This window comes from Lepeophtheirus salmonis, chromosome 2 (assembly GCF_016086655.4).
Source record: "Lepeophtheirus salmonis chromosome 2, UVic_Lsal_1.4, whole genome shotgun sequence".
Lineage (NCBI taxonomy): Eukaryota > Metazoa > Arthropoda > Copepoda > Siphonostomatoida > Caligidae > Lepeophtheirus > Lepeophtheirus salmonis.
This window is the reverse complement of record NC_052132.2, coordinates 19,899,500-19,971,588: the sequence shown is the minus strand read 5'-3', so window position 1 is coordinate 19,971,588 and position 72,089 is coordinate 19,899,500. Positions and strand designations below refer to the sequence as shown.

At 30.9% G+C, this 72,089-nt stretch overlaps 1 protein-coding gene across 19 annotated transcripts; it reads right to left on the bottom strand.

The window, feature by feature from the left end:
- Positions 1 to 23,116: 23,116 nt before the first annotated feature.
- Positions 23,117 to 71,869, bottom strand: LOC121132385 (Y+L amino acid transporter 2). Of its 19 annotated transcripts, none has more exons than XM_071886673.1 (12): positions 51,113 to 51,434; positions 43,952 to 44,638; positions 43,711 to 43,836; positions 32,303 to 32,441; positions 30,917 to 31,040; positions 30,748 to 30,851; positions 29,896 to 29,992; positions 29,677 to 29,751; positions 26,615 to 26,774; positions 26,462 to 26,554; positions 25,618 to 25,693; positions 23,117 to 24,074 (listed from the first exon to the last, which is right to left on the bottom strand). In XM_071886673.1, exons 2-11 carry the CDS (start codon positions 44,460 to 44,462, stop codon positions 25,629 to 25,631), a joined length of 1,494 nt encoding a protein of 497 aa, XP_071742774.1. In that variant the 5' UTR covers positions 44,463 to 44,638; positions 51,113 to 51,434; the 3' UTR covers positions 23,117 to 24,074; positions 25,618 to 25,628. The 19 variants fall into 19 exon arrangements, with proteins under 19 accessions (XP_071742774.1, XP_071742778.1, XP_071742775.1 ...); XM_071886677.1 differs by lacking the exon at positions 29,677 to 29,751 and adding an exon at positions 29,372 to 29,446 and having other exon boundaries at positions 51,113 to 51,397; XM_071886674.1 differs by having other exon boundaries at positions 43,952 to 44,635; positions 51,113 to 51,397.
- Between the last annotated feature and the right edge of the window lie 220 nt (positions 71,870 to 72,089).

The window sequence follows — 72,089 nt, the reverse complement described above, 5'->3', positions numbered from 1 at the left end:
TGGATATGGCAATGGGGGACATACCACGGGAGAGAAGCTTCAATATTCCAACCCTATGTTTCTCTATTTTTCTCCTTTTCAATTGTTTGGTTTTTAAATTAATCGAAACTTTACATAAGGAATTTTGGATCACAAAACGTATTTTTCACTGAGTTTGAAGACAATCAACGAATTGATTTCCGAGTTATTAACCGTACCATTAGATTAGATCAACACTTTTCTTTTCTTTTGATCAATAAATGTGTTTTAATATTAATTAATCAAAAAATAAACACCTTTAGGCCGAAAAACAACATGGAGCTATTTTGATGTACTATACCACAATAGCTCCATGCAAACGTCTTATAGTTTTGCAATAAACAAAATAACAATAAAATAAGCAGTTTCTTTTGCAGGGAGGGATGAGATAACCCTGTAATATGAAATACATTTGATAAACCTCTACATACACACACAAAAAAAAAAAAAACTCCCATTTTTGTCGAACATAAACAAAATAAAAGGTTACGATGGCTTATGAGGTCATTACTGTTATCCTAACTTACTATTAATGTTTTTTTCTGCTTATACTTCAATTTATTTAAATATACGTTTTATTGCCGATCATAATATAATGGTCCCCTAACCTATAAAAACCCAACGATAACAAAAATAAATGTTTATGTTATATAAAATATGGAAAGTGGAAGAAAATATAACCTTATATTATATATATCTGCATTGAAAGTCTAATAAACAAGACAAGATACCAAATAAATCCTTATATATATAATAGTCTTTATTTGATTTAATAATTACCTAAAGGTGACTATTACTCGTACTTAAAAACCTAGATAAAAACATTAGAGTTTTGTACATATAATATACGATTTTAAATAATAAACTATCACTAGTGTCAAATCCCCCCTCCTCCTCCTCCTCAACCACAACCAGGGGTGCTGTAGGGAAACGAATAAATCTGTCATCCGATTCGGCGTCAAGATAACAAAATAAAACACTTCATATTAGAAATAAAATAACATTAAAAAGAAAACGAAAAAAGGGAGGCGAGAAAGAAGAAAAACCTAAAAAATAGAATCTGACAAATTAGTAAATAAATATCTAATTAAAAAATAATCATAATACGAATGATAAAGAGCCAAATTCATAAAGAACAGCGTTGGCTATATTTTTGTGAAGTTTAATGATTTATTAATTGGACCTTGCAATCATGTTTTACAATGGATTTGGATCCAATTCTGAGCGAAAGAGCCACGTCGTTAACCCTTTAACGCCCAATTTTTTTCTTTTAGATAATTTATTTATTTTATTACATTTTTCCGTTGTTGAAGGCCATATGAAACTATGTCCCTTCAATATAATACACCCCAAAGGCGACCTGATAGATATCAAATAAATCAAATTGCGTTCATTCTCTGTTACTTTCCTGGGGTGATTATACACCTACTATTCTTAATTTATCTCTGTATCTAATTTTGTTGCAATGATACTTCATTAGTTTCTGAGTTATTCACAAATTCTGAAATAAATTACTATTGAGATATAAGAGCATATATTTCATGCATTATCTGTCTATCTCACCGATGATTACCAAAAAAGGAAATGGAAAAGGAGTGGGACAATTTTATTCTGTATAAAACATGTCTTGTTTGGTAATTGTTTATTTATTTTTTTCATTTTAAGCATCGATTTATTTATAGGAAAAAGCTTGACTCATGTACAATGAAGAATTGTATATTTTTGTCAAAAATGATTAACAAGGTATTATATGTTAAAAGAATCTATTTAAATATAATTACATTATGTTCATAGATAAAAACACGCACGCACATACATTGGTAGACAGTATATCAATAATCAATAAGAAGTGCATTCCTTATATTTAAAAAATACTAATCTACTAAAAAAAGAAAAATTTGGTTAAATTTTTTATTTAAAAAAAAAAGGAATTTTAAAAATAAATTTTCATATAAGCATAAAATGTTATTCTGACCAATAATGAAGATTTTCTGTGTATTTTTGGCTCTATAAAAATACTCTTGTATAAAATTGTTTATGAGAAAGAAAAGGTCTATGATTTTACTCAGGAATTTTTTCACAACGACTTATTAACTCAAAAATGAATTATACAAAGTAAAATGATTAGTTAAAATGTGATTTACTTGAGATATCGAACAAGTACATCGACATGAAGGTCATTATTATTATTATAGTATTATTAGCATATACTAAATATTTCATGACAAAGTATTAAATCCATTGCTTGTGCTAGATGAAAGCGTGCATATCTACGATCAATTACATTTTTAAACTAAATATGTATCTAGCTGAATCTAACAATTTGTATTTGACATTGCCCATAGCGGGATCTCAAAAATTATCACCCATCTCTCTGCCTAGCATTATAATGTAAAATAATTGTAAAATGTGTTATTTAAATTTATTATAATCGTATTTATACTATACAATATGTTAAGTAATCATATTTTTTAGTAAATGATTCTATAGTTTATTATAATTTGAACACATATAATCTATAAATATCGGTAGTTGCATAATATGCAGACTATTTGTGGCAAATAATTAAATGTGTAATAAAATTCGTATGACGTATTTTTTTTGAGAATTGTATAATAGAGAATTTATTCTGCTATAAAGTTTAATATAATTACTGAATATAACGCCATCAGCTGCTATGACACCCTCCAAGCGCCCGCGGAAGGCCTTGCACACATTGATGATGTAATGGTCTTCCATGGCTGCCCATTTCTCATTGACGCTGGCCTTCAATGAGTCCAAATTCGGGTAGCGGGTAGCACAGGAATTCTTCTCAATTTGCTACTATACACTGTAGTCAAGGGGATTAAAATCAGGTGATTGAGGTGGCCAAATGTTTTTGTTCATGTTGGGAGCTAGCCAATCCTGAGTCATTCCAGAGGTATGGGCAGGTCTTTCAGATCTTTTCCCTCCTTGACCTTCTGGACCTTGAACACAGTAGTCCTGGATAGTCCAGTGTCCTTGATTATCTCCTTGACAGACCTACCGGCGCGGAGGAGAGTGGCATCCATATGACGTTTGGCCTCGTCATTAATCGTAAACGACTTTGTTTGATGCGAGTAAGAAAAACAAAAACAAAGCCAAAAGATTTACCGACTTAATTGAGCTAGAATTGTTTATTTCCGGTCACGGAACCTCGAGATATAAGCGTTTAAAAATTAGTCTGCGTATTTATGCAACTACCGGTATATGTAATTTATGTGGACACAGTAAATATGTTGACTGTTTAAGAAAAGGGATTAAGAAATAAGCGGAGTTTGAAATAATTTGTTGGGATAGTCTAATTTAATAGGATAAAATAAACCATGAGATCCAGACTGGCTAACACCTTCGCCCTCAAACTGTAATATCCTGATCCACAAAATCCGACATTGAAAAGCCTCTTCAGCTCTATAAAACTCTTGAAGATGCTTGAAATTAAGTCAATGTTGATTATGGAACCCCCAGGACTGCGCAATATGCAACGAACAATTTATAGCATTTATGGACACTCTTGAAACGGCAGTCATGACCGTAGTCTGCGATGAGAAAATGCTGAAAAGAATCAACTTAACCAACAAAACATTGCAATAGGTACCCATTGATATATATACTATTCCAATCCTGTATAGTTCACTCAATGGGTCCATAAAACATGCCATAAATATTTTTGAGCTCTATGAGGCAGAGGCTAAAATTATCACCACCATATAAAAAAAGTTTACCTCGATATCTTTAGGGGAACTTCAGAGCAGACTTTTGTTACGTCATCTCAATAGTCAAAGATGAAAAATTAGTCATGGAAATAATCAGAAATTTTCAAATATATGTAGAATATTTATCATATTAGCTTTGAGATTCAAATTAATAAATATCTTCGATGGAGGGGTCACAAAAAATTCAGGTTACTTTGTGTACTTCATCTATTTCATGATGCTCTGATTAAAAGAAAATCCTTTAAACATCAATTTATTAGTTGACTTCTTAGTAAAAATTGGAGAGACCATTATTGGAAATGTGTTCTATTAAAACTTATTCACATAAATTCCCATTAGGGAGTATAGTTATATATTGAAGGATAATGGATATCTACAGATCAAATGTTCATTGACCCTCAGTTCTAAATTATTATTCTTGAACTAAACAAAAAAAAACTGCTTAGAGAGATACATAAAACATATACTTGAAAAGAGATGAAATGGAAGTACTCAAAAGTTATAATTGAAATCGAGGGACCCACTATCTTAGAGTTCTATTTGATAATAGAATCAATATTTTTCTACATAAAACATTAAGAATAAAATATATTCTTAATAGATACATAAAACAAAGAAACCATGTAATAAATTAACACAAGACCGACGATGGTATCCTTTTTCATACCATTTTGACTTTACCACAAAATATTATCTTAATTTCAAACCCTAGTCTTTTATCAAAATTGTATTTTATTAAGCATATGAACTTAAGTCAAGGCGAAATTTTGGAGCCATAGACTGTTTAATGATCTCTACCTCATTTTATGTTCTCTCAGCACGAACGATGGATTCATTATTGTACCCATCGATTTTTACTGGTTCAAACATGTACTCATTTTTTTTATGTTTAGAAGTAAGTGATTAGTTTTACTGTCACTATATTAGTCAGAACAAACTCAAACATATTCTTTACCACGGTGCATCGTTCTAGTGTCGATTTAATATTATTTGTTTAATTAAAAATGTAGAATGTATAATAATCTTTCTTTTTTTTAATTTCGAAATGATTTTGTAAACAAATTGACAAATTTTCAATCCTCATTTTTAATATTAGCAGTCTGCAAAGGAAGGCGCTTTATCACCGACGTTCTGGTGATGAATCAAGAAAAATGGAAATGGAATCGACGTAGCCCATAGACTTTGAGCTCGGGAGAAATTATTCTCTTGAACTCAGTGTGTGTAGGTTTGCGCCCAGACCATTCCTAGAAAAAGAAATAAACTTTCTATATATGGACTTCACATAAGATTCCTAAGTTAGATGGAGTAATTGTAATAATTTAATATTTACTTATACTTAATCAGTGCAACTTCATGTCACCAATTAAAGGAATATATTTTTTTAAATCGATTTTAAAAATATATTGGAAGTTTTTTTGTACTGTTGTATTTTCTGTAAGTTGATTTTCTCATGGGGGTTCTCATATTTTTTACTCAATTATTCAATTTGTCACTTTCAAAATGTAAAATTGTCTTTCTTTTTTATAAATTTTGAATTTTTCATGATTAAACACTTTCACTGTTTGTCACTGGAAAACTTTAATTGAAATTTTTTAAGACACATTGGTATATGGGGTATACATATGGCCATATAAACATTGAAGCCAATGATTTTATAACTGAATTTTTATATGATTCCTTTTTTAAAGCAACACAAATTAAAAGTAATATAGTTTCATAAATGGAAGCAGGTTTTGTTAATGATGGGGTTGCGTAATAATGACGTACTTTGAGGTTTGTTTTATTGAAAACTATTTTTTTATTGACAACAAGGCAAAATGCAAAAAATAAAAATTGTGGTAGCAATGTCGTCCTGAACGAAATTTTCCATTGATATCAGGAGTTATTTTTTCATTAACAGAACGTCAATTAATCGAATTATAATCCCTATAAAATTCGTTGAAATGTTGCTAGAAGGTCTGGCCAAGGAAGAAAGAATAACATTCGTATAAAAGCTGCTGTGAAGGCTATTAAAGATCAGATTGTACGATCAGATGGACGGAGTTTTTAGCCATAAGGTCAAAAGTTTATATATTGAAAACCAAATATATGGTGATATCTATGAGAGATTCCTGCGTGAGAATATTTCAACCACAAGTTTTCATACTACATCCATTTCGGGCATATTTTCGATAGAAAAATATTTTAAAACCACAATAAAACACAAAGTATGTCATTATCACGCAACCTTGTGATGAAAATCTTCGTTTTACGTTTATCTTTCCTTATAAATCAACTTTATTTTGATGTTTTTTTGCTACTGTATTTAGGATAAAGGAGTTTCATTGGAAAAGTAAGAAACAAATTAAAAAAACCTAGTGGAAAATATATCAATAAAATATATTTTACCCAATCAAAAAGGTATACTATTTTTAACGTAAAGTTCAATATATATTGTAGAAATAATATATATTTCATATAATTCTCTTACAATTTACAAAATGAATTAAATTTATGGGAGAAAAATATATAAAAGTTTTATTGTATTTTTCAAATGTTTTGAGGTTATAGCATATTACGAGTATTGTACCAAAAGCAAATCAGATTTCAGGTTATACGAGAGTATACATATATACAAAATCAAAAGAAATTTATCGTTCAAATAGTGGATTTACCTGAATGTTTTGTATTTATATATATATATGATGCATTTAGTGATTTTATTCTATATAAGCCTAAACATGAAAAGTTTTTAGATATGAGAGTGGCGTTACTGTAAGTTTCTAAGAGGATTTGCCTAAATTTTTCTATCTTTATTTTTATAAAATTTGTGAAAAACGGATTGATGGGTTATGGAAGATAAGTAAACGAATGGGTTTCATGACTATACCGAATGGTCTATTCATATCCGAACACTTAGTAATTGAATAATTAATTAACGATGAAGATTGAAATTAATTAATATTTCGATATATTAATGCATAAATAATTAGTCACAAATACAGCAAACCTGAGCTCTCTAGCTTACTTGAGAAAATAACAATTGAAAGTGATCGACTAATTTTCATTCGCGCACTCCAAGCAATTGAGCGTCTCCAGGACCACCCTCTACCCCGTCAGCAAATCCGAAACGTTGGAGAGGAAGTAGGGTTCTGTCAAAAAACGAAATATGAATTATACGGGTTAAAGAGAACAGCCCAGGCCAATCCCCTCAAGTCCATGAGGGTCTACGCAAGAGATATCAGGGGTTCACACCATAATGTTTAGAGAGCTATCAAAAAAGTGGGTGGAGAGGCCAATTTTGAAACCAACAATGAAAGAAGCCCATCTCTTCCATTGCAAGACTCTTCTAAATAAGACTTTTGAGTTTTTCCCACTTCATGATTTTCCAAGTGGTGCTCCTGGCGGAGATTAAATTGCATATGGAGGCTCTTCTTGCCTCCATTGCGACATATACATAATTTTGGTTTACAACTTGTACATCAATCAAAGGCTTAGAATCTAAGCAGTTCAAAAATAATCGGAACTTTAAGATTTAATCAACAACACCTATTCAAAACTGTATTTTTAGAAGGTATCATTACTTTTTCTACACCTGGTACATGTCCATTCTTCTTTTTTCGTTTTTGGATTTTTAATTTTTTTGATGCCTTTTCGGATCTATAACTTTGAGACACGGAGAATCGATCTTGTTTTATGAAAAAAAAATCAACTTATTTGCAAAAAAATAACTTGCCCTCCAGAGCCCAGGGAATCTGGTCTGATCAGTATAAAGACCTTAGGTACGTAACTCAGAATTCTGAACAGCTTATATTTCATGTCTAAAGTTTGTATTTGTCTCCATTTTTCAAATAAATACCCTATTATTTTTATCAGTGGACGGACGAAGGAACAGATATGTACTATAATATTATATTATAGTTTATAAATAATTCTAATAGTAACTACTAATGAATAGCACGTAGTTTTTATCAAATAGACACGCTCTTTTTTAGTATTCAAGTCCTGCAGTAAAAGAAGTATTTACCATTGTCAATGTAATTTCCAGCTCTCTCCTTGGCCTGAGTAACCCCAGATAAGCGTTTGCTACTACTCTAGAACTAACTTTGAAATACATCCTTTAACTTAATTAACAGGGTGAACTCTGTCAAGGGGGAAAAAATTGCATACGTCATAAGGGATATGACAGAAAATGCAATAAGAGACGTCATTGGACTTGACATATGATAAATAGCGACATCTTGCGGGAGAAAAATAATATTAATGAGACAAGAAATCTACTCAAGTAAATAAGTGCCCACGCTACTTTCTTTTATAGCTTTGCACGGATGTACAATAACTGGGGTTATCATGAGTAGTACATAATGGAAAGACAAAATGGGGGCCCCATTTTTTACATTAAAATACAAGGCCTAGTACGAGCGTCCCAACACCCCTACTACACCACAGAGATGACATTAACTACATATGAGCAAAAAGTACAGATTTGATATCAGAAAAGGTGAACTGGTTGATGATAACGTGTTTCTCTTTATTTTTTGTTCATTCTTTAAAATATCTTTGTGGTGTTAACATCTCGTTTTAAAAGATGAATTATCGCTATCTTTGTTGTAAATTGTTTTAAATGGTGTCCGCTTTTTAAATCGAAGATTTTTACTGTGAGGCTTGATCTAGCGAAGTTTTTTATATTGAAATTTATTTGGGCGGGCTTTTTTACAGCTAAGATTGTTTCAGGGAGGATTTAATAATTTATATTAGAACAGAACAATACTCATGATGACTAATGAGTAATGACGTCATTTTATAATATAAACTTTTCTATGATATTTTGCATAAACATTTACATATTTTTAATTTTATCGTCGATTTTATCCATACTCCTACTCGGCATCTAATCCTTGTTTCGGGATTTAATCAATTAAAGTATATTTTTCTCCTGAATCAATTGTCATCCAATAACTCCAAAAAGACCCTCTCCTATGATTCTGACTCTACGTTCCAATTAAATTCCTTGAGGTTCTTCGAGGTTGTAGTTAGTGAAGTATATGACTCAAAGTCAAAGAAGAGGATCACTTGCAGTTCCTCATAGTGGTGAATAATGAGGGAAACTTATGTTTCATATGAGTCAAAGTCAAACAAGATGATCACTTGCGGTTCCTCAGAGTGATAGTGGTGAGGAATGAGAGACTCTTATGTTTCATATGAGTTTCCTGAATCAAATCAAATAGTCAAATCAAAAATGGAATCCTTATTTTTTGGTTTTTATTTAGATCCTTAACGATTTAATTTTGAAGTACAAAGTGTAATTAAATTAATTAATTTCTGAAATTTTTTTCGATACATCGAAATAACGAATGTTAGTTCATTTTTATGAACTTAATGTAGATTTTAAAAAAAGCTTGGATTACTCTTGATAATTTAAAATACACAAATTAAATGTCAATTATAGCACTGTTGCCACCAATAGCTATTCACATCTTAGGTTTCATCCCTTATTAAGAAGAAGCCTATTATCATTTATCTATTCTACTTTGTTAGATGTGGTGATAGGATCAAGTGTATTTTAAATATTCAATAATAAAATATTAAAGTAAATAATAATTGTTATTTAAATTAACATTTACAACTTCTTCTTTAATATGATTTTAATTTTTGGGAAAAATTAATATAATAACATAATATTTTTGTACAACATTAATATTTTTCAACAATTTATCTTACAAAAATAAAGCAAATGGATGATGATATAATTCGTAAACGTTATCTTCCCACTGAATACAATATAATTCCCAATTAGAACAAAAAATAAATGATACATGTAGCAAGTGTGTTAAATTGGGCTTAAAATATTGATAAAGGTTGTGTGGGATTCGTAGCTATTTTATGGGTAAATTATTTATCAAATTTCTGGTTGAATTTGTTTCAATATTGTAGCAACAAATCAAATCATGTATATACAAAGCATAAACTAAGTGATCTAGTCTAAAAAGATACTTCAATGAAATATTCTTGTTTGTTAAAGCATATAACTTTTTGGGGTAGCATGGACACTAATCCAATCATCTTAAGTCGTTTGAGAGGACTTGGATGATTATTCGTTATAATGACTTAATACTGACTTATGAGAATATTTGTTATAATAATCCAGTAAATTCAAAAGAAAAAAAAATGAAGGATACATAATCAGGCTTGTTAATCGGTGATCAATTGCGATGTGGCAATATCAAATAACAATGAAAAGGGGGAATTAGGGAGAAGAAAAGGGAGTTTTTCTTGGTATGTATTAATAAAATCTATAATAAGGCTCCATCTTAGTCTACTATAAATTATAATATAATATTGTACTACGTGTCTGTCACCTGAATAAACAAGTTTGTATAAGTTTCAAATATATAAAACGGGTACATCCATGTATAATAAATACGTGTACATCCTAATGCAGATATATTATTATTCGCTGTTTTTTTCAAAATATATTTTATGATTAGCTGACTGACAATATTATAGTTTTTTTCTACATAAATTTTATTTTAGTAAACTATTGTAAATAAATACATTTGAAAAGGTCTATAAATCGTATATTTAAATTTAAAAGGTATATACATTTATAGGTTTAAAGAAATTGTATATTTGAATATGATCGCAATTAAATTGATCAGATTGATGATTGCAAATGGCCCTGATCCCTATATCGTAGTGAATTTTTGATCAAAATTTTTGATCTGATTGCAATTTTTTCCCTGGTCCCTCATAAGCATGTATATATTTATCATTATTTTTAAGAATATAACATCAAAAAATTATTTACTGAAGACATCTAAAATATCTACTTGTGTTCTGGCTTTCTTTTTCTGTTTCTTTTATATTAATATTAACTGATTGGTGTAGCATTGTCATTCATACACAAGCTTGTTGCTTCAACTAAATCACATCTTCAGAGATCTGGAAGATTAAGAGAGAGTCCATGATGAAATTGAATAATGTCATCTGAGATTCAATCATCTCAGCTATCCTCCTAAGATTGTAAGACTTTAGGAAAGATTATGAAGTACCGAAAAAATAGTTAAAACGCCGTAACAGTCTCATACTCAAGGATTTTCTTTTTTCTCATTATTACAGGATTTTTGTAGTGGTTAAATAGAGCCTGGGTAGTATTAGACAATTGCATATCAAAGTCATTCGTTATTAACCATTTTCCATTGAAATAAGTATCTTTTCGTAAGAATGACCATAACCATAGAGAATGATCGACTAATTTCTTTCAATTTCCTACCTCTGATGTAACTACTAATTAGTTATAGAACGGTAAAGATCAAACAATCATATTCAAAGAAACGTTGATATTTCGTGTTTTGCTATAAAAAACACACAAAAATCATCACTGAAAAAAAGGGTGCCCAAATAAATTTAAATAAGAAAAAAATTCGCAGTAATATATTAGCTGCATAAAATTTTTCTATTTTTCTTTAATTTATTAATAAACAAAATGAACAAAAAAAAAATTTTAAAATACAACTAAACTATAAAGCGCTTAAACATGTTGGACAATCCATCTTAGTTTTTGGCTTTACATATGTATTTTGTACATGAAGAACTTGTTTTAAAGTCCTTTATAGGGGTGCAAAATTGATATCATATAGTATGTCTAGAAGTTTTTTCACAGCGTTATACCCCTAAAAGTTGCCCCACTATTCTTTGTGTCACATAAGCTAGAAGTAGCCTCTCCATTGGGACCTACCAATGTCAATAACCCTATGTAAGGGTGAAGATTAATTTTTTCAAGGGTTTTCAATTCACGCATATATTGTAAAATTTACAATATGGTTCGATCAATATTTTTTTAGTGATGAATGGACAAAATGTTGAAAGGATGTACTTCGTCATTTAACATATCTAGTGGGTTGTTATGATGTTATGATTATAATTACTACCCTTGTTTCTATTTTTTGTAAATGAGGAATATTCAATTTCACTATTTTTTGACAAGAAAATGACATTCAAGAAATAAATTCTTTTTCTCATGAGGATGTGTCAAGTATTCATCGACATAATCTTCTTCTGATACATTCTGTTCAAACTCTGGATCTTGAAAGTCTTCCTAATCAAGCATCTTTTTACAAGTGACTTTTGGGTAGCGTTCATACAAATGCATATTTCGTTTGATATATCTTTGGTCCTCTAAATCTATTGATTCTACAATTAGAGTACTAGATCTCTGCCCACAAATGAGTATATTTGGTCAAGAATGTAGGTATATTAATATTCCTCTTGGGTTTCCATCATACGTATATGATTTTATAAAGTTACGTATAGTATAAAATATCATTAATAATAACCGGGTCAAAATGATCTGTAGGACAATCTTTGTACATAAGTAATTCGCAGCAGAAATAAAGCAATAAAAATGATTTTTTTTACTTTTCCCAAGAAATTTAAGAAAGAAAAAAAATGTCAATAACAGGTATTTTTCATATGTTAAAGTTGAAAACGGGTCATTTTGACCCATAAGACAAAACAAGGGTTAAATAGTACTGTAAGTCTCGCTCCCACCTCATCTCGTGCTCTAAGAATTGCCCATATATACCGATAACTTTTACTACATAAGACAAAGAAAAATTGAACTAATCAAGTAAAGTTTCCTCTAGATTTGATTTTATGTGAGTCCATTATCAAATATTATTATTCTTTAGAGCTGAATGGTTATAATAAGCATTTGCCTTAAAATATTTTTCGTTTTATCACTCATTCCCTTTCTTTTTCTTACTCATATTGTTATTTTTTTCTTTTAAAATTTAAAGATTACCCTCATGTGTCAAAAAGATAAATTGAACTTTTAAAACATTTGCACATATAAGACAAATAAACATCTTTAACTTCTTTGTCTTTCATCACATGAAAGTGAATATTAAATGTGACATAAACTACTGAAAACATACAAATTCTGTTATAGTATACATATGTACAATGAAATTTATACTGTTATGTTATACAATATACAAATGTATGTTAAAGATTCTTTTTTTTAAAGAATAAGAAGGATAATAGCAAAACATAAACTGATATTATCTACATGAAAGAATCAGTTAAATAATTTTTTTTTTTCTGTTTAAAGTCCTTGAATTTCCATAAACTTCTTCAAAAAAAAATGAAATGATTCTTTATAGCTAAAGCTTTTTAAAAAAGTAGCAAAACTCGCATGGTAGCTTGAGGAGATACAAGTCTTTTTTCCCAGGCCAGAAGTCGTTATTATAATATAACGGGTGGTCCATAAAAATCTGGTGCTTTTGAATTTTAAACTTCAGCAAGATATAATTTATTAATAAACAATAGAATTTCAACATAATCAAGACTATAAATAGATGTCTGTCTTAGGTCTCTTAATAATTAATGTAGCCAAGCGGTGACAGAAGGCCTGGCACCCGCTGCAGATGTAGTCCTCTGTCATGGAGCCCCAGTGCTGGCTGACAGTAGCTTTGAGGCCCTCGTTGTTTGGATGACGGGCACTGCAGGCCTTCCCCTCGACATATACCCAAAAGGTGTATTCGTAGGCGGTTGACATCCAGGCTGTGGGAAGGGGGGCAAAACTTTTGGGCCATGAGGGATTGTTGTTAGCCACCCGCTCCTATGCCTTTTTGAGGAGTGTGCAGGCGCACTATCCTGTTGGAAAACAATATTTCCATCATGATATTTTGCCTGCACCCACAGCAAAAGGTTATTGTCCAAGCAGTAACATAGTTGGATCCCGTGAGTCTGTATTCAACCGGAACCCACGCCAGAGGGGGCTACCTTTACGTCAGACGCCAAAAAGCCCAAGGACATTGCAGGGTGAGGGTGCTTTTTGGTACTAATTCAATATGATTCATCAATGTCTCCAAAGCCTAAATACTTGTCATTTTGCTTGTTCCTGATGGGGTCTACGGTTCAGGTCTTCTCGTTGCTGGAGATAATGACCCAATTAACTTTGACCTTCTTGGGGTCATTCTAAAGAGTCTTGCAATGGAGGTGATGGGTTTCTTTAATTGATGGCGTCAAGGTTCTTTCCACCCACTTTTTTGATAGCTCTTTGGACAGTAATGTGAAACTCCGAAATCTCTAGCAAGGGCCCTCATGGACTTTAGAGGATTGGCCTGGGTTGTTTTCTTTCGCCCTTCAGGATCAAATTTGGCTTTTCTGAAGGAGCCTTTCTTCCTCTTCAACGTTTCGGACTTAATGATGGGGTAGATGGTGGTCCTGAATACACCCAACTGCTAGAAGACGTCCGTCAGGGGTTTTCCAGCGTCAAGAGTGTGCGAATGGAAATTAATATATAGGAATAGGAATTAATTTCAATCACTCAACCATAATTAATTATTAAATTAATAAGTGTTCCGATTTCAATGGACCACCCGATACACCAGACAAAGTCCCTTTCTCATTTTTTTGTGATTTTGCCTTATGCCCTATGCAACTTTTTCTTTACTTTGCAGAATTTATCCTGTTAATTCTGTTAAGAAGGTGAATTTATGGAGATTGCCGCTTGGTTTATTGCTTTGTTTGCAACTATACTGTATATACATTAGCGCACTCCATAATTGTATATCGTGTTGTGGTAGTCCTTATTTTGGAATGATTACTGTCCAGTTCAGTCTCGGTCCGGTCCAATTCAGATCTGCATATCAGTCCTAAAATTCATAACATTCAGTTCTTAATAACGACACTTACTTCCTTTTTTGTTTATCAATTCTATTAATGAAAGACCATAGGACAAACCATCTTAAGGACCGACCCCTGGAACTGATGGGACCGATACTTAGACTGGCTGGAACGAATATATAAAAAATGACACAACGCTACTTGTACATGCATGGTTTTTAAAAGTTATAAAGGTTTTACGATTTAATTAATTTCGCCCAAAGCAACCTTGACAAAAGATATAATAAGACTGAACAAAAAAAATCCCATATTCAGTTATCATGCATTCATTAAGGAAGGGGAATGAAGCTCTTTACAGTGCAAAAAGACGCCTTACAAATTCACAAGATCCTAAGTTACTCGATAAGCTTTAGTACCAATTAATATACAATCTGGAAGCTTCGTAAGACTTATATCTGGGATGACAAGTCCAGAAGTAGCAGTCGAAGGAGAGCAAGGACCTTGAGGAACATTGAAAATATCTTATTAAAATTTATCGGTACCGTAAACGATATATGTAAAAAAATGTGTCAAAATCGGAATTTCCCCTCCCTCAATGTTTAAGTTAGTCCGGAATTGCTTGAATAAAACCTTTTAAGCTACCTTACGGTCAGAAACTAACATGTACTATTTGAGCCAAAAGAATGGATAGGTCCGACAAACAAAGCCCTTTGACGAAAAAATGATCGCATATAAAGTCAAAAGCCGATGTTTGAAAGTCTCAGCAGGAGTTTTAAGCTCTTGTAACAAGCTTCCAGTGGTTTTTTCTACCGGAAGGTATCTTTAACAAAACTAAACAAATGAAGGTATAGAAATTGATGAATGAGTGTATGAAAGGGAGATTTTTAAGAAATAGACAGAAAAGTATGAACAGGTCCAAGCCTGGTTTTTACTTGTAACCAATGCAAATTCTATGCAACTCATTTGATCCTAGATATACAGGGTAGGGCAGCAAAATGTGGACTGTTAATTAATGTTTATTTTCTTATTACTATAAAGATGTTTAATGATTATTATTTGATATTCTGTTTCTACCGTCCTTTTTACATAAACACACTATAATATTTATTTAGTCATTTCATTATCATGAGAGAGCAACAAGCAAAAAAGCAGCTCATCTCAGATCCTCTAGATGCTGGAGTTGATGTGATGAAGATTACGTACACTGTTAAGTGTTTCTAGGAGCCTGGCTTTAAGTTGGTCAAGATGAGAAAAAAAATGTAGAAAACCTTTCCAGAATGTCAGAAAGTTGAGGGGATAATTTAAAGAGAGATACAAAGTTATTTTTAAGTTTGGAGAAGAATATAATGTAGGATCCCACTTATTTGTGGCTCCTAGGACCATCAGGAGGGCTGTAAAGCACATCTTGGGATTTATTTCTTTCACAAGGACCCCACATCACCTTCTGACAAGCAAAATGGGTGAATTGTAAAAAATTTCTCGGACAATAATCTTTTCACAGTTGATCAATTCCACAACCGCCGGAACGACCGCTGGCTTGCAGAAACAAAAGAAGAGGTCCAAGGGGTTTACCACACCAAATATCTGGCCCAAACAATGGTTATCGGTGTTATGGCCTCTAATGGAAAGAAGATACCTCTATTCTTTTTCAAGGACGCCTACTATAAGGTGCTCAGGTAAACCATTTTGCCATGGCTGAAGACCAACTACCCGGAGGGTAACTACTAGTGTTTGGTTTCGGTCTGGAAATCCTAGACCGGTCTGCAACTGTTATATTTTTTGTTCAACCGAATTAGTTCTGTCCAACAAAAAGCTCGGTCTGGACCGGTCTCATATAAAAATTCGGTCTAGATCGGTCCAAAGGAAAAGTTTGGTATAGTTCAGCCCCAAAAAAACGGTCTAGACCGATTTTACAGATAAATTGTTTATATCATTACATCATATGTTTTTTGAAGTACAATGACGTTATACAAAGTTTAAAGAGAGACAGCTCGGATTAATTTTGATCCCGCCTTCTTTTATATGTATAAAGTATTTGTTCTTTAACTTATCGTGTAATGACAATTGATCTAGAAACAAATGGTCTCTCATAATATATGAGACCGGTCCATAAATAGAGACCAAAAAAAATCGGTCTTTAGAGTGAGACCGAATCAAAATCAGTCTATAAAGTGAGACCGAAAAAAATTGGTCCACGGTCTAAGACCGCAATCTTGACCGAAAAATCGGTCCAAATCGGTTTAGAAAAAATCAATTAAGATCGAACTGAAAAAAATAATCGGTTCTGCGCCGAGTCTCAACAGTAGGATCTACGTGTCGACTCGGGACGGCACCCCCTCTCACACGTTGTACAAGTGTTAAAATTTCTGCGTAGATAACATGGCTCGATTTTTGTCCAAAGAGATATGGTCTCCTTCCTCACCAGATTTGAACCCAATAGACTTTTCTATATAGGGCACTTTGAGAGGGAAACCAAAAAGACCTCAGACCAAAAAGTGGACTCACTGAAGTCCTCCATAGTAGTTGCATGGGAAAACTTGTCAGAGGAGTTTGTCAAAAACTCCTGCATGGCCTTCAGGATATGTAAAGCCTATGATTGATAATGGAAGATGCCCATATTGAGTGATTATTATTATTTTTTTTTTTTTTGCAAAAAGCGTGTCTACAAGTTCTGTTTACATTTTTTTTTTTTTTTGTCTATAATTGAAAATATAAAATTATTGATGTATTTCTAAATCCATCTCTCGAGTCAACGTTTAGCTGCTCTACCCTGTATATCTTGGGTATATATGTAGTATAACCGAAACTAGGTTCCGGTTCTAAATAATTGAGAATAACAGTATAAAGACCGAAACGGCGGCTAAGAATCTCAGTTTTGCCCTGTAGTATCCAATATAAAATAAATACGAATCGAGTCGTGTGAAGTTTCCAATGAGAGGTGCGAGTTATAGAAGACAGCCTTAAGTATATTCTTAGTCAATTTGTTGATCTTTGACACGAATCAATTTGAAAGATAGAATCGAGAATAATAATGAAAATATTATTTTTCTCAGTTTAGCACCGAGAACTCACAAATCCACTATGTTCAGATATTGTAGTTCGAATATAAAATAACGACCCGAAATACATCATTAATTTGACTTTGAAAAAGTTAAACATTTTAAAGGCCTCTTAAATGTTTAAATAATGTAACTCGTCATGAAGAAAATCCCATACATGGAAATTGAATTAAATTTCCCAGATTTCCACTTTTATTTTTAAAGTTATCCATGTTTTTTTCCTCACATTAGTCCAACATTGTTTGAAGGTAACAGAAAGTTTTAAAAAAATGAAATTTAAATAAAAATGTTTTAAAACCTAACCTGATACGAAAAAAGGAAGTACATATTATTTATAAAAAACATGTCAAAATAATGCTACGTTCAAGTCCCCTTTTTTTATCTCTAAGTCAAAAAGATATTCACAAACCACGTGGCCACTAAGGGGATGTGGGTAAGGCCTAAAAATACGTCTATCCTCGTTGAAGAGGTGTCAACTTACAACCCACGTAGATCTCAAAAATATGAGAGGAGGAAATATATAAAGTCATAGGAAACAAAGGACAAAAGTAGGAAAAGGACCGAGCTTTTTATTTTTTGAAAAAATAGTGACCTTTTATTTAAGAAAAGATCATTTTAGAAAGAAAAAATATTTGTGTTCTACTAAAAACGTCATTAAATGGAATTATTTCAAAAAGGCTGAAGAAGCTCGGTCCTTTTCCTACTTTTGTCCTTTGTTTAAGTAAAAAAATATTTTTTCTTCAAAAATAGGGCACCATATTTATTTCCAATTTTTTCTCTTCTTCTTTTTTTTTTTTTGGATATGTAGCAAAAATACTCATAGTTCTAGAAAAGAACAAGGTAAGGCCACATGATATGAGGGGAGGAGGATGTTAAAAATTAGGCGAAAAAAGTTACTATGAGGTTTATGAATGACTCCAAAGTACGAGTCATCTTACTTCGAGTAAATAAAGGGGGAGTCTATATTGTAATAAAGATGGGTTCAATGAAGTTCTAATGTAATCATTAAGTGCGTATAACTTTTCCCTTTTAATTATAATTATTAAACTTAACTTCATAATTTTTTTTTAAGATGAAAAAGTTAGCACTTCAGTGAACCCAACTTAAGTCTTATACAATTCGAATCCGTATGGTTTTGAGTCCAAGTATTTGGTCATAAAAAATTACTCGAGTACCCCTAATTCTAAGATAAAAAATATTAAGTATAATTTACGATCATATAGTTATTACAATGAAACAAGTTAGACACAAAACAAAGATTGAGAATAATTTACAAATTATCAAATATAAGGATATTCCTATGAATACATATGTGCTCAATTTTTGGGGAAGGTTTTTTCCTTGATATATTGAACACTTCATTTAGAACAGGGGAAAAACGTGTTAGTGGGTCACATTACATAATATATAAAGAGTAAGATTCCATGTGAAAATTTCAGCTTTTCTATGACAACTCTAATCCCAAATAACTGCAAATCTGCGCCCATATAATTACAAATCCAAGTCCTGTCCAATTTCATAAAAATAACTGGAGCCAAGTCAAGATTTGAATACTACACCTCTGAAGTTACTATAAGTTTAAGGTATTTATCTTAAACTTTTTAACAGTCATTTTTACTATGTACGTAAAGTGTTAACAATAATTGAAAGCCAAACTTTGAATTTTATCATTCAAAGCAGGCTTTATTGTTATCAAATTAATAGATAAATCTTTAGTTTTAATGCTGTTAAATAAGAGAAATCATTTTCAATTTTGATTCCATAATTGTTTTTGTTAAACGATTTCCTTATGAAATTTTAAAGGGAGAGGTAAACTATTGGATAGAAAATATTAAGACAAGTGCTAACATATATGTATTCTTAATCATGTATGTATAATATTTTCTCTTTATTTCAATAAAATGATAATTTATTTATGTCATATGGCAATGGTTCCCAAAGTGGGGATCGCAGGACACAATGGAGGGGTTCGGATATAATTAGTTGAAGAGTATAATTGAAACTATGGTATCAAAACATTAGTCTCTTCTGGATAATTTAAAAAAGTATTTCACAGAAGATAATGCTCCAAAAAAGCATAAGCCCCTTTTGTTAACTATCGGTCGTCTGACATGGAAGATTAACTTATCGAACTTTCAAGTGACCAAACACAAAAAACAGATTTTGATTCCAAAACACTAAACGATTTCTGTGATGAATGAGTACCCACTGCTAGCTAAAGCAGCTTTAGATTTACTTACACTATTTGGCTCAACTTATGTATGTGAGAAACCCTTTCCGTATTGATTCATATTTAAGTCTCTGAGTTGTTGTGTACAAAGTTAATCCTAGAATAGACCTGCTTGACTCAATTCAGAGTGCGCATCTGTCAGATTAAGACCTTGATTCGTTTATAAGCCTAGTTGTACATCACCAGCCTCCAATGGTATTTTTTTCTGTGTCTCAATTTTTTTATTAACCAAAAAACAAAAACCAAAAATTTATAGTCTAGAAAAGATTCCAAGCATTAGATTTGTTGGGGATTTAATATTTACAAAATATTCGAATATTTCTTTGTTTTTTTCAATAAATGTATAATTATAATCATTATTTGTGATCAATATAGTAAAATTACTTATATTATTTTCCTCTGGGTTGAACTTTATAAAGGTTATATGAATTTTAAGTTATCTATTTGCATAAAAAGAGCTCTAAATTTTATAATCTTCTCTCGATTATAAGTTTAGGGGTCATACATTATCTAGCCACATTTTTAAGGGTTGTACTCAAAAAAGTTTGATAACCACTGTTATATAGGATACTTTAAAATTAAAATTCTTCATGGAAGATCATGATTTTTTCAATTTTCGGAACTTTGATATATATTAAACAACAAAACCTCTTTTGTGAGTTAAAAATATATTTTACATAATTCTTTTGAACATATTAAATTTACAAGTTTCCGTATCGCATGGAAAATTTAACCTTATATATAATTTTTACTTATGAAATGGTCTTTTTTTTTTGGTAAAATCTGCAGTTTGAGTATTTTTTATTGCATTTCTCTACTTTTTGAGTAAAGAGAAGTCATTTTTTTAAGAACGGAAAATATTATGTACACTCAATGATATGCTTGAAAATACTCATTTTTTGCCATATTTAATGTTGTTGTCAAATACATTTTAGATGCATGCACTTATGCTTATAATCTTATTTTTATATATGATTATGAAAAAAAAATATTTAAGGTTAAAAATCATATTTGTTTTATCTTTGTTGATTTTTTGGCTAACAAACAAAAGAAAAACTATTTGAAGCGTAAATATCATAATTGATCATTCATTTTTGGGTCTCTTATTCTAGACTGTGTCGATATTGACGTTTTTATGGAATGTAATATTTTTATTTATATCTAAAAAGTCATTTTTTTTTTTTTTTAGAAAAAAAAAAAGTATATATACCCCTATAACAACGGGCCTGGCTATACCCCAAGATAATTCAGTTCAGAAGTGACACTTTATTAAATAATTATATATGACCCCGGTTCATTAATAAGTTCAATTATTATGAGTATTTTGACCTTTTTCTATATGTTATTTTTAATAACGATACGACAGTTCTTATAATATACATGAACCTCAGTTTCCCTCAACACATTCTTCTCCTCTGTCTACTTAACACCTTCTTTGTACACGATGTACATCTGTACCGCTATATATTGGGTTGTAAATCCTAAGCATTTTTAGCATTCAAGTTGTTTTGTTGTTGGCTACCTATAAAGTTGTTTTATTTTTATCCCAGTCACAGTGTGGGCTGACAGTGGCTTTGGGGCCTCGGTGGATGGATAACGGAAACTACAAGCCAACCCTCTCAACACCCAAAAAGTCGAGGGGGTTGACATCAGGGCCAAAAGTGTCAAAAACTAGTGTCACAATGGAGGAGATTGGTTTTTTTTATTTATTGCAGGTGTCAAAAGTGGCTTCTCCACCCTCACAAGGCTCTTTCCACCCACTTTTTTGTTAGCTCTCTGGGCAGTCTGGTATGAATCCTCAAGATCTCTGGTATGGACCTCATGGACTTGAGGGGATCGGCCTGGCCTGTAATCTTTACTCAGTGTGTCCTTTTTGACAGAGCCCTTCTTCCTATCCAACATTTTGGACTTTTTGACAGCGTAGAAAGTGGTCTTGAAGACGCCCAATTGCTTGGAGTGCTTGAATGAAAATACGTCGATCATGTTCAAGTGTTATTGTCTTGGGTTGTATGTAAGCTAGAGAGCTCAAGTTTTTTTGAATAACTAATTGTTTATGCTTAAATATATCGAAATATCAATTAATTTCAATTACTCAACCTACATTAATTATTAGTAAGTGTTCAGATTTCAATGGACCACCCGATGTGTAAGTGAACCTCCATACAATTACATGAAGTATGAATAAAGAGACTGACTATGATTAATTAATCATTAAATCCAATACTTTTCTAATCTATATATTTATGAGGCCAAAATCGCAAAGGTTAATAATAGTGTAAGTTTTTTTTTCTTATATCTATATATAAATAACATATGCAGGTAGTGAATCCAAATAATTATTATAATTATAATTAACAAAACTAAAAAGATACTCCTAAGGTTTTAACAATTTATGTACATATGTAGTTAAATAATGATTTTGTCATAAATAACAATAACTGATGTATAAAGTTTACAACATACTGAGTACACAGAGAGTAAATTGAATTGAAAAGTAATTCATAGTAGCTAACCATATGGTGGTAATCATAGTAAAATAATTTTGCTTCATTAATAATAATTCAATAATTCATCACTATGACTACAAATAGGAAGAGGAGGGAGGGAACAGACATCAGGTGACAAGCAAATAAGAAAGTGTAAGAGGCCGAGAATCAATTTGTTGAAATGCTGATGAGGAATTATTAATTTAAAAAGGGATATCATCCTTCAATTAAGGCATCTACCCAAAATCCATTACGTTCACAGGGCCAAGGGGGGTAAATATCTCACACAGGGGTAAAATTTTGAATATACATATGCCAAAAAGATTTATTAATTTTTTTACAAAAAGGCCCTCAATAATAAAAATATAACAGTACCACCTCTTAAAAGAAGAAATATAATTTTAATAAAAAAAATTCTTTAAAAAAACATCATTCATTGAGAAAATTTTTTAAAAAAGGATTGACTTTTTTCTTTTCTTTAATCCAATTTAAATAATGATTAGGACCTTGTCTGTTGATTAGTATCAGTATTACACCAAATACTAGATTTTTGTGTGTGAGAGTCCGTTCGTTTTATAATAAAATAAATTAGATAATTATAACAACAGTTAATACAAAATAAAACAATGGGAAAAGGCAGGAGTCATGTTCAAATGTATAATAATAATGATTTGCTAATTTAAAATCCAAAATAAATCAGAATAGACAAAATATTACATGGCTCTAAATACAATGCAATGCAGAAGCAATTATTTCCATACAAAAATAATAACTGATGCTTAAACGACACCTACTAACATTCAGAATTGTTTGGGTTGTTTTATTTGAAAAATAGTTTACGCAAAGGCAAAAATACATACTAAAACGAGAGTAAACTCTTTATAAAACATAACAACTGGTGATTTTGGGAATTGCATAGAGTATATCTATATACCGGAAAACTTGATATGTTTTCAAGAAGGAAAAAATTAATATTCGCACAGTTTGTTTCGTTTATTATTAAGAATCGTATAAAATATTGAAAGCATTTCAATTGAACATTTACAAAAAACAAAAAAGAATACACCAAATTAATAATATGTCACATTATTGAAAAAAGTAAGGGGATTTTACTTAATTTTTTTTTAATATTATTTTTACAAAATAATCAATGAAAGCCAAAATAAAAAACAATCAAATCTATGTTTAACAACAAACTTATATAAATCAAAATGCAAAACGTGTACACATGAAATAACCAGGTGGAGTGGTATATTTATCATTTCATTGGACTGAATCATATCTTTTTTGTTGTTGATGAATAGCAGGAGTGAGGAACCACTAAGACGTGACAAGGATTGATTTTTTTTTTTTTCGAAAGGATTTTTGAGAAATCTTTGTGAGAAAATAAAAAAAAATTGGACCAAATAACCTTGTTTTTTTTTAAAGATTGATAGTTTCGACAAAAAAAAGCGATAAAAAACAGTTGATTTTCAACAACACAATTTTAGTCAATAGGGGATGCTAACCCCTGTAGTTACAAGCCTGTGATTCCTTCCTCATAGATGATCAAATGTGAATAATAATTACTTTTAAATTACAAAAAAAGAGATGTTGTTGCTCTTACAAAAATACTTCGAATTATTAGAAAATAATGTAATGTAATGAAAGCCAAGAAATACGTGAGTATGATTGTGCGAATATCATATTACTGGCTAAGAAATGTGTCCAAGAAAGAAGAGTTGATGAGTTGTTTTATACGTAACCATATGAAGTTAGTGTCATCAGTATCGGATATGAGCAGTCAAGTCAATGAAAATTAAGGGATGGATGTTATTAAATGAATATTTGATTTTTACAAAGTGTCTTCATTTTCTTCTTCTTTAATCGATGTTTTTCCTAGAGGTTTCCTTTGGCAGTACCATTAATAATTTTTGAATGAATCTTGTCATATAACCTATGTACAAAGAAATAAAAAGGAGTTACAAATTTAGACTATTTTAATGAGAACAGTTATCTCTAAAGTTGTAAATTCTAATCCATTCCTACTGTGCGATTTTTTTTAATACATAGTTGGACATTTATTATTCTTGAGAAGAGGATATCTATTTATAAAGTGTGTAAACTCTTTAAACCCTAAGGGGCATTCGCAGGATTTCAAATATTAAATTTTTGGGTAAACAATTTCAAAAATCCAAAGCTTCAAAATTTGAAATTTTGGAAAAAAATCTACTGCTATTAACATAAAAATGCAAATGTTATTTTTTTCTCTGCTCCATAATTTGCCCGAATGACAAAAAAAAATTCAAGAGAAAAATAATTTATGGGGGGAGAGGACTAGAGCCCTCACCCTGCAGACGAGTATACCAACGAGTATAATTGGTTATCGACATCGAAGTAAGGGTTTGCCTACGTATATGATTTTTTTGATTCCCGCTTTCCTCCCAAACATTCTTCAAATTATCAGGATTACCTTCTCAATTTTGTCATATTTTTCTTTAACATACAAAAAGTACTTAGAATTTACAACTCTAGTTATGTCATTCAAAAATAACACAAATGCGACATATTTAGATATAGTGTTGGATTCGAGTCAAAATATTCGAATTTTTGCGTAAAATTAATGTATTCGTGTTAGGACAATATACCATTTTGGAATTTGAAGGAGTTTGATTTTATTCGAATTTCCACAAGTATGAACATCCCTAATGTGCTTGTTTCTCCTTTTTAATGCATTATCATCTCATCTTTTATTTAGAACAAGGAGTTTTTTTCTATCATTTTGAGTGGATACTAAAAATTTGACCTTCTATCATTTTGAGTGGATACTAAAAATTTGACCTATCATTGTAATATTTCAAGTGTATTCAATTAATTATTCGTGTTCAAGTAAGGAGTCATTCATAAACCACGTGGTTCTATTTTCAGATAATTGTTATTTTCTTCACTCCCTCCCCAGAACTACGTGTTTTTTTTTTTTTGTTCCCTCTCCTGATTGAATTTAAATTTAACATTTAACCTTTTTTAATATTTTCTTTGCCATATTAATCAAATGACGTTTGCTAGAAAAAAATTACGTTTCAGGTAAATTTGTGGTTTTAAACTGATCCCCCTCCCTAACGAGGATCGACTTGGTTTTACAATGGATCCCTGTCGTGGTTTATAAATGACGCCAAAGTCGAATTTTACAAAAATATTTAGGAGAAATTCCAATAATGTTTGGCTTTTCTAAAGTTGAGTTTTTTTATTCTTCAAGTTTGAGTCTTACTCGAAACCAACACTAATTATAAGTACAAATATACAAAGTATGTCCCTGCAGCAACCCAAATGCAATTCATAATTATACTTAATGTATCTATAAATGTAATGTATCTATTTAATTAGAGAACCGTCTGCAAAAAAGATACATTTTTAACACTAAAATATTAGTATAAAAATAAACTGGTGAAATTATAAAAAATAAAAAAATTATATGCAGTTATTCTCTTGATTCATATTACCTTTGTAGCGTTTATTTCTTTTTGGATTGCGGAGGTACAACGATAAGTAACTTCTGAATGAGCTTTGTTAGTTGAACTATAAATCGAGGTAGATAAAAACACAAAAGGGAAAAAAATAATCAGCAAACATAAAAAAAATCAAATAGTGCACTCAAATACAAGGTTTGGTGAAGAGGTTTATTAAGTAAGTATTGTCAAGTGTTAGCTTCTAAATAAAATATTGAAAAATATAAAACTAAAATCAATGAAAAACCTTTTTTTTCAAGCTTATATAGTATCAGGGCGTTCAAAGGATATTTTTTTTGTTCGGTAGATAGAGAAATTGGTTTTTCGAATTTTTATGAAAAAATTTGAAAAATAAAAGTTTCAGGAATTTTTTTTTGAATATCCACAGTTGTTCATAAAAAGTTGAATTTTTTGAAGAAAAAAAAATTCAAAAATGAAATTGCACTATTAAATCTTTTGAATAAAATTTCAAATTTTATTTTTATTCGATTTTTTGTAAAATTTAAAACTATATACAAAAATTAAATTTTTTGGGAAAAAAATTCAAAAATCCATAGTTGTTAACAGAAACTTATATTTTTGGGGAAAAAATTTTATAAGTTACTTTTTACCCTTTTATTTTTGATTAATTAAATTTTTAGGAATTTACTTTTGAAGATTTAAATTTTTTGGAATTTTAATATTCGAAGGGGAACTACTGCCCTTCAATCCACAGCCTGTTGACGCCCTGAGTAGTGATTTTATAGTGAAAAAGAAACTGATAAATTAAAATATTTTAAAGTTAATTAAACTTAAAAAGAAAGGGAGAATAGGGAAGATAACTTAATGTAATTATTACCTGAAGCTGATTGAATGACTTTGGGCTTGTTTTTCCATGCAACAAAAATGAAGTAAACGGGAACGCCAGTCAATATAATACCAATACCAATACCTAGAGAGAAAAAGAGTATATTTTAATCTAAATGATTAAACAAAATAAAGGGGATCATACCCGTTTCAACTGGACTGGCAATCATAGGAACAACCGTAATAAAGATGGTCGCAATGATGTAAATAATGGGGAAAAAGAGATTCACCTTAATGGGCCGCTCCCAATCAGGATGCTTGTACCTTAGGTAGGGTAAGCAGAATACAGCAAGACCGATGCTCACCTATTTTATAAAGAACATATTAAAGTTGGTAGAAATAAGAATAAGGCTAAACAATGGATGCATTCTCTTAGTTTCCGAGGCCTTATTAAATCATGTATTTACGTCTATTAAGTCTCACAACGTTTACTCTAAAAAGAAATGTGCGATAAGTAGTACAAAATCAGTAGGCCAATCACTCTTCCCAACAATATGTACCCAGTGGTCAATTAAAATCCCAACACTTTGAATTTTAAAATTCGACAAGATATAATTTATTAATTAACAATAGAATTTCAACAAAATGAATACTCTAAATAGATGTGTGTCTGAGCTCTCTTAATCATTGATGTAGCCGCCCTTAGCGGCAATAATGACGTCCAGACGCAGGGGGAGGCCTGGCATCCAATACGGGTGTAGTCCACTGTCATGATGTCCCAGTGCTGGCAACAGTGGCTTTGAGGACCTCAATGTTTGAATGACGGACACTGCACTGCACCCAAAGGCTGTATTCAAATGGTTTGGTATCAGAGGGGTCAGAAGTTTCAAAAAAAGAGTTCAAAAAGTTTGACCTTTTTGACAGAGTCCTTCATTCTCTCCAATGTTTTGGACTTGCTGACGGAGTAAACTGGGGTCCCGAAGACGCCCAGCGTCAAGGAATGCGCGAATGGAAATTCGTAGATCACGTCTTCATTTTCTCGACTTGTACGTAAGCTATAGAGCTCAAGTTTGTCGTGTTTTGTAACTAATTCTGTATGCTTTAATATATTCAAATATTAATTAATATCCCTCACTACAACTTCATTAATTATTGAATTAGTAAGTGTTTAGATTTTAATGGACTACCCGGTAGAGTTAGTATATAAAACCACAGTTGGGAATTGTTTAGAGCTCAATAACAAGCACTAATTTAAATTCAACCAATTAGTGTTTGGAATGCTTATAAGAGGAGAAGAAGTAGTAAAATCAATAGCTAACAACAAAATACAACTTATATAACGCTATGAGGTATGTAAAGTTGCAAATCCAAAGCATTTTTAGCGTGCTGTTATCATTAGTGTCTCATTAATTAGGAGATAACATCCAAGTATAAAGCTTAACCATGAGAGTTTGTTCTCATAAATTATGTAGAGTAACACTGATGATTTGTTGGGGAGTTACATCAAAGTCCCTATTGGACTCAGAAAAGTATTGAGGATAAAAAAAGGAGTAAATTGTTAGGTTTACCATGTTGATTTTCAATACTTAAAATGCTTGAGATTGACAACGCTGGACATATATATATATAAACATTGAACAAAGCTCCAATACTGCAATTTAAAAAACATAAAATAGAAAGGCTTTAAGAGCTGTAAGAGAGTGCATCCTGTCAAAGAGATGTAATGATAAACTAATAAAGAGGATTCGTACAAAATGAGTGTTAGTAAGTAGATAGGTTAATTGAGATGAGACTATAGCTGTTGTTACTCTTACCTTATGTATTATAATAAGAGGCACGTCCTCGAATTAAATGCAATATCTATTGAAATTATAAAAAACATGCAAAATACGACAAATAAAATAATAATACTATTTGAAAAAATTTTAACTTGGTAAAGGCCCTTTGATTATTTTTAACTCGATGAAACTAAAAATGAACTTTATCATCCGAAATTTTTGCTTGTGTAGCCTACATGACTTCCTGTATTTGTTCGCCACGAAGAATATAAATAAAATATAAAATCATAACTTAAAGTTTGTGTTCAAAGTGTAAGATGACTCTTCAAATTTCGCGGGCAACGTATATTTGGTATGTTGGATTATTTTATGGTACAAGCCAACCGATATGTCAATATCCTCAGTAACTTCTCTGATAGTAATTTTCTTGACAGCTTCAACGTTTTAAATCTGTTATTGACGTGCTTGGCCACCCAGAGTGAGGCTCGTTATTGGCATCTTCCCTGCCATCTTGGAAGAGTTTGTACCACATGTAAACATTTTTTTTTACTCAAAACAGTTTCACCGTATGCCACTGTCAAAATTTCAAGTGTTTAGGCATACAATAAAATATATATTTGTGACAAGTGTACCAACATAAAAAGTCAAGCATACTTAATGTACGTTGCCCACGACATACCTTCCAGATTCAAAATTTTTTTAAATGTTTCTATATCTTTTTTGAATCGGAGATAATGTCTTGTCGGCTATAAATCAATTACTAAAATACACATTTTTCTTTAGAAGTCTAATAAATAAGGAAATATTGATTCAAAATCATAGTTTGTTGTAAAGTGAGGGCATGCAGAAGATCCACAACATAAAACAAAGGATATTGAAAAAAAAATTTTTTTTTTAAATTGATATAAGATTTGTTATATAACAAAAAAAATATTTACATGCAAATATTAAATTGTGGAGTATTGCTGATAGAAAATGAAATGGCTACAAAAGCAAATAAAATTGGAGTTTAATGGTCGTTTTCTCGTTTTTCTAGATAAAAGTACTCAAGGGCATAATACCCTCTTAATTCCAGAACAAATATTTGTTGACTATTGTAATTGTAAAATAAGGAAGGCTGAAATGTAATGCAAGCAACTTTTAAGAAGCGATTCTACGTAAATATATTTTATACTGTTAATTACCCAAGTTGCAAAACCAACGTAGTTAATAAGAGCATTAATGTTCGATGATCCCAGATAGCCCAATGAGAGTATTGCCTGTCGTATTTGAAAGAAATTAAAAAAGCAAAGATAAAATAAATTAATAAAACAAAGAAAAGTTAATAAAACTGTTTGTTAAAAATGGATTGCCATCAAAACCAGGTTAGTTAAATGAAGAAAAAAAATGTTAAAAGATATTTTTAGTAATATAGTTCAAATTAATCATTGAAAAGGTATCCTCTTTATATCATAGTTCTCTGTTTATTCGTTAATTTTTTTTCACTAACCCAGGTGGCAAAACCAGTATAGTTGATCAATAAACTAATATTTGAGGATGTTAAATACACCAAGGACATAAAAGCCTGAAAATTAAAACTTATAACTTTAGTAGATGCTTTTCATTCATGGATTCTTGACCATGGAAAAAGGGATTTAGATAAATATTTGTTTTATATTTTTGAATAAAATAGTATATAAGAAGAAGAAGAAAAAATTGTATCTCTTACCACGATGAGAACTGCAGGTGCTGGAGTCATCTTACTAACTTGAATCATTGATAGAATCTCCGGCATTTGATTTTCGACAGCTCCAGCATAAAACAATCTAGATTTAGTCAATGCATTATCTCACGAGTATAAATGAAAAATACGCAATGAATCTTAATTTAGGTCGTGATCTGAAGCCCATATTTATATTTGTTACTTCAAACCGGAAAAGTTCCGAAATTATTTATGATTAAGTGATATGGGTATCACTAAATAATAAATAAATATTAATCAAATACATTGTGCGTATATTCAAACCACTAATTACTTATTTACAGCTAGTCATATTTAATTTCGGAACTTTTATAACGTAATCTTGCATTACTTATTTATTAAATATTACATAAGAGAAAAAAAATCTATCAAAATCAACAATTTTTATAAGGAAATATTTTAAAGTTATAAAATAAGCTTTATTATTTAAATTTAGCTGTTATGTAAAGAAGTTGAAATAGATATTAGCTTCAAAATAAGATGCCTCATTTTACTCATTTTTTTGAATAACTTTTTTTATTAATTGTCATCAAAATATAGTAAAAAATAATTTATGTTGCAATGTTTTTATCGATTGTTATTAACTTTGATTTGCATCTATATGGTTCTATTTTGCAGAAATATGTGTCTGAATCATTATTATACTCTACAAACTTGAGTTAAAAAAGGCTTTGAAGGCCAAATTGATGTATGTTGAAAGTTTGAAGAGTCATTTGTTGTGTTTTTTGTCTCAAATAGCAATAATAAATGTGGGGCTTAGACCACAGACAAAAATGTTGTTACATAGCATTATTCAACCCTAAGGATTAATGTACATACCTGCTTGATGTGAGTAAAATTCCGTTAACACCTCCAAATGTGGACATGGCAACAAAAATGGGGATCATGAAGGCCATACTTCCGTAGAGCCTACCTGCAAATGTCTGAAAATACAAAAGATGAATTTAAGTAATGGAGAGCGCAAGTACAAGATGTATATGAGCCTTACGACTGCCACAGCTTCAGAGCCAAGAACTTCGGGAACTGAGAGCGTTGTGTAGAATGCAATGTTGGTTAAAACATAAACAACAGTCACCAATGTACAGGAAATGGCAATGGCTCTGGGAAGGTTCCTATAAGAAAATAAAAAAGAATGTTATTATACCTTCTTTTAAAGGTTTCTACATATTAGATCCATAGTTGACTCCTTCAATCAATTTTAAATTGAGGAGTGTAATGAATATAGAGCGTTTTCATGTGACGATAGGATTGTAGATTTTAGCTATTTTTGGGCCTAAACACACAAGTTTTTTTAATATTGCATTTTTTGAAAAAAAAAATTCAAATATTAAATTTTTTGAAAAAAATTTCCAAACTCCATTTAACAGAAAGTTAAAGTTTTGAAAAACAAATTTAAAAATTAAATTTTTCGGAACAGAAATTCTGTAAAATCCTTAGCTATTTACAGAATGTTAAATTTTTTGAGAATAAATATAAAAAAATTAAATTATTTGGAAAAATATTTAAACAATTCAATTAAAAATTTGAAGAATCCATATAGCTTTACAGAAAATTATATTTTTGGGGAAAAAAAATTAAAAAATAAATTTTTTTGGAAAAAATTTAATAAAATATTTTTTTTCTTTGCTGGATTATTTGTCACTTTTTGTGGGGGGAAAAGAAAAAAATCCTTAATTTAGGGGGAGGGTACAGCCCTTCCAGCTCCCCCTCTGTAGACGCTCCCGCTCCATAGTGTTTTCATATGACGTCCATATCATTGACGTCGACCTTTTTTTTAGCCTAAATAACCAAGTCTTATAAAAATAAGATCCTTTTCTCATTAATGTCAAGGAAACTTGAACTATTGGATGTCAAAATGGGTTAAACAAATACAAGAAATTGAACTTTATTCCTCCATAAGCTAGTCTTATTACATATCTAACCTATAATATGTACTAAAAATATGTTATAACAAGGTTAAACAATCTTATTTCTATAGTCTAGGCAATTAAACACAATAATGGAAAGAGAAAAATAAACTTTTCACTCATTTTTCATACTTTTATCGTCCCTAATCTATCAACAAAAATAAAAGTTGTACAAATTCATACATTTCATAGGGATTTTCCGTACATGTTACTTTGATTTGATTCAAATATTAATTTTTACCATAAATGTATCCATTTCATGAAGTAAAAACTACAAGATGGCGTCTTCTTCACTTGTAGCGTAACGCTCCTCTTTAAGGATTTATTATTACTTTTTCCTTCTTTCCTTCCTTCTTTTCCCTTTAAACCCCTTGCTTATTAAAACACCAGGATATTGTATACATAAACGCAATTTATTACGTCAGTGAAAGCACTCTAACTGTTTACAGATATGAGATATTGCTTACCTAACGGGATCTTGAAGTTCTTCAATAACAAAGTTAAGATAATTCCATCCATTATAAGCAAAGAGTCCTGAATAAAAAGAAAGTGCAATTTTCGTCACATCACTCTCCGTATTGTCCCATGTAAAGTATTCAACATTTCCTATGGGAGAAAATACAACATATTTCATTACAAGGGCTAGAGATTAACACTGTCATTAAATAGTCTAGGAATTAGAATGAGGACTAATTTACCAGTGGTTTACAAAGCGGGTATACACTATATACGACGCCGCGGTAGAGAAGAGAATCAAAGCGACTGAGAAAAATGGTTTGAGTCAGCATTTTCTGCATTTAGCAGCTATGTGTTCATGTGTGAATGATATGATTAATAGATATATGTATGAAATTCCTAGCTTTTGTAAAAATTTGTAATATGTCTGTAAACTCCTCTTAAAGTGACGTATAATTAAAGTTGACACTTTTGTAAGGAAAAAAAGAGCGCGGGGAGAAAGCGGGAGCTACTTCTGAATTAAGAACCTTGTTAATGTCAGCTACCTCTTATATACTGTTGACGTAGTTTTGTCGTTACAAGCATGGCCTATGTATAATGTAGGTCTGTCACAATAACAACATTTTTTCAAAATTAGTACCAGTATGATAATATTTTATTTTTTTTGACAAAAGTATATAACAAAAATATTATTTAGGGAAATTCACTTACACTTTAAGAAGTTTTGTTTTGGACGGAATGAGTTGTTAGCACAGACATATTCGACCCCAGGCCTCAACGAAAGGTTATATTAAATTTGATTTTTTTTTAAATATATAAAGCAAGGTTTTAATAAACCATGGATTACTTAACATCTGGTTAGACTATTCACTTTTAAAATAACGCATCCTCTCACTTCAAAGTATTATTGTTATGATTCAATATTTAATATATATGTATTCTTTTATCGTCAATTAGATATAAATAAATATTATTTTACTTAGAAAGTGACTATTCTTTCTAGACGTGAAATATGCATACAAACTGTGTTGTTCCTTGTTGCCACACTCTTAAAACATCTGGTTGAAAGCTCAATGATGATAATATAAGAACTTCTTTGCATAAATTTCCAACATCAAACATGGAAATTCTTTATAAATGGAAATCAGCTATACCAATAAATTAGATACCTGGTACAAAATACTCTATATTTATTTTAGTGATATCTGATAAGTGTTTATATATCATTAATGTTGTTTATATAGACGGTGAATCCCTTGAAATCTCTAAAAAAGTTGTTTGCTATCTTCATTTTAAACATGAAGATTTTTAAACAGAAACTAGATGGACAAATGGAGAACTAAAAAGATGTATTTTAAGAAAAAGTGCTATAACATCTGTTGAATTTAAAACAGAAGTCACAATTAAACAAGGACTAGTATAATGGCAATGGTTGAGGTGAGGCGTAAGCGGAAAAGTGATTAAATAGAATTAAGGGTGCAAAAATTTTGAGAGAAGATATTTCAAATTTGTCGGAGCCCGAGCAAAAATTTGATATCAATTTTTTTCGAAAAAATATATATATAATAAGAGTAGATTGGATAGAAATGAAGTTCAATTAATGTACTTTATACGTACAACCATTTAATAACTATATTTATATTTAATTAATGATAGATAACTAGTGTTAATTAATTTTATGTCATTTAGTCATTGGATTTCGAGTAATAATTCTAAGAGACTTGAAGTTTCAAATGTGAAATACTACCAATAAGATTTAAATCAACGAAATAATTTATTTGGTGGTTACAGAGCCAATATATACATGTAGCGAAGTTTTAAATTTACTTGCTTTTTTGAAGACTAAGTATGAAGACGTTACCAAACAAGATACAATTATTAGAATAATCAGCTTCAGTCAAAACATTTCCGATCTAGGTCAATTAATTTCAAATGAAAAAATATCATTTATTTCCAAGCAGTTAAATCTGGCAACTCAACCTTCTAACCAATAAACGTTGGTGACATATTTTATCTAGCACCAAATTTCACCTCCTCTTTGTAAATAAATTTTAAAAATGTTATGTCTGCCAATTATGACATAAAAAACAACTGTATCCGGTTATGAAGGAATCAAAATAGATATCGTAAGGAACATTCAATTATTTAAATGTAGTATATGAAAAATTAATTGAAAAGGATAATGTAGTTCCAAGTATATTAGATGAAGTCTAGTCTGTTCAAAGAATAGAGTATATGAATGGCAAAATTTATAGTCACAACGACAATGGACCAACAAGGACTATTTTATGGATTTTCAAATAAAAATAATAATTATAGAAATGAACAAGAGATTATAAGTTTATTCAACATGTTACTTAAATATGAATTACTCTACATCGAGTTATCAATATAATGTAATAAATAAATATCAGAAAGTAAAATTTAGCATGTTGAATAATCCACACTTAGGTTCTTAATCCATAATATAAGTTTTAAATTCCTGAGGTGAAGGGAACATATTCAAGCAGATATCTTATTATTATATAAATTATTAATACTATTTTCAACACTTATAATCAATTAGAAAATTGATCAAATCAAAATACAAGAGAAGAGGCAGGAATTAGTTAGTGTGAACTCATCCTTTGATGAAAGCATGTTCATCAAGAGACATTCTTCTCCAATATAAGAGAAATATGATAAACTACGAAGGAACTGACAATCTCTTAACTATGTTATAGATATTCCCACAAAAAATGTCTTTCTTCAATGTGGTTTAATAAGAGGTCCTTTCTCCATACTCACTAATTAAGACGATCTGCAATTAAAAGTTAGATCCCAAAGTAATAAAATTAAATCTTGAATAAAAAATTAGCTCTTCCATGTACAGAATTTAATCATACTTGATAATTGCTTTTGTTCGACTCTATCAAGTTTTACCTACAAAAAAAAGAGATTTTCCACAAAAATCTTGGACCAGAGGATCCACAATTCCATGATTGATTCCTTAGATCACAAATGAGGGTGTTCAATGGACGATCGGATAGGTTCTCATATCCGCATTCATGATACATCACATTTTAGAAGAATTAATTATTATCTTATACAGTTGTTATTTAATAGAAGAATTAATTATAATTTATTTTAATCGTTCTAATGACGAGGTTGCGTGTTTTATATCTATCCAGATGTTAAGTAATCTATAATTAAACCTACATAAGGACACCAATTTGAGCTGTGTACCTTAAATTGTTCTAAAGTTATGATCTATAATGTATTTTTAACATTTTGTGCTACCTTGACTTTTGACGTTGATCTCTAAAAATTTCATGGCCTCTTATTGTAAACATGCATAATCTTAATACCAAGTTAGATCAAAATCGATTAGTAACTTTTGCCGTAATCCTCGTGACTAACAGACAAGCAGTGACAAAACCATAATAAAATAAATATACAATAAGGCAATGATGCAGTGATGAGGTTTCATGATTATTTTTCTTTATGACAATTTTTGTGTTGTGGGAGCGTGGATGAGATGACTTAGCTTAGAGGTTTGGGAACCAATTTTTTATGACATTATGAAGCTGCAAGCAACTCTTACAATATTGATTTACTAAAGTATCGTTTGAAATGCCGACAGTATCCCTGAACGACTATATGTACTACACGTATACAGAACAACAATTACATAGTAAAACGCGACAAAGTTCAAAATAGAGAAGAAAACAAAAGCTTAAAAATAAAATTCAATCATAAAGAGATAATCGAGTTATTGATTGATTCAATTTTTTTTTTTTTTTTTATGAAACATGAGACTATTGACATATTTTCATGTTTCTTGTCTCAAATTTCTTATTGCATCATTTTCCTTAAAATATTTAATAGTCAAGCCTTATGCATGTATTCGTAGAAATTAGACACATGTTTGAGAAAAACTAGTCCTGTTCTATGATAATGAAACAAAAAACTTTTGAACAATCATCAAGACAACTACTGAGAGATGAGATTAACATCAATTTGATTTGGGGAAATAATAAATAATCCTTGCCTTCGAGTGGATAATTGATGAGATGATAAATGAAATAAGATCAAACAAGTTCACTTATCTAAGAGTCTAATGCAAAATAATCATAATTGCATATTCACATTAATCTCAATCATTCTTGCAATCAAAATAGTGTTATTATAATATCTAGTAATAGTATGGGTTTCGGTCTGGGAGCGTTTTAATTTTTGTAGAACTGAAATAAATTTGTTTTGAATCTATCACAATGAAAACTTCAGTTTACATCAGTCCCAACCAAAAAAATCGGTGTGATTGGTATGAATAAAAAATCGGCTTAGACCGATTTTATAGATGAATTGTTCATGGCGTCATGTGTTGCCAAATAGTGAGCATCGCTAACATGACGTTATATGATTTTATAATATTTCATATATGTACATTGTACAACTCGTTTATAACTGGATCAAACAATCCATTCTCAAACTCTCTTTAAAAAGAAAAGGTCACTTTTGACAAAAACTTATATTAGGATAATTCCAAGCCAAATCAATCACTAAAAATGATTTTTTTTTTTTAATTTGGCACATATTTTAATATTAGTTAAAAACTTCAAAAATCAAAGATTCAACCTTTCATTGTCCTCCGGCTCAGGATTTAGAGACTCCTAAAGTTTTGGCCTCAACGCCATCTAACCTATTTTTAAGTGGCTGTATTTTGAATGTTTTTGAAGATATCAATCTACTTTAAAAACCATTTAATAGATAATTGTTTTATACTTTTGTTATTTTTTATTGCATAAGACAACAAAATGATTTTTTCCACATCAGGTCACAGACTCAATATTTTGACACCAAAAAAAAATCAAACATGTCAGTTGTGAAGTTCACTACAACTTTTATATTATAGTTTTTAATATATCATAAATATATACAATAAATTTTTAGAGATACATTCGATTCCACTTAAATACTACAGATAAAAATGTGTGCTTAGGTAGAGCAAATTTCTGAATATATATACTAAATAGTATACTTCAGTTTTTGCAATATATATATGATTGGCTTTTAGCATGTAGTAATTAAGTGGAATGGAATGCATCTTTATTTTATATTTATACTTATTTTATATGTTTAAAATATATATCAAATTAACATATAAAAATTTGAATGAAATTGAAAATGGACATCCAAATAATATAAAAAAACGTGCCAAATTTGAAAAAAAAATGGAGATAGGGCTGCGAAAAATGTCCTTTTTTTTATTTATCTCACTTGGAATGACCCATTAGCTATGTGTTCTTTTTCCATGAGAAGGTATCTGATTTCAAGGAAAGAGGCCCTTTTGAATTTATAAATAAGTAGAGTCAGTTGTTATAAATCAGAAAGATTCAATTGACAGAAAAAGCTGGGAAAAAATACATTTGTCCCTAATATCTTTGTTTATCCCAAAAAGCAAGTCGCGGGTAGAGGAGAAAATCGATCCACAGTGTAAAACCGGGGAAAATCGGTCAACAATATAAAACAATTCAATTTTGATCTACTATCTCGATCTCAATTTCAGTTTAAATCAGTCTATTAAACAAATCACTTAAAAGGGAGGGGAGAATGGGTCGGTCTCGGACAGAGTATTAACACTAATATATAGTTAATTGAGGAATTGCACTCTTTGAATCAATTAAATTCATTATTATATACATATTATGTGCATTTACTACCCTTGTCTATAACTCAATTTAATAGCACGATGAAAATGAAAGCCAATGTAATAGCTGTATTAATAGTCTTCTCCATTTTTCCGGAGTAAAAGGCTATAAGCCCATCTTTCTTCATATTATAGAAAACAAAATGTTCCTTGAATATTTTGCCGATGGCGTTATATATTGGAGAGAGAAAAAAAATAATCGCTTGTCTCGTCCTTGGTCCGACAAAAGCCATAATTGCGTTTATCCCCTTAAAATTTTTTTCCCCCAACTTGTTAAGTACTGGAAAGTATTTCAGCTATTTTTCTGATGAAGAAAGTAAGGAACTTTTTATAACACTTAAGCTCTTTCTTACGGCATTTTATTAATTAAAGTATATTAAATTAAGTTTTAATAGTCCTTTTTGTATTCTAGGGTATTTAATAACAATTATAAATGTGGGTTTCAGCCTGTGTGCAAAAATGCTGTTGCATGGTGTTATTATTGACTTGGGTTTGTGTTTTCCAAGTTAAGGAGTGAATATTCCTGGTTTGGAATTCGTAAAACCCAGATTGTTTACATCGCTAATTATATACTTATGTAGAAAACACAAAACAATGATAGTATGGTACTGTTAAGACATCATAAAAAAAATCGATAAAGTTAGTTCTCCACATCCTTCTTTTTACTCCCAAATGTGATTCAAATTATGCGTTATGCAATATCTTTAATATATGTATACATAAGTTCTTTTAACGGCGCTGCAATGTCATTAAAAACTACATACACACTCAAGTTTCCCTCTCGGGATCCCGTTTCCCCAGTATATTTCGAGTTGTTATATCCATGGTAAATTCCCAAGAAATTCAGCATTTAATTATGTCATTATATAAGCTTCATTTAATCATCTATTTTAATCAATCCAAGTTTGTTTGTCTGTATGAATGTACTTCTGTATGTATGAAGAATAGTCAAAGCATACACTGTATATACATAGTGCTCCCTGATCTAAGAAATAACAATTTTTTATTAATTTTTTTATCAAAAATAATTGCTGAGATTATAATTTGTAGTTAATAAAATGTAAGGAAGAGCAATCTTTCTTGAAATTTGTAGTTTTGCATTTAAAAAAGGTTAAATACAATATATTTGGTCCCCATTTTACTCGGATATACTTTTGTATATTATTATTTAAAGACAAAATGACTCATTTGGGAAAAGCAAAAATTTCGTCCTTTTTCCAGGTATCTAGAGTTCCATAAATGAGCAACCCAAGTCTAGACGTGTGCAGACACAAAATTCCCTTTCGCAAAATAAATGTTTAAACAAGTACTATAAATGCAAAATCTAACAATTTATCGATAATAGGTGGAAAATATATTGGTTTTCTTTTCACCCAAAAAAATTAGAAAATATGTTTTTTTAGATCAAACCCAAAAACATGAAAAATATGTTGAGAAATACCTATATTTTTCTACACACAAGTAATATCAATGAAAATGAAGAAAATAAGAGTTGAGAATTTATGGGTATATAAGACTATTTTAAAATATATTAAAAATGTAGTTCCGGGTACCCGGCTCAAAGACCATTGATCGTAAAATATTATATGTAAGTACATATCCCATCGGAGCTTATGTAGGTATAAAAGATTTTAATGGGACTCCACGGATAACATAACTGTTTATTACAAGAGTATCCAATGATTTTGAAGAGTCTCTAAGGAAATATTTACAAACTATATGTGCAACATTGTACATAGATGTGCACTAAACTTTTTTTGAATAGCGTTTTTAAAGTGAAAAATGCATATGTTTATTCGATATATTCCTTATAATATTTAACTAGGATAGCGCATTGCTCTTGAACGGATAAACTGTATTTTTTGTAATGGAATATTGGCCAATGAAATAAGGGATAGTATATACAAAGTAAAAACCCCATAATCACTACATATCTTTCATGAATTTATATCTTCAATTACTATAATATGTGCAACTCGTATGATGACAAAAATTATATGTTTTTTGAAAAATATACTTTTTATTAAAGGGTAGATCTTTTAAAAAATCGTTTATACATCTCAAAAAGTTATTCACTATACAGTGTGGTTAACATAAACTGTCACAAAAGGAATAATGGTAGACTATATAAATAATGTATTTCAAAAGGAAATACGTTGAAATTTAATATGAAAATTTACAAAGGGTTTTTACATCTTATTTTTCAAAATTGCCACCATTGGCCTCCACACACACAGCTCTAAACTCCCCTGGACGAAGTCCTTGTACATGGTCGTCCACTCCAGGTCTAAAGCAGTTTTCATGGCATCTACTGATGGGAAGGTGAACCGTCCAACCTTCCTTTTAAGTGCCTTTTAATACCATAGTCAAGAGGGTTAGGATCAGGGCAGGATGAAGCCACATTTTATTCTCCCACAAGTACCCTAGGTTTTCAAAAACTCACTTTTGTGAGTTTTTTGCTGTGTTGCTTGGTACTCCACCCTGTTGTCAGACATAGGGTCCGGAAGATTAGTTCTTGTTCGTTGGAGGACCCCTAGGAAGTCGTCCAACCCTTCATTTCGCCTCATACCGGGCCACAGTTCGGAATACAGTCCTTAGGTGGACTACGACAATCTTAAGATCAATGATCCTCTATTGATTAGCCTCTTCTATCTTTCCATTCACAAAAGAGCAAAAGTCAACTTGTAAAAGTTTTACCCCTACCATTAACTAACTTATTCTTAAATATCGACTGATAAAATCATATGGTTTTCATTCTACAACTGTCTAAAATAAAATGACAGTTATGGATAATCACACAATAGAAGGTGAGGACTCAAAAATTATAAAATTTTAAAAGCCGTTTTAAGTTATACATTTTTTTATTTTGTGCCATTTTTATGAGAATATTTTGAAGCACCAGTTGGTAATTTAACAATGTTTTATTTAATATGTCCTCCTCCATTCTGAATAATGGCTTCAATACGGGGACGAACAGAAAAGCAGGCAAGATAAAATTCGAGGAAAAGTTGTTCCACTCCAACGTGGTCACGGTCTTCAGGGCATCCATATTCGGGTGAAAAAACATTTTTGTCTTGACCTCTAAGACACACCAAACAACAAAGTGCAGGGGTTCAGTCGGGTGAGGGCGAATGCCATAAGTCTTACAGCCAGAAGGCCGCCATGTTCTACCTGCATAAATGTTTCTTGGACGTATGTGCCTTATTGGGTAAACACATTGTTGTCCCTGGAGAACGTGATCTTCAACCATGACAAGACATGGTACCTGATGAGCTTATAATAGATGTCCGTGAGACTTTCTTGTTGGCATGAAGAAGTAGGGAAGCATCTTGCTCCCATCAGAACAGCAACCACTTTTCGACTTGTGCGAGGAGGAGATTGCACACCCTCTGGCGTTTTGCTTGTTGCTCGGATATTTTTGATTGCACAAAAACAAAACAAACATTAAATTGTAGCTTTTTGTAAGTTCTTTTGAATGGCATCAAGTACAAAATTGTCAGCCTTTTAGAACTGAGGCTAGATGGCCTCAAAGATGATTCGATTTTTTGAATATTCAACCTGTATACTACTCTATTTTTACTTTTATTGACTATTTTAAAGTAAAAAAATAAGACATTTTTAAACTTCAAAGCGTGTGCACAACCTCTAAACATTCATCAATATGGCTCAAACTTTAAATTTCTTAATTTTTTTTTTACGTAAATACATTTTTGGACTATGCAAAAACATTTTTTTTTTCAATCTTACACATAAGAGTTGTAGGTATGTAGGACCAATATTAGAGGTAGATCATTAATAGAAAACTACTTGCAATATAAATTTATGAACATATATGTATAAAATAAACTTTACTCTCTCTTTTTCTTTTTCATTCAAGTTTTGTTGTCTAATGGGTCATGGAAGTCAAGGGTAATAGTATTATATGTTAAATTAATAGACGTGTAACAAGTGAAACAAGAATTTCTTGATATTCATTTCGACCCAATTGATGTGTGTAGATGACACAAAGAAGAAGAAATCACAACAAAAGATGATTCATCACATATATACATTATAAATATATATATATATATAGTGCGTCAAGATTATAACATTTATTTCCTTTCAGATACTTTATTGGCCATAATATGCCCTTTTTCAAATAATATATATCAATTTATGATTATTTTATTGGAAAAATTAATTTTGGCTACTTTAAGAGTGCAATTTGCAGCGTATCCAAAGAGTTAATTATTAGGATAATTTGTTAATAGAAATTGAGGATCATTTGTTGGAGAAGAATACAAATGTAATTCAGACTCAAAAGACACGTTCAAAATAGTCATGCCATGTACAAGATGGGTTTCCTTCATACTGGTGTAAAAAGTGACCCGGAGTACGCAAATGGAAATATTTCGATCATGTTCAAGTATCATTTTTTCCACTTGTACATAACCTACAGAGTTCAAAATTGTTTTGTTTTGTAATTAATTGTTTATGCTTTAATATATCGAAATATGGACTAATTTCAATCACTCAACCTTTATTATTTATTGAATTAGCAAGTGTTCAGATTTCAATGGACCACCCGGTACATCAAAGTGAAATGATTTCATCAAAGTATATTTGGAAATTCAATATAATAACTAATGTTCTGAGGCTGACATTGTATGTGGCGAAGAAATTGCTGCTTGTACAATATTTTTGTACTAGTTATAACTTGTACAATATCGTAACTTGTACAAAACATACATATATGAGATATTTGTATACAGAGATCAAACACTTAGAGAAAATATATATAAAGTATCTGTTAGTGTGTACATGTATTTCCTTATTACTACACATATTTATATCTTACTTGATTCCAACTGCACAAATAAAGTAAATTAAGTTAAGATTATTTGTTGAAGGAAGTGTCAAATGATAAATAAGGGAAAAGGATCCATTAATTATATACTTGTCAGCATCTACTTGTAGTGTGTATAATCATTCTTATTTTTCTATTTTTAAACAACGAATTAAATTGAACATAAAAATAACCAATTTTTTTCTTCTCGTCACAAGGATCACTCTTTTACAAAAGAAAACCAACAACACGTGTTTATGTTATTATTAAGTAGGGCATAGGAATGGATATAAGTGATACATATTATTATATTATATCCTAGGCGTAGGTATATTATTATTCTACCTTTGAGATACAAACAACATCATAAACATCCTTAAGTTTCACGTGAGTGGCTCCTTTCCTCCCAACAAAAGGAAAGAAGAATAGCAACGTTAAAACATATGCTTCAAACTTATCATCACTTGAGAAAAAACCAAATTTTATGTTCTTTGCTTATTATATATATATCAAGATTAATTTATGTGTTTTTGCAAATAAAGTTACATATAGATTGAAACGCAATTATTATATAATGTGTAACTTTATGGGTCTGCTATTAAACAAAACTGTTTCTGACTCGCTTTCATGTATATATGTATATAGATTTGACGTCTTCAAATATGAATAAAAAAAATACTTAATGTACTTAAAAGTTAAAATTATTATTCAAAGAAATGTACAACTATCACGAGATTTTGGGATATTTTTTGTGAGCTGTTTTGTTTTGTTTTTTCTTCCTTTTTTGCCTCCTGAACGTTCTCTTAGGCATTTTTTTAAGTATACAACATAGAAAGGCTCTTTGTCTCTTGACGTCATATATGTGTAGCAGCTTTCTAAGAATATATATATACATATCTTACCTCGTCCAAGTTGTACAAATCCCGTGATCACAATGATGATCAAAGCTAGAACTTTAGCGTATGTAAATATATCTTGAACGAAGGTTGCCCATTTGACTTCCCAGCAATTGATGAATGTTAAAGAACCTGAAATAAGAGACGTGTTTCAATGTTTTTACTTAGTTAATTATAATTAATACATGTAGATATTCAATAGATAAGTGTTTAGATACGTTGATTTGATAAAGAGGGGTTAACTTACAAATACAAGCAGCTGCAAGGAGACGCACACTTGCATCCGGGGGATCACAGTTAGGGAAAAAGGGCTTTGCAGCATAAGTAGCAAAAGTTAATGCGACAATCGTGATGGTACAAGGTCTAACAATCACACACTCTGCCCATAATCGAATAAAACCAATGAAAGGTCCAAAAGTATCAAGGATATACGTATAGTCTCCTCCGGATTTTCGTATCATACAGCCCAACTCTGCATAGCAGTAAGCACCAATCATTGAGAAAATACCAGAGGCTGCCCAAATCACAAGGGCTAAATTAATGGAACCTGTACCGAGGAGAACACCCCCAGGAGATATGAATATCCCTGAGCCAATAATTGAGCCAACAATGACTGTGCAACCCTGAATGAGTCCGAGAGTAGGTTTAAGTTTGATTCCATCCCCTTCGTCAAATTGATCAATGGTACTGCCTAGGCCTTTATTATTTGCATCATCATCCTTGGTGGAGACGGATTTGTATTCCTTGGGATCCGTCATGTTATTTGATATGCCAATCAAATATAGGTAGGTATTGTTTATTTTTTAAGAAAGGGTTGGAAGATAATAAATAGAACAATCAATGGACTACTGAAGATGTAAGCGTATTTCAAGTGTCCGTGCGTATATATCCTCCTTATATATATTAAATTTTATATTAATCCATTTTAGTTCTTCTATTTATATAGTATACAGGTATTAATCATTCATTCATATCAGAAAATTATATGTATTCAACTCATAATATTCACCCACCATATAAATAGGGACAAAATAGTGAGGGAAACTCAGGAATGTTAAGTCTACAATATACTCATGATAAGTGTTATGTTAGTCCTAATTTATTCTGTACATTCCAATCTTAGGATCGGTCCTTAAGACCGTTAGTCCATCGGACTCTCAGTACTAGAACTAACTGATTAAAAAAGAAGAAATAAAGTTGAGTGACGTCATCCTTATAGGAACAAACTTTATAAGTTTTAGGACTGAACTGGATCGGACCGAGACTGAACTGAACAGTCTTTAGTTCAAAATAGGGATCGATACAACACTATGCATGGAATAGAATCCACCAGACGCCCCTGAAGCATGCCTATTATGTGTATCAACCGACAATATATTTTATATATACAATTTGGCTAATTACCAATTAACTTGCTGTTGTTAATCTGGCAATTATTTATTAATTTTCTAGTAAATAATAAATAAAGTTCAGAATAAGAGAGTAGTAATACATATAACATTACATAATCGTGTTCTAAGACACATTGCCGAAAAAATAACATATATATTTGACGATTATTCATGCTGCAGTACTGTTACTCCAATTTTTAAAGATAAAACTTTAATTATTTGTTACAGATTGCAATCATTAGGTGTTCATTAACTAATAATCGATTCATTTCATTGTGAGGATGCCTCAACAGATGCACCACCCCCCCCCCTTATAAATAAATAATTTAAGAATGAGAGATTGATAGATTTTATTTGAAAGCCATATCAGGACTCATCTTAAATCAAATTAAGATTCTAAACTATAGTTAAATTTTTTGGGTATCGAAACTCATCCCACAAATTTGAATAAAAAGCCTATCATTGACTTAAAGATGTATAAGCAATATTGCCTGTATTTTTAAATGAAGTAAAAAAATACATATATTGGGATTTTCTTGATTTTTTTGTTCAGGATTGTTTTTATGTTCAGATACTATTTACAAGGATGCTAATGTTACCCCTCCTTGCGTTCTTCTTTTGCAAAATGATGCAATGGTTATGACATTACAAGTGATTTGGCACATTGCCGAAGCATAATTATGTATAGTATAAATCACTTTGAAGGCCGTGATATTGGCATAAATTAATAATATTTATTATTATTATTATTATTAAAAATGTATCTCTCCAGTTGAGATAAAGAGACATTCCATGGAAAATTGAATGGTAATTCAACATTTTCCATGTGTTTTTATCTCCAACTTTTCATTTCTCCCTACGTTTCTAAGATAATTTAAGAAAAACTTCAAACGTCTATATATAACTCATTTGAAAAGATAGAGAGCTTAAATTAGCGTCAAATGAAAGATTGCCAAACATTATATATCGTTACGTTTGTTTTGTTTATATATCTTCAGTTAAAGATGGATGACGCTCGAAGGAATACTATCTGAGGAATCCCTTCGTGTGACACTCTCCAAATGTGATTTATACCCTCAAAAACTATCTAAAGTCGACGGATTATCACATTGACGAGGATTTGAAGGCCACAAGCAAGGTTGAAAGAGCTAAAAATTGCCCAAGAAGTGGGAAAAGCATCAGAGCACAATCTTTGGCTGGTTTAAAGAGTTCGAAAGAGGCTAGGCGTGACACTACTATGAGTGTACTCGCCAAAAACAGAAACGTCTGCAAAAAGGCCATTTTCAAAGCTTTGAGCAAACAAAGAATGTATACATACACGCTGACAAAGCAGGACTTTCCAACTGTGTGCATGAAAACCAAACGAGCACTTCATTGTCAAGAGTTGTTTATTAGCATCAAGACAACTTCAAACTGCATCAGGATGTTAACAGTCGCAACTAAACTCACCAAATTTGAACTATTTTTGGTATGGGTACTTGTAGACAAAGATTTGAAAGGTAACACACAGGAATATGGACGAGTTTAATGCTTCCATTAAGCGCTGAATGACTGATCTTAATACCGTACTGGCCGTCAATGCCTGCCTGCCTTCATGAGGAAGCTGCTATTCAGACTAAAGGCAATCATGTTAAGTTATAAATATAACACACGTCAGTTAGTACGAACCTTCAAAAGTCAGCAGTCAAAATTTCATGACAATCTGATTTTGAAATTTTTGATTGATTGTGCTATGTGTGAGGCTACTTGTGTTACTGCCAAACAACGGATCAAAACAATACCGTTTGCGCTGAGTAATAGCTTGAAAAGTGTTACAGGGACTTTACTCAATAAAGCGAATAAAATTATAATAATTTAAAAAGCTCATTTTAAGCGGTGGGGGAAAACATGCTTTCTTTGTTAAGGGGAGGACTTTTCATTCAATGTGGTATGCCTTTCATTTGGCAGTAGTTTTATTTATCTAGCTCTTTATTTAAGCGAGATAGAGACGTTTGAAGTTTGTCTCAATGTATCTTAAAAACCCTCTATATACATAAATACATCACTTAACCACTACGAGTATGTAAATACGTATTCATTTTTGGACCTCGTGTAAATAAAAGTTATTACTTCCTAGTAGTGTATATATTAAAAAATATGTGATCATAAATGCCTTATTTGTTTCCTCTCCTTCTCTTTTAACTTTCTCCTATCCTATGCGAAAGCAAAAAACAAACAGTTAACAATAACGACCGAATCTCATAACAAATCAAACACGTGTTTGTACAACTTGCGAATGATTAAAAAAGCAAGCATTTTTTACAATAACTTTTTTATTTCTTCTTCTTTTTATTTATACACATAGGAAATATCAGCAAGTGCATATTAGTAGACAATAGTGTAAAATATTTAATTAGTGGAGTTAAAGATTACGTTACACTACGTACGTTGGATTAGTTACCCACATGCCTAGTATTAGAAATTATATCTCCTAGCGATAGAGATCTTTACATTTCTAACATTCAAATATATGTAGACATTCTAAAAAACAAAGAAGCAATGTTTTTATGAGACAAGGAAAAAAAAGAAGAGATAAAATAAGACTTTGCAGTTCAAACATAGGCATAATTTGAAGGAGAAATGATTTAGTAAAAGGAAGAAAATTTTAATTACGCCCCAAAAATAAAATGTTTGAAAATCAAATCCCTCTCTGACTCAATTTTTACTACTATAGACTTTGAATATACAAATTTATCAACAGCGGCATTGATAGCTTTTATCATTAGTCCCAAAAATTATCAACACCTTTATATAATTACTTATATAAATAGATTTATTTTTGTGCAGGGGAAATTGCCCTGGAGAAAATTGCCACTGTAGAAAATGAGCATCGCGAAAATATCCGTCATTTACTAAGAAAATAAGAATACCTCGGAGCAAAATCTTTTTCTTTTCTTTCAATGCGTTAATAAGACTACGACAAGGACACCCTGCAGGTTAAAGGCCCTGTTTAGTGTGTTTGGTTTCGGTCGTCAAATCCTAAACCGATCTGAAACAATTATATGTTTTGTAGGACAAAACTAATACGGTCTGGACCGATTTTATAGATTAATAGTTGATGACGTCATGTGCATTTGATAAATTTACGTATTCGTACAAGAAAATGTACGAAAAATGACATGTCCTTATTAAGTTGATCAATAAATATGCAAAACGGATTCTATAAAAAATTTTAAATAGAGCTGCCATACAATCAGAATTTTCAAAATAAAAAAATCTATGACGTCATAAGATCTAAAAATGGAGGGGTGGGAGAAAGGAAACATAATAACTACATAATATATACGCTATATACAAAATTGGATAATATAAATTAGATTGAAACAATCTGTCTACCTATGTGTTTCGTCAAATAAAATAAAACTGGAATGATTTTTCTCAAAATTGAGTCTGGATTATGTTTGTATTCTATGGAAAATTTTGCTTCTTTTCCTCCAACAAATTATTCGAATTACTCCTTTGTAGCAAAAATTCATAATCACACTAAAATAATAATAAATGGATATATATTTTAATTAAAAAGGGCTAGGTAGGACCCAATTTAGTAGTTTAAATCTCAAATAAGTTCTAAACTATAACTACAATTCTTACTTATCTTAAATCATCCCACAAATTTGATTACAAAATCTACAACTGATCTAAATAACTCAATGAAAAAAATTTAAAAAAAAAAATTCTTGATTTTTATTTATGATTTCTTTTATGTTCACCAACACTTATGCATTATATATATCATGTCTTCAGTCAATAAATGAAAGGACATATTTTTAGCATACCACCATTTTTATTGCAATATTCGTTTCTTTATGGATGGATCAAAGGGAAAAAAATGTCTACTTAGAATAGTTTGTAATGAACTGTCACTTTAGATTTGATATCTAAATTATATATATGTTTATTTTATAATTAAGTATGTACTACATTATGTGACAGGTGATTTTTTTTACCTTAAAATGGTACTAATTAATGGCTCGTCAACAAGGATGTAGATATTATGATTGTTATTAAAAGAGACACATAATGTTATTTAAAATAATGATCTGCTGGACTACATTTATCTCAGGTACAAATCGGCTAATATCATTGTATGATGTTTTGACTTCAGGCTTTAAAAAAAAGTAGGTAGGCAAAAGTTAAGAGAGACTATTTTAAAATGGTTCTCAAAAAAGAAATTTATATATATAATGTTTCAACACAAAATCAATCTTGAACATCCATTAAGAAAATAAGAAATTCCCAATGAATTGTTGTGTCTACTTCATTACTTAAATTCAATTCCCATTATGGACTTATTAAGGTCATTTATGGGTCTTATATCCTAGTTTCTGGGATAAACTTATATACGTTAGAATAATAGCTATAGCCTTCATTTGATATATGAGATGTTTTTTTAGTTTGGATATCTCCTTTAAAATAAAATATTTTTCTGAAGGATATTTTTTAAAGTATTTCAGTACAATTTTCAGAAGCTCTACATTATTTATCGAAAAGATCTACTGGTAGATAATTCATTTAAGCATACAAATGTAATCCAAATTTGCAACCCGTCACCACATAAACAAACTGGAAAAAGGATACTTAAAATTGGATAAAGATTATATTTGTTATTCTAAATTTCAAAAAGCTATTTTCAAAAAATTTCAAGGATTAAATTTTTTTTTAAATTCACAGCTATGCACTAAGAATTAATTTTATGAAAAAACATTTCGAAAGTTTAATTTCAAAGATAAAATTTATGAATATTTTTTCAAACCTTACTTTTTTTGGAAGAAAATTACAAGAACGCCCAGCTACTCACAAAAAATTCAAAATTAAATTTCAAATATAAATTTTTATGTGAATACATTTCAAAAATCCACAGTTATTTACAAAAGATTAATTTTTTTGGAAAAAAATTTCAAAAGTTAAATTTCAATGAATAAATTCTTGAAAAAAAAAAATTAAAAATGCACAGCTACTCACAAAATAATTTAATTTCATTGAAAAAAAAAAATCAAAAATTAAATTTTTAAATATAAAATTATTTCCTCTCCTTTAATTTGCTCTAATTACGAAAAAAAATCTAGTAAAAAGCAAAAATTCCTTTAGGGTAGATATTTTTTCTTGATTCTTGTTCTATACTACTTATTTGTTAACTCAAAACAATAAATATATATATATATGTATAAATTGTGCACAAATTGCAGTAAAAAAATACATCAGTGGATAATAGTTTATATAAAGAGTTTAAACATTCATTGTTATTCTTAAATACATAATAATTAATAATCAATTGATGTCACATCAATAGATCCGATTAAGGGCTAGTAATTACAACAATAAGGGATGTCGACATTAAATGGAACACTACGAATGTATAAGACATGTCCGTCTCATTATAGCTTACACATCATATGTCAATGGAATCTTGATTCCTTGATTTGGTGCAGTTGTAACAAATACTAATTTCTTACCTTCTTTTATGAAAAACTATGTATATAGAATATAAATTACAAATGTAAAGATACTATTCGATTAAATGAATTTATATATGTGATGCGTCAACATAAAAACAATCTTTAACAAAAAGGAGAAAATCCCCATATATTTTCTAACTTCATAACATATGTGTACAAGCCAATATGTTATAAGCATAAAAAGAGTCTGTTAAAGGCTTTAAATTCATATTTGTGGGATGAGTTAAGATACCACCCCATATTATTAGCTATATTTTAGAACCTTTGTTAGATGTATGTGACTCATATTGGCCCCGATATGTCCCATCCCATTTCAATAAAATCTATTAAGATCAAGTTTAGCTACTTTAAGAGAGCAATTTGTGATGGTCCCAAAGTCATTTGTGTATAGAAATCTAATTGAGTCTCAATTTTGAAAAAAATTAATATAACTTGTTTTTGAGTTGACGGGCCACATATATTTATGTATTGATCATTTGTTTTCCTGATATGAAATGAATAATTATTCATGCTGCTCCAGACTTGAATGTTAAGGCTAGGAAGGAGTTGAGACAATAGTGGTAAGGAGGTAGTGATGGGAGATGATACAAGGAATAACACCAAAGTTGAATGGGGTTGACTATAACAATAATAATTCGTTCAGGCTTAATACTTAAGAATCAAATAGAATTATCAAACTAATGAAGATTGTCGAATAATTAAACACACACTGACACGCTCTCTTTATTTTCTCTCACACTCCTAAATTCCCTTTTTTCCACCCGGAGTATCCACTACCTCCACACTAGCTCTGACTTTTATAATAATAATAATATGTTCGTTCTAACTTGTAAGTAAAGAAGTCGTGTACCATGGGATCATCCACATCCACGAGCCCTCGTCATTTCGACTGTGCTCTATTAAAAAAAAGCATTATGCTTCACATTTATGTAAATACGTGTATTATATATATAGATAAATAATAGTAGGGAATTGAATGAAAATAAATGTGCGGAGTTCCTCGTCGACAGATGCGAGAAGACTTGTTTAATCTTGTTTTTGATCGACAAATTGAGTGTCCTATGGCTTGAAGAATACATATTAATATATATATGCATAGAGAAATTTAAATACATGAATGTATTGTACGAACAAATGTGACCCAAACAACTGACCTCTTTCTAAAAAAATATACCTATGTACATATATCAAGTTTCAATAAAATAGGAAGCAAAAAGAATATATAAACAAAAAAACATAATAGATCATTTGCACATTAAATGCTTTGAATGCAACAAAGACTGCTGCCCTTTCCTTTCTCCATTTTCTTATTGTCCTATGACGTGTACGTCATAAGTATACATATGTAGAAGCAGTATTCTAGAGAAGTCTTTCATAAATTAAGGCCCCCTTAATGTGTTACCACTTAAGGAGGAATAACAAATTATGTACTCCATATATCAAATTACATTGTTAATTGTTTTGCAATTTAATGCACGTCATTCCTGCTCATAATTTAAATCTTATTGCCACACAAAATATGTACAAACGTTCAAACATCAATCAGGGAAGGTTTCCCCGTGTGCGAGGCATTGTTCTTTCCTTTTTTAAAGGGAATTTAGTTGTTTTTTAGCAATCAATAAATTTGGAGTTCTTGGGGGGTTCAGAAAATTTACTGCGGGGACCTCTTCAAATGACTTGTTTAGAAAATACATTCATCGTGCGTCAAAATAAAAGCAATATTAAATCAAAATCAAGAAGAAAATTCAAATTATTTTTTTTCTTTATATATACGAGCTCAGACAGCGAATAAAAATGGTATGAAATGACCTTAATGGATAGATATTCATTCATGGGCTACCGAGTGGTACATTAAAATCTGAACACTCTGAATTTTAAACTTCAACAAGATATAATTTATTAATTAAAAATAGATTTTAAACAAAATTAATACTATAAATACTATAGACTGCCTGAGCTTTCTTAATCATTCCAATGATGGATTCATGGGAGGGGCGGAAGGCCCGGCAACCACTGTGGATGTAGTCCTCTGTCATGGTGTGCCTCTACTTGCTGATGGTGTCTTTGAGTGAATTGGTATTTGGATGACAGACACTACAGACCTTCCCCTCGACATGGCCCGTCATGGACTTGAGAGGATTGGCCTGGGTTGGTTTCTTTAACTCCTACACGTTTCGTTTGGCTTTTTTGACAGAACTCTTGTTTCGGACTTGCTGATGGCTTAGAACATGATCCTTGAAACACCCAGCGTGAATGAGTGTGGTAATGGGAATTCGTTGATCACTGTCAAGTGTCATTTTCTCAGCTTGTACATAAGCTAGAGGGCTCAGGTTTGTTTTTTCTGTAACTAATTGTCTATGCTTTAATATATCGGAATATAAATTAATTTCAATCACTCAACCTTCATTAATTATTTAATTAGTAAGCGTTCAGATTTCATTGGACCACTAGGTATATACATTCACATATTGCGTTAAAATTGCAATTTAAACAACTGTATTTTCAAAAATGTATTGTGGGTGAAACCCCAGAATTCCAAATAATCAGAAGCCATCGCTGAAAATATACTAACATAATATATACTCCTCTTTGCAAGGGCCCTATTTTTTATAATGGAGTCGGTGCAGACATAGACTAGTTGAAAGACAAATGGATCCGTCATTCACACATTTTGATGAAATTAAAGACAGACTCTGTATCTTGCAGGGGGAGAGTAACTTTTTTTTTTAAATATATATTTCAAAAAAGTATACTTGTATTAAATAATTGCAAATTGAATGATTCATCCATCATTAATAATAATAATTATTAATTGATTCATTTATATCTATTTATAAAATGAATGAATTTGAGTTTTTCTTTCTTCCTTCATGACTCAGTTACTTTAGAGAAAGAGTCAAGAAATGAATAAGGGAGAGGCGAGAAATTATTGTTAAGAAAAAAAATTCACCTAATTAGTAAAAAAAAACTTAATATACCTGCATACATCATTTAATTGTAAATTGTAATCACTTTCGGTTCGTACATAACTTGAAATTGCCATGATAACGCTGAAAATAGTGTTGTGTCGGTCCTAATTTATTCGCTCCAGTCCAGACATAGGACCGATCTTATCGGTCCTTAGGACTAGTTCTTTAGACCGTGGGACCGGTCCTTGGAATATTACATAAAAATGTCGATGGTTTATTAATCCAAATAAAATATATTAAATATGCATTAAGATTATTGCACATATCTAGCAAAAAATATTTATATTAGGTTAAGTAAAAAATTATGAGCGGGTATTTGCTAGATATTTTTGTTGAGCGATATCTCATTACATCAAAAAAAGCTTTAAGTATGCTTCAAGGTTAAGCATACACTTAAAAGAGAGTTCATTTACAGTTTTGTGTTTGGTGAAGTCAATTGTGTGGTACAGGGTTCCAAAATGGAAGTAAAAAAAGAGAAAATAGTAGCCGTGCTGTTCTTCTCGCAAACATTCTTCAAATTGTCAGGGTGACTACGTTCATTTTCGTTATTTTTTCTTTAATATATGGGCAGATCATATTATTCCTAACTATGGTCATGACGTTTCAAAAGATTAGTTACAAGTATCTATGAGAGGAATTGCATCGATATCGGTCCTCAATTCTACTCTGAATCCATCAAGGACTAATAACTCTCGAAAAATTCCTCTGTGATGTCTTTCATGAGCACACACACACTTGTTTACTATATAATTTTGGAGTTCTTTTCTTAAGAATAAAACAATACGTAATGATAAATATGAAAATACAAAAGACTGTTCAGGTTTCCAACTACATAAAAAAAACTTACACACTAAAAATAAACAAGATTTACAACTCTAAATAGTATGCTATAAGCGGATATTTTAATGAGTAAACGATATAATTTTTTATTGCAGTTGATTTTTTTTTTTTTTTAATTTAAAACAATTGTGAAAATGATTTGAATCAACATTTTATTTTTATGATGTTCATGTAGATTAAGAAAATTCTGCAATTTTTAAAAAAAGTGCTGTATATTAAAATAGGATATTGAACATTAATTAATATTAATTATATATATCTTGCTCTCTCTCAAATCCATTACTGACCCAATGCATTTGACAGTTAATTTTCTTATTCCCAAAAGTTATATATTATGTAGACTAAAATGGTTGATTACTGCCGTTTATTTGGGTGTGTCAAAAAAGGAACCACAAATAAAAATACTTAAAACTTTACCACCTATCAAAAATCTATCTCTATTTAACGTCCAGCTTTGTCATTTCCATTTCTTATACTAATATCTGACCCGCCAATACAAAAGCAATATGGAATATGTAATTTTTCTCAGAATTGAGTGCAGATTGCATTTGTATTCTTATACAAATAATCGTCCATTTCTATTAAGAAATTATTCTTATTACCCTTTTGGAAGTACCACAAATTGTTCTTTAATTGGTAAAAGTTTATCGTCACAATAATAGAATGAGAAATTGACCGATGTTATTTGGAAGGGGTCATATTGAGGCCACCATAAGTCTCTTAAATCAAGTATAGGTTTTAAACCAGGGATGTTCAACCCATGGTCCATTCTCACTGAAACTATTATTTTTATCAAAATTGTTGCAATATCATCAGAACACAGGTATAAAACAAATTATATACCAAACAAAGGAATTTCTTAAAAAATATCGCTCTGGAGAAGAAAATAGAAAAAGAGAATACATAATTTTTTTAAGGATGATTTATTTTATAAAAAAAAAGTCCTTCGATCAAATTATCTAGCAGAGAATTTTTTTTATTTTTTTCCTCTTTACGCATCTCAAAAATTTGAATAAAAACCCTATAATTGACTCCAATATGTCTATACAATATTGGGCTGCATGTATCTAGAAAGTAAAAAAACAAATTGTGATTTTCTACTTTTCTTTATTTTTGTTCAAGATTGCTTTTATGTTGACCCACCACAAGTGTATTGAAAATTGTAGAGTAGATACATCATTACACAATCCTATTTACGTGATATATACAATAAGTTAACTAGTATATTTGCAAGGATGAAATATTTGTCTCCAATTATCCTACTTTATTTTTCCCTAATAGAAAAAAAAAATTAATTGTCATAGGATTATTTACTATCTTTCAATTTGTTTTAATTCAAAAATGACTATTTTTCTTCGAATAAAGTTGTATTCAATATAGGTTTTTAGTCTTTCTTATTATTATTTTTTTGATTTATCCATAAATTATTGCAAAAATATATCCATTCTATGCCTCCAACTTAGCGTCACTTTTGATTTATGACGCAATCCGTGACATAAGTGAAAACGTTCTTTTAAACTAAACTTCAGGATTATCTTCCGAAGGGTATCAATTCATAAGTATACAATAAGATTTTTGGATTCTACATTAGTACAGTTAGTCATTATTTATTATTCTTAATCTATGGACTTTGAATGTTGAGAGGGGAGAAAAAGCATCTGTTAAAGAAGTATTCTTGGGAAAAAACTTTACAGATGTGTACAACTAAAAAGTTTCTCCTGAAAAAGGATGCGATTCCTTCATCTCTGACCATGGATCAACGCCAGAGTTTTTAATCCAAATTATGTACCACGGCTTGAAAAGTCTCAAAATCATAAGTAGCCCTTTAGGTGGATATTTTTTCGGTTTTGGTATCTTAAAATGACATGGACTGACCCAATTTTTTGTATACCTAATAGATTCCATTGTATACAATGTCATTCATGTAAATCCTGACCAACTTTAACAACATCCTGATCAATACAGGAATCAAGTAGAGGTTTGAAATTTTATTTACAAGTTTTAATAATACAAAAGAAAAAAATCATTAAATGTGCCTGCCATCTTCGCCAATCACTGGCTCGATACACGGCCTAAAGGATTTGCAGGCATTGACCACGTCCCTGAGGGAGACTTTGTCCAAGTACTTTATGATGGAGGCGTTCTAGGAGCCGATGCTGTTGTGTGAATTGATATAGACCTCCCTTTCTAACTCCCTATAAAATCCATAATCCATAACTTCTCTTCTTTCAACAAGTTTTGGGTCTTGCAGGCCTTGTGAGAGGGGACGAGTCGTGTTGAAACAGGAATTCGACACCATTGGCCTCACCTTTCATCCACCGTATCACTTGGTCAGACATGAGTTCACAGAACCTGTTGGCACCAACCCTCTATTTTTGCTCGAAGAAGATGGGCCCATGAGACTGTCGTAGCTCCAAATCACCCCAAGGATCATAATTCTGACTGGAAACTTTGTTATAAAGACGTGGGGCACATTAGATCTGTCTGTAGCCAATCATCTATCGTTCTGTCGACATTCTATTATTTTTTATCCGAATAAAAGAATATTTGGTTGACATGGGACTTCGAATCTATCACCAATTTTCTTCCGTGGGCCGCCTGGGTTACCTTCATTTAGTCTGTAAGGATATGTCTTTTGTAAAGGCGGTATGACTTCATCCTCAGGTCAATATTTATGGCCCTGGAGACTACTGCCCGGCTTACCTGGTAGCTTTTGGCAAGAACGTTAATCGGAGTCCCAGGAGATTACTTCAAGAACGTTTCAGGCATGTGACGAATGTGGGAGGGCTTTTTTCATCACTCCGGTACTTGTGTGCTTTTCTCTTATATGCTCTTCCTCCTTCCAGTGGTTGTAGACGTCGTAAACGGAGTTATTTGGATACCCGAGCATCTTCTTAATGTAAGCTGGGCTTTGTCGAATCGGCTGGAACCAATTCAATAAAGGTGTTCCTCCGGGTCTCCTTCATCGTAAATACATGTTTTGAATTAAAAGTTGCGCAAATAACTTATAGGTAACCTTCAATTTCTAGCTTTAAAATTGAAACAACTGAGTTAAATGCTTTCCTTATTGTTAAGGATGTAGCTAAAGGTAGTCCAAATTTACCTGAACGACCCTGTTTTTCAAGAGGTATTCATAGATTCATCATTTTGATTCCTTTGTGGATGCGTTTTTAAAGCTATATTTCATCATGAATACAATTTTTTTTTTTTTTGATCAAGTAAATTCTATGACTCCAACCTATGCCTCACAAAAAATCAAAATCCTTAAAACCCGTCGGGCAGGCACTCTTCCGGTTTTTTGTAGCCTGAAATTAAATGAACTTGTCATTTTTTGTTTCGAATTTTTTCACACAAGCAGTAGCACATTTTAATTTCGTATTAAATTTTGTGGAAATTTATTAACACAGAATAAGAACTGGCAAATTCAAAAATGTCCATTGTTGTTGGGGAAACCGTCTCAAAATTTTCTCTTGTATCACAGTCTCGTTTTCTGTATAGCCAATGTTTTTTCTGTTTTGTGTACAATATACTATTTTTCTGAACATTCAGAAATAAATTGCTGCCTCATTAGATAAGGATTGGCCTGATTTCCCATTTATGGAGATCTGAATAAGGTCATACAGTATTTCAGCCTTGTACGTGTAAGTGCTGGGCTTTATACGTAACACACTGAAAGCAGTACCGTCTCCTCTCAGATTCAGCCCATCAGGTATATTTTTAGATGGGCCAGGGAGTATACAATTTTAGTAATCTGACGGAAAAGTAAATAGTTACTAAACATCGGGCTAGTGATTTTGCAAGTCCTGAATAATATGAATGTGCCACCCCTGTGTAATAAACATCATTTCATACTAAGATAATTTTGGTATAAATGCATTATTTCAACACTCTGTAGACTTAACGAACAATGAAGCCTTTTCTTAAATTTTAATCACTATTAACTTAAAGAAACAGGTTTTAATATCTTCATTCCATAATTTTTTTTTTTTTTTGATGTAAGGATGAGTTTTAGGTGTACCTACATTGAATATATACATATACATATATATTGTTCCTAAAAGTTGAATGAATGAATCTGAATGATGATGATAGCGACCCTAACAATAAAAAAACGTGGACATGGAAAAATACTACAAGAAAGAAAAGAGTACTACATTGCATGAAAATCTTCAGAAGATAATATTTTACCTGGTATGTTAGTATCCTTTAATGCTAATCATGAACCACCTATAAAATACTGATCATATTTAGGAGAGTTGCACTAGATTCAAGTCATTATTAAAAAAAAAAAAAAATCCTTGACCATCCGAATCAAGTAAATCATAGGTCAGTGCTTCTCATATATATAAATACAGGTGTGCGCGTCTAAAACTGAACACTCCTTTAAATTTTAAGCCATGTACATATTCGTGACTTTATTGAGTTGAAACCGGTTTATACTTTGAGGCAAGGGTCTCGACTAGTTATAAACAAAACTCAAGCAAAATCTAGAAAGCAACAGTGAAACAACAGCCGATAATATGGAGAGACGTCGAGTCGCAATTTTGGAACTTTCCGCGCGGGGAAAAACTCCAGCTGAAATTGCCAAGGTTCTGAACTGCACCGCACCACCGTTTACAGTGTAGTAGCCAAAGGGACTCCTGAGGCGACCACAAGATCTAAGTCAATGCCTCGAAGGTCGGACGAAATGGGTGAGGCCGTGAAAAAGTCTATCGAGGACAAGAGAGGCAAGGTTACCATCAGCGGCCTCTCCAGGGAGTTCAACGTCAGCAAAAGGACCATGGACCGGCTAGTTAAGAATGATCTTGGCCTTAAGGTCTACAAGAGAACCCCTCGTCAAGCCCTCAAGCCGTAAAATTTAAAAGAGTGTTCAGTTTTAGACGCGCACACCTGTATATATATCTTATGGAGCATTAATCAAAGAACCATTTTTTTGTTTATTAGTCAGTTCTGGTAACAAAAAAAATATCCGTATTTTCGTACTTTTCGATACTTTTCAACAAAAAATATAAAACAAATAGAATGGGTACTTGTTTGAGCGCCAAACCTCTCCCTAAAAGTTGATCTTTAACTTTTGACGTAATCATAGTTACCAATAAATATAACCGAGGTCCAACTTCGTTGCGGAGGTACCAATGTTGTGAAGGGAAATTGACAGGTTGCATCCGTAGAATTTTAGTTTTTAGGTAGGGGTCAGCACTAAAATTGGATTACTTTTTTATTTATTGAAGAAACTGTTTGTTTTTGCTTTTTTATATAGAAGAATTATGTTATTGGTGGGTCATAAATTGAGGGGTTGCGTCATTGGTCATCTATTAAAGTTGACAACATATACTTGGATTTACGATCACAATGAATTAGACAATTTTCACATACTTAGACATAGTAATTAAATTATAATTAATGATTCCATGTAGAAATTAAATTCTACATTTTTTCCAGACAGACTTTAAAACAATACAATGGGACCTTCAGGTAAGTAAGGAATTATTTAAAACTGTTTGACATATTTTCCAATCCAGAGTTGATAATTATCATAGTAGATTATTTTACATATGTATTCGTACTTGAGATCATTTAATTAAATGTATACATAGAGTCCGTGATTCAAGGATCGAGGTGCTGTGTTCTGTACTGTTGGCCCTTTAGAATTTCGTTACATGTATACAAGCATTTGAATCTTTGCAAATGCACAGATATAAAGTATGAGATCTTGGGACGACTATTTTATTACTTTAAAAAAAAATCTATTAAGATGGAATTGTTTCCATCAGGATTTATAACATAATAAATTTATCTGCATTCCTTTTTTATAAATTTGTTTTATGACACGCAAATATTTATATACAGAGGTAGAAGCATAATTTTTGAGATGAAAAATTATCAGTATTTGTGGAGGGAATGATGCAAAAATTAAATAGTAGATATATTAATATCGATTAAATAAATGACTATTACAGTTTTACAGTTCAAATGCACATAATTATACAACCTGTAAATATATAATCCTAAAGAAGTAATATTAATAGAATAATTGATGCAATGATAGTATCAAAAAATACAACATTGATTTTTTTTTAAATACACAATAAGAGCCACCCTACATCATACATGCAATATAATAAAATATCCCTGGCATAATTAAATATCCTCTGCAAATCTGATTATAGAAAGTTATTTGTATTTGATTCATTCTTTTATTCTGTTGTGGTCAACTAATGTAGGTATGTAGTTAATAAGTGGAGCACGTCTTATGACTCAAGAAGTAGGTATGCATTCATTTTACAATAGTAGAGATTATCATTCATTTAACGACATCATTTTTATGTAGTTGGGAAATGTCATGCTCGATTAAAAACTCTAGGATTCTTAATTATTTTATTAATAGTTCACAAACTCATCTCTTTAAAAAGGATGAAGATATTAGTTTTGGGATTCGGTCTGAGACTGTTATTAGTTTTAGTGAACCTAACAAAGTTCGGTCCTTTAAATAAGTTGGATGTAGACCAATTTAATATATGACTTGATGAAAACGTTAAGCGTGTTTTTAAATCCTGAACTTCGATACAATGACGTCATTTAAAGTTCAAAGTGTTTTAACTGGATTGTAGGTATGTGTCAACTGGAGTTTCGACCAAAACATTTGTCTAAATCCGTATATAAAAATCTCTTAAAACCCAAACGAAAAAAAAATATAGTCTCGGACCAGTCTCAATAATTTGCACCCCCCACCCCAAAGGGGTATTGAGAGGGGGAGGCGCAAATTACACATAAAATGGACAAAATTAATCACCACAATGAAAGAATGAGAAATTGATAGGTTATACGTGGAAGAAAAATGGAGGCTAATATTAGTATTTTGAATCAAGTACAGGTAAATCAATAATTGAGGTAAAATTCTGCATTATCTTTACTCATCCCTCAAATTTGAATAAGAGGCATATAAACTACTCAAATATGCTTATTTATGAAATAAGTAAAAAATAATTGGGATTTTCTCTTTTTTTTTAATTCTTGTTCAAGATTTTTTCATGTTTTAAAACTTTTATTAAATTGAACCCTTCTCTTTCTCTCTGATAGGAAAAATCTCAAGCTGTAGCATTTGAATCTTTTGTTAGGAAAATATACATTTTGATACTTGTTTATATAAGAAGTATCTTAGACTTGTTCGAAAGAATGTACAATGCCTAGTAAGAAAACTTCTGATTGTTTTTTAAGAAAAAAAAATATTTATTTCTATTTTTATAACTACTTTTTTTACATCCTCCAACGAAGTTGAATGGTGGTAATATTTTTGCCCTAATTTGTCTGTTTTTTTGTGACCAGGATTACGGCAAATGCTACCAATTTGATCAAACTGGTGATTTTATATGGCGAAAGTAAGAGGTTATTAAATTTTGAGAGGTCAAGTTTACACAAAACGTAAAAAAAAGGAAGCACAATCGGTCATAACTTTGGAACAAATACATATCTCAATTTGATTTTAAACGAAGGTTTTGCGCTCTAACGAGTGTCATTCTAGTTAATAAAAATACATTATTTATGTATTTATTTATTCGGCGCCAGGTACCAAACAAAAGCAAGCCTAAGACAAGTGCCAACCTATAACCGACCCAAAAAGGAAAATTGTTGGTCACCCTAACATCTTACCAACGAATGACTAAAAAATGATGTATTTTGATCTGAATTAAGGACAGGTTATTGAAATCACAATCGAAGAATGAAGATCTATGTTAGATAATAGGTGTGTCTGGAAGATTTTTATTTCTTCTTGGTGTGACATCATGGAGAATCAATATCTTTAAGAGAATATTCCTTTGCTTTGTCATTCCTGTTCTCTTGTATCAACATCAAAATTGGAAAAATATTTATGTAAACCCGTGTATCATATGAAAAATAGTTTTATTTTTTCTTAGCCTGATAAACAAAGAAGAAAACGCAAAACAACAATTTTAAGTGGAGTGAGATCTGTAAGACTCGGAGATTGATAATAATATGTCAAACACGATTTTGAAAAAATGCAGCAACTCGATATCATTTATGACGTAATGTATATTTCCAAATCAAATAATGTTTTTTTCCCATAAAGGTATTTACATTTATATACGTAATATGTGGGTATGTACACACTTAATTAAGGGATATCAAAACAACTAACGGCGTTGTTACCACATTTATCGTGCGTGTAAAGATATATGTACTTGTACTTATATATATGATATCGGGAGAAGAGTTTTTTTCAAAAAGACTTCCTATAATCGACTTACAGGAGTTAATATATATTTACATTTTTATATATATACACGTATACATGTGCACACACGATAGATGAGGTAGTTCTATAGAAATAGAAATCCGCGTTGTTACCTCCGCAACAAAGTTGAATGGAGGTTATGTTTTTAGTAACAGCAAAAGTTAGAGATCGACTTTGATTAAAACTTGATACGAAGATTATATGTATATGGTCAAAGTAAGAGGCCATTAAATTTTGAGAGGTATAAGCTCAACGTAACAAAAAACATACAGAATCCATAATCAACCATAACAATAGAACAAATTGAGATACATAACTCAATTCAATTTTAGGGGGAGGTTTTGCACTCTTAACAATTGCTCATTCTAGTTTTACCCGTTTCATATCACTAATTGCATAATATTCTATATGCAACCCCATATTGAAGACATAGCTGCCATTCATTTTGGCTGTTAATTTTACCACGAACAGCCCCTGGTAGATTGTGCCGTCTTTTTATGCTTTTATATTATGGGTTTGCATTTTAAACTTAGCCTTTACTGTAGTAAGCTTGAATAAATGTAGGAAACTACCTTGATGAAAAAAAAGAATGTTTTGAAGTAAAGTTGAGCTATAAAATATAAAAATGGCTCTGAATATGTCATGCGACAAAATATTCATGTTTGCTGCAAAATTACCTAGAACCACTGTTGATATGGAGAGTCATTAAACAAAATATAATGTTATGGAATTTCATATAATGCAATGTTTCTTAACCAGGGCGAGTGAGTACACATCTTTTATGTATGTCAATAACTTTAAAACAACTTTGGACTTATTTTTCAAAATAATATATTAGCAATTCCCTATTATTTGATATTCATAGAGACCTTTTTAATATAAATTGTCATTCAGATGGTCAATTAAAAATATTCCCTCTTCCATTTTCCTTCAAAATTAAACAATAATAGTTATAATTCAAATAAATTGATTATAAAACTAGCATGTGTACAGATCTGATGGGAGACAGTCTCGACTATTTGACGAAAATACGAGTAGATAGCATTAACTTAGTAATCAAAAATATTAGCTCTTCTTAACAAGCTGTGAACAACTCTAAGCAATTATTGAATAATAATTGCTTAGAGTTGGGGAAAATTTGGCTCACTACCAATTAATTTGGGACCTTTTTTCATTTTATTCCTGATGAAAAGGTTGCAAGATACAAAGATCAAGGTGACAACGTGATATAGGTAGTACATCGACTGTAATGCCAATTAGGAACAGAACTGCTTCGTTTGAACGTCACGATCTATTATCTAAATATATTTATTACTCACACGATATCCACGTAATGTAGACCAAGTGATAGGAACTAACTATTCTCGTACGTGAAATATACATTAAGATTATTAAGTAATTCAATTGGTCAAATGAGGAACTAGTGAAAATGATGCCTTAAATTTTGGAGCGTTTTGAAGAACAGATAAAAGGGACAAGATACAACCCGAGAAATTAGTGGGTATATTAAATATTTTCCAATCCTATACTTAACAAATAATTATAAAAATAAAATTACATAGGTGGATAATTGAATTTTTCGAAGAGCTTACATTATAATAATTAATAGTCCATATAATGTATATTTGTAATTTACACAAATACATACCTCATCGTTCCTTCATTATCAAGAAACTGTTTAAACATCAAACACTTCAAAATGTATGCATTATCAATTAATAAATACATTATCAATATCTTGAATAACAGAGTTTATCAATTCTCATAGAGACAGCAGTTTTTAATAATATCCCACTTTCCCGGGAATTCTCGGGGTTTTACTCCTACGGGAAATGCAAGGGAAATTTCCAGGAAATCTTGCATTGAATTATTTCATAATACATCTAATTATACAGATATAATCCACCAAAAATTAGCGTGTTCATCACTAACTTTTCAATATTTTTTTGTTGCTGATTGAAACAAACCCGGGTTACAGAATTCCAAAAAGCTGGATCCATAGACCAATCTGGACACTTTCAGATGTAATCATTCAAATAGAGATCACGAAAATTGCGAATATACAAGTATAATGGGAAAGACTAGTTTAAAATTTATTAATTATTCCTAAAATATAAAAAAAAGAAATACTTAAATTTCACATAATTATTTATTAATGGGATCTCCCAATTTAAACATGCGTTTCCTGGAATCCTGCGCAAAGACAATCTCTCGGGAAATGATAAACCCTAGTAAGTTTGTAGATATGCATTAGCATAGTACACATATGGCCTATTTTATGTACATATATGAAAAAAATGGCAACATCAGCAAAAGTTTCGATCAGGGTTATAATGTTTTTTAAATGTTGGATCAATGATTATAAAATATAAAATAAATATTATGATTATTGAAGAAGAAGAATTCAGCACAGATAACATTACATGCAATAGATTTTGCATTTATTTTAAAAAATGTGACATACTTTTGAATAAATAATCCTGCTTAGAAGAAACAAAAGGTAAACACGATTTCCTATATCATTATACGATATAATATACCGAGTGATCCTTTAAAATCTGAACACCTTGACATAAACTAAAAGATGTAGTCGAGGGGGTTGGCATAAGGGCTAAATTGGGGGGAGGGCAAACGTATCAAAAAAAGTTCCAAGGATCCCAAAAGACTCATTTAAAGAGTCTTGAAGCGGAGGAGATGGTTTATTTCATTGCTAGAGTCAAAAATGGCCTCTCCACTCTCACAAGGACCTTTTCATCCACTTTTTTGTATCTATCTCAACAATCCGGTATGAAAGCCGAGATCTCTTGTATGGTCCCTCATAAACTTGTAAGTATTGGCCTGGGATGTTTTCTTTAGGTCCTCCTGTTCCTGTTTGGCCTTTTTGAATGAGGCCCACTTCTTCTCCAACGTTTCGGACTTGCTGACGGAGTAGTCCATGAGACGCCCAGTGTCAAGAAGTGTGCGAATGGAAATTCGTCAATCACGTTCTTGTGTTATTTGTTCGTAAGTAATAGAGCTCAAGTTTGTTTTGTAACTAAATGTTCATGTTTTAATATATCGAAATATTGAATTAATAAGTGTTCAGATTTCAATGTACGACCCGCTATACAAGTTAAAATGTATGTACAAGTTGTAACTTGCATACGTAGATTGTAAGAATACAATCTATTCGTCTTAAAAGGCCTTATTAATTGGACCATTATTAAACTAAAATAATTGGTCAATAAATAGTATTATCTTGAAGTTATACGTGGCTTGCGATAAGCAATACGAAGAAGTCTTATTTGTTGGGTAGCGCCACTGTACTAAGCTGTAGCAATAAATCAATAAGTAAACAAGCTACTAATACATAAAAACAACTTGTGTTTTGTATTTTGTTTCAATAGCTAGCTGCAAGACTATTCAAGGTTATATAAACAAACTACTATTAAGTATATGTACAATGCTCATCCTGATCAATTACAAAATAAATCATTTTAATTCCAGTCAATAAATGATGCTATCATTGCATTTTATCTAATGAAATAAAGCATTCATTAAGTATCCGATATTGTACTGATTTATTAGGCGTCGAGAAACATACAAACCTTCCTTTAATAATATAAAAGATAACTCCCTGGGAAATCATGAGTGTTACCCCCTACGTTTTTCATGAGCACATCCACACGTACTTAAATCAATTCATATGTGTTTTGTCCTCAAGAATGAAAGAATGATATGATGTACTTTAGTCTCTAGAAAGCTCACTGGTTGAGCTTTAGCTACACTCTATGTTGTTAAAAATGAGTCCTCAATTCATATTATATATTGTATATGAAATTTGAAGATCGTTTTTGTCATTCCTACCTGACTTTTTTTTTTTTTTGTCCACGCTGATCTCATTATTTTTTTATTCTTGATGAAAAACCAATAACTATAAAATAATTATTTTTGCGTTTTCCCTAATATGATTAGATTGCTATTTGTAAGATCAAAAATGACTGTATGACTCGCTAAATGGCTGTTAAAAATTTTCATTTTTAATAACTTTTTTGCGACAAATAGCAAGAGTTTTTGCAAAAGCACAGATGTTTTCTTTCAAATCAGTGAAATTGTATCCACTCACTGAATACTCAAATTGAGTACCATGGTTACATAATGAAATATCCTAATGTCCTTAATGAAACATTATTTTAGATTGAAGGAAGCAAGAGTTGATGTTATTATAAATACTATAGAATTTACGAACATACGGACGAATTTAGCTTTACTAATATATATTTACAAATAATGTAACTATGTGTATAGAAACTTCATAATGTACCGTAGAAAGCATATCAAAATAGCCAAAAAACACAAGGAAATGGTATATTCAATTATAGCATTATCCTCATTACAACTACATACTCCAAATTATGCATCTCAAACTTTTTGATTGTAACTCCTACAATTTGCTTATACAAGTACAAAATTGTACAAAATAGCAAATTATACACTATGTACAAATATTATGTATAGATTATTTTTTACACTTAGTGAAGCATAACGCAGGCGTTGGTTTATCAATTGATCAAATACGAATGGAGCATAGTTAAAGATGTAACGATTTTTTTTTAAATGTTAATTCTTAAGAATGAAAGGTGAACAATTCAAAAACATATAAAATACATCGATGATTGAGAATACATAAATGTTTATTGACAATTAACACTGTAGGATACGATTCCTATTAGATATACGTAATACATTAAGTAAAGAACCCGAATGTATTATATCTAAGAGATATAAATGAGTCCCAATGAAATTAAAGACAGGGTGTGATAGCCATCTTAACGAGAGTCCAAAGCATGACCACATGTTATATATTTATTCTGAGGGCGTAATTAAAGTAGTTAAAAGTTTCTTTACAGGCGCAAATTGATTTAATGTAAATAGACATTACCCTTGCCACTCCCAGTCAGGATGCTTGTAGGTTAGGTTGGTGAAGCAAAAGATAGGGAGACCGATGCTCACTTATTTTATAAGGAACATGTTAAAGTAGGGGATAATATGAATGAGACTATGTGATAGATGCATTCTTTACGCTTCCGGGGTTAGCTTCATTATGTCGTAACTTTTATTGATTATAACTCGCAACCTTTCTCCCGAAAAGAAACAGAAAAGGGCTAATTATTCCCCACTCTAGCAGCAAAATACAGTGTAATTTTTTTTCTTATTCAAGTAATACTGCGACTATTTATAGAGCATTTTCACTACCGTAACAAATGTTATCATAATTGATGATGGCTACACCATCTTATGGGCTCATACTTTTACTACATAAAATAGACAAAATGGATCATCAAATGACTTTAAAAATAAGAAATACCCATTCACTACATTGAATACTAATTGATACCAAAAATATACAGCGATATAGGAACTAAATCAAAGTGATTTGTACTGAAAATCCCTATGAAATAACTCGATTAGTACAATCTTTCTTAAATTATCTATTTGGTGCGATAAAAGTAGGATCATTAATTGATCGTCTACACTATGAAAACAGATTGTATAAGGATGTAATAAGATATTTTTAACACATTGTAGGTAGGGGTTAATATGAATTAAAACTAACAATAGAGAGATAGATTTTTGATAGATAGTAAGAATATTTTTCCAAAAAAAAGGAATTTTTGCTTTTAACTATAAATTTTTTTTGTCATTTATGCAAATTATGCAGCAGAGCAAAAAATTTAATATTTTGTGAATAACTGTGGTTTTTTGAAATTTTTTCCAAAAAAAAATATTTTTTTGTGAATAACTGTGGATTTTTGGGAAAAAATTCCGAAACCCAAATCCTAAATATATATATATATATATATATAATCCTGCTGACGCCGATATTGTTGGTGCCATTTTGATATAAAATAATTGACTATCTTCCCTAAAATAGTGAGAAAAGCGAAATAAAATTGGTTATTTAGGGTCCCCCATAATGGCTGACATCAGCAATGCTAACATCAAATGGAAAGCTTTATTCTAAGAGTGTAATGAAAGTGGATAAGATTTTATTTATAGACGAGAATTGTTAAAATATTCACAGCACACATATGTTCATTTTTAAGACGGAAATCATATAATATTTATTTTACACTAGTGACGTAATGATATCTCAGATATTTTATCTTCTATAAGGGAAATTATTAAGTATTTTTGCCTCACAAACATAAATCAAATATGTATGTAAATAGTCTCTATAAATTGATGCATCTATACAATACAATTTAAGGAGTCGAGAACTTAAGGTAGCAATGATTCCTCCAAATATAACATACACATATAATTTAAACATAATTTCTTAAAACTTATTCTACATGTAATTAGAGTAGGGGGTTTTTTTATTCACCTTTTTTGAATTTCGATTATGGGTAAAGCGGAAAAGTTGTGATTTGGTATGATCATTACCTCATATAATTTCATTTCCCTAAAAGGTCATCTTTAGGTTGCACATCTCGATCAAATTATGAAAAAAATAGCGAAAACTCTGTACTTATTGAAGATAGATACTAAAAATACATTTTTAGTTATTTTGCATAAAATAATTTTGATGGATATTTTTTTAACCTATAAGAAGTGTAAAAGGTATTCTTTCTTTCTTTTTTTTCCAAAAATTATTCTATTGAACAAAAACAGAGAAAAAAGTAAGAAAAACTTGATAATTTACGTATAACACGCATCATCTTTTACATTTTCAAAAAGAAAAGATCAAATGTTATTTGGCCCATAAGTTAGCTTTCGAAAAAAAGTTATTTATATTTTTTATAGGTTAGAATAATATATTTCATAATTAATAAATACAAAATCTGTATATATAAATATATACATATATAAAACAGAGATTTTGTCTTTTATTGGGGGCAGGGTGGTCATATTAGGGGGGTATGCTATATTTTTTTAAATATTTGCAAAAATGAACCAATTATCGAGATTTATTTTTTCAACAAAATTATTCTCCATAACTTTTTGGATTGTACAAGTACGAATGCAATAAATACTTTTTCCACTTTTTTTTTTGCAAAATTAGAGATCAAAAAGTTTTTATTAAAATTTATTCGCGAATTATGATTTGACAATTTTTTGACAAAAATAAAAGATAGACTTCTCATCTATACAAATTTTTTCATGCATATATGTTGGTATGTTATTCAAAGCTTTTTACACCATTTTTTTTTTAAATTCATGTACTATAATCTTAGCCCACACGGAAGGGCTCTAAACATTAAAAAGAAATAATATTGACCATTGTCAATGTGATTTCCCGCTCCCTCCTTGGCACAAGCAACGCCGGGTTAGCCTTGGCTAGTAATGACTACTGCTGTATTTTAATCTATATTGGCGAAATAAAGAAGATGTGTCTCCTTTCAAACTTTGAACTAGATGTGCCGCCTTAAGATGACATCTCAAAGCAATAAAAATTTTCATAGCTTATTTTCTTACTATAGTACAACTTTTTCGAACTAGCCGTAATCGAAATTTGAAGAAAGTTGAGAAACAAACCCATCTAATGTAGAGTATATAAATAACTTCTTCGCCAGAAGAATCTTTAGTCTCCATTCTTGCCAAGTATTTAAGTCATTTTTGTTATAAAGTCATCCCTCAAGTGTGTACATATTGAGGTCAATAAGAAGAAATGAGTGCTAAGAAGAGAGGTGGGGGAAATGATTTATTTAAGTAAGAATAAAAAAAATAGACAAAAGGAATTTGAAAATCATCAAACATCATCCTTTTTTATTAAGTACTTATTGAATTATGTAATATTCAATCTATTTATGAGTCTTAATTGAATATGTATACTCCTACATACATTATTGTACATAGTATATTTACTTTGTACAATGTAGATATTTAGAATGTTTCAAAGGTCTTTAACCGTCAGTGGGATCCCAGATCCTATTATTTTAACTAAATAATTCATGTATTTAATTCCATTCTTAAGTTCAAATTAAACTCATTGGCAATGTACTACATTATATGTAGATAGGAAATTTGTGTTTTCATACGCCTTATTGTAACATGATATCTACAAGAATGTATATTTTTATAATATTAAGGATAACTATGTATAGTTTTTGATGTAATATCTTAATCTGTCTTTAGTTTGTGTATGTTTATATATACATACATGCCTTTGATACCGTTTATGGTAAATCGTACATTGATAAAAACTAATACTGAGAAGAACTCTCAAGCAAACGATATTGATTTTTCCGTTACACATGTATTCTATAACTACACAAGTTTGTTTATATAATAATCACACTTAGAAGGGGTTCGTTCTACATATATAATAACAAAAATCAGATCATAAGTCAACTTACAAATGCAAACTGCAGCAAGGAGTCGAACACTGCTATCCGGAGGATCACACTCTGGGAAGAATGGTTTCGTTGCATATATGGAAAAGGTCAAGGCGACAATGGCTTGAGAGCATGGTCTTACAATGATACATTCAACCCAAAGACGAATAAAAGCCATAAAGGGTCCAAAGGTGGTCATGATGTAGGCATAGTCTGCTCCAGTTTTCTTAATCATGCAGCCTAATTCCGCATAGCAATATGCGCCCACCATACTAAATACTCCAGATATGATCCAAACCGCCAAGGCCATGTTGACACTGCCCGTATTTTTAAGAACGCCGGAAGGGGAAACAAAGATCCCAGATCCGATAATGGAGCCCACAATCACTGTGCAGCCATTAAGGAGCGTCATTTTGGGTTTGAGTTCCACCGTATCCCCACCACCGTCACCATTCGTCCCTTCTTCAGGACTCATTTCCATGGTTTCAGTATTTTTTTCTGGATCTCCAGAGGAAGTAGGAACTTCCTTGTAGTCGGAACTCGCCATCTTCTCTAAATAAGTAGTTTGATTGACTCCTAGACGGAGGGATTATGAGTGGTGTAATTCAAATGAGTCTTTAATTTCTGTGATGATGCACAAAGTCGTGATATTATATATGATGGGAAATTCCTCCTTACAAATCTTTAACTAACAACGAAACCTTCTTTGTCATTTCTTAGTTATAAATATCCACGAGTTCCGTTAGCAAAGTTGTAAATGAGACATTTAAAAAGAGGGAGAATATAAGACTAAGGAATATCCTACCCTCGATTTCCTATATTGTACGTTCTATAACGAACAAGAAGGGGAAAGAGAAAAGAGAGAGTTTCCCTCTCCTCCTTCATGCGCTTCTACTCCTCGGTTTTTCTTTAGCGCATGCGCAAGTTTTCATTTTATATTATCTGAAAATTGGCTTATAATATAAGTTATACATCGCGGAATAGAATTATGCTATTTAGTACCCTAGTATTACTTCCTTTTAGATTATTTACTATTGTATGAATGTACATATGTGTGCAGTAGAGGACCATAAATGATCTAAAATATAAAAATAGCCTTTCACAAAAATTTAATTTGA

Excerpts from the sequence above, each read along its gene's own strand:
- LOC121132385 (XM_040727779.2), bottom strand. The coding sequence starts at position 71,518 with ATGGCGAGTTCCGACTACAAGGAAGTTCCTACTTCCTCTGGAGATCCA. Across the intron at positions 26,775-29,676 it reads ATACTGGTTTTGCCACCTGG|GTGAGCATCGGTCTTGCTGT; the intron begins GTTAGTGAAAAA and ends TTTATAAAATAG. Across the intron at positions 24,075-26,461 it reads AGTCATTCAATCAGCTTCAG|GTTATATGACAAGATTCATT; the intron begins GTAATAATTACA and ends CTTTGTACATAG.